General features: G+C 39.1%; 3 protein-coding genes and 2 long non-coding RNA genes across 7 annotated transcripts in view; 3 read left to right on the plus strand and 2 right to left on the minus strand.

The window, feature by feature from the left end:
• Window positions 1-3833: 3833 nt before the first annotated feature.
• LOC130013646 (uncharacterized) lies at window positions 3834-6692 on the minus strand. The gene is made up of 3 exons (XR_008788857.1): window positions 6603-6692; window positions 4641-4726; window positions 3834-3992 (listed from the first exon to the last, which is right to left on the minus strand). It is a non-coding gene; the product is annotated as an uncharacterized LOC130013646 (long non-coding RNA).
• An 8540-nt stretch (window positions 6693-15232) lies between these two features.
• LOC126827872 (uncharacterized) lies at window positions 15233-17308 on the plus strand. The gene is given in 7 exon segments (XM_056102342.1): window positions 15233-15412; window positions 15503-15610; window positions 16025-16212; window positions 16279-16545; window positions 16924-17011; window positions 17013-17129; window positions 17303-17308. Coding segments are annotated over 7 exon segments (954 nt in total).
• Window positions 17309-19430: 2122 nt separating this feature from the next.
• LOC126827273 (retinol dehydrogenase 7) lies at window positions 19431-27785 on the plus strand. Of its 3 annotated transcripts, none has more exons than XM_050556556.2 (5): window positions 19431-19823; window positions 21593-21918; window positions 22788-23046; window positions 24989-25152; window positions 26966-27785. In XM_050556556.2, the coding sequence occupies exons 2-5, from the start codon at window positions 21603-21605 to the stop codon at window positions 27178-27180; spliced, it is 954 nt and encodes a 317-aa protein (XP_050412513.2). In that variant the 5' UTR covers window positions 19431-19823; window positions 21593-21602; the 3' UTR covers window positions 27181-27785. The 3 variants fall into 3 exon arrangements, with proteins under 3 accessions (XP_050412513.2, XP_050412514.2, XP_050412512.2); XM_050556557.2 differs by having other exon boundaries at window positions 19443-19505; XM_050556555.2 differs by lacking the exon at window positions 19431-19823 and adding an exon at window positions 20166-20445.
• Window positions 27786-51763: 23978 nt separating this feature from the next.
• On the plus strand, window positions 51764-57280 carry LOC126827282 (uncharacterized). Its single transcript, XR_007682635.2, has 4 exons — window positions 51764-51868; window positions 54777-54894; window positions 56012-56107; window positions 57118-57280. It is a non-coding gene; the product is annotated as an uncharacterized LOC126827282 (long non-coding RNA).
• A 4781-nt stretch (window positions 57281-62061) lies between these two features.
• The window catches only part of LOC126827279 (S-crystallin SL11), a 14156-nt gene continuing 4128 nt past the window's right edge, over window positions 62062-72089 (minus strand). The window contains exons 2-6 of the mRNA XM_050556562.2: window positions 69494-69712; window positions 67899-67991; window positions 67069-67184; window positions 66265-66369; window positions 62062-64379 (exon numbers count right to left, since the gene is read on the minus strand). Coding sequence (XP_050412519.1) covers window positions 64215-64379; window positions 66265-66369; window positions 67069-67184; window positions 67899-67991; window positions 69494-69626 — 612 coding nt within the window. The 5' untranslated portion in view covers window positions 69627-69712 and the 3' untranslated portion in view covers window positions 62062-64214. The remainder of the gene's footprint in view (window positions 64380-66264; window positions 66370-67068; window positions 67185-67898; window positions 67992-69493; window positions 69713-72089) is intronic.

Genomic DNA, 72089 nt, shown 5'->3' on the forward strand with positions numbered 1-72089 from the left:
GTCGCATTTTCTTGATTAGGATATACTGAATACAGAGAAAATGGTTTTTAAACGTAGCACACAGAACAACTACAAACAGTGCTATAGACTAATGTATTCTATTTCAGCCACATCGCTAAGTCGACTTTATAACACGACGCGTCGCTTTTTAGGGTTATTATTAGGATTATTATTAGGCTTTCACCTTGAAAGACTATTGTTTTTACTAGGGATTATTAAGCTTTCATATTACATATGAAAGCTAATTGTTTCTGTTAAGATTATTATTGTTATTTTTTTTTTGTGTTTTGTCCACAAATCGGATTTCTCAGAATCTAACCATAGGATCGTTCTGAAACTTTTACCTATCCCCCCAAAAAATGGGTGGTGGCTGTTGATTAAATATATTTTCAAAACGTTTTACGAATCCGAAATCACCGAATTTTACGAAGGAATGCATTTGACCTACAATGCTGTAACTTTGTGACTATTTGACCTATTTTACTAATTCTTTTTTCTTTGAGTATCTTGAAACATTTACTTCAAATCTGCAATTTCGGATTTTGGCATTTCGAAAATTCGTCGCTGTCATTTCGAACCGGAAGTTATTACCAATTTGACAACTTCTTTAATAGTTGTGCGATTTTCGTGAAATTTAGAATGTTAGTAGATCTTGCCAATGCGACTTCAATGATGTCCTTGGAAATTTTCTAAATTATCTCCCCTTGGTGAAATTAAGGATCAAAGTTTTCAAAAAAATCGTCGAAATATAGGTCAGAATGACCTAAAAAAAAAATTCGATACTAGACAAGTAATTACTGATTCGTACACAAAATATGGAGTTTGTCGATCGAACCGGAAGTGCCACCATCTTTAAACGTGAAAAATCAAAAAGGCTTTTTTGCTATTTTACTTACAGACTCGGGCGTCATATTTTCGGAATCCTGGAAGGAATGCCTAAAAATCTATCGGATCAGAATTTTGATTTCGGTCACGTGATGGTCACCATTTTGAATTGAAAATGAAAAATAGAAGCAATTTGAAGGGCCGGGACTTTGGAACACAAGAACTCTCCTTCTAATTAAGCTAGAATGTTCAAACTTGGTGTAGGCGTTCACTAGGTCAATGTCATGATTGAGTTCAAAGATGAGCATTTTTTGCCTAGGGTAAGCAGAGATAAGCAAGCTGATTTGTTGATTCTTTAGGGCACGATGACATTGGTTATAATGAATGGAGGGCGATGAAACTCTTGTCAAGCGAGAGGCTAATAGCTGGCCTGTTGTGTGAAATCATTGTATCATTTTTTGAAAATGTCCGGGGTAGCCGAAAAAAGGAGATCGAAATCCATAAAGTCGTATTTTTACGATTTGGGGCATTTTTAGAGGTCGTGTAAAGTAAAATAAAGCATGCATATACATATATTATTGATATTAAATATATCATATAAAAAACTAAACAATGAATCAGCTGTCATTGACAGATTTTATATTATAAGCATGGTCAGTGGAAGGTCAGCGTATTGTCTAACTTGAACTCACTGACTCCGTAACATTATTGTGGGTATGGTATAAGCTGAATTTGATGAGATGCACATATCTCGTATGACTATTTGGTACTTACAGTGTTAGACTTTGTCGTAACGTTACGGTCTCCATTCATCAAATCGTCGTTGGGGCTATAATACGATTTTGAATCAAGTTATTTATTACTGAGGGACTCAAAATTAGGTTTGATGTAGCTCTGCTCATTTACAGTGGCGAATTTAACGGGCTCATGGGTTCCAGCTCCCTCCTCTAGAAATTTCACAGCACCCGCATGGATTGTGGCTAATTTTGTGGCAGAATTTTATTTTTCTGGGGGAGGTACTTCTAAATGGCTCCGACACAAGTGCCTGAAATGCCATGAAATCACGTTTTCGGCCTCCAATTAAAATTTCTTAGCGGGAGAACCCCCTGACCCGACCCCCTTGCGGGGCTTCACGGTCGGTATCAGCCCCCCTCCCCACCACCATGGTTAATCCGGCGTTGATGTTCCCTCTTGTGCAGCTGCAAAAGAATGTACAAGTTCATTGCCTCATTGTCAAAGATCCCACTTTTCTACCCCAGTTCGGGTAATGAGGTCGAGCGTATATTGTATAGGGGATATTAAACAAGCAAACAGTATGGCTGATGTCTCCCGCCAAAACCCCAAAGTAAAAGATGACACATTAATTAATCGCACTTTCATATTTTTTTCAAAAGTATCGAGCAATCAAACTATACTGTAAATTCCATCACTCTCTGTCAGATAGAAATCAAGGTTATCTTGTCCCAAAGCATCGACCAATGAAATTGCCAAGCTGTAGCTCAAAATGTTCAGTCAAGACCTGATGAACATCTACACTAAGTTTAAACATTCTAGCTCAATTAAAAGCTGGGTTGTTATGTTCCAGTACTTCATTATAACCAAAGTTATCATACCCCAAAGCATCAACCAATTCAAAGTCCCGGCCAATCAAGTTGCTTTGCTTATCCTGACTAAGAGAATGCTCATTGTCGAACTTGGTCAAGGTAATATGGTCAAGGTACTAATGTAATGAAACTATACACAAAGTTTCATCAAATTGCTTATCTCTGCTTACCCATTTTAATAGTCCCCTGCCAATCGAAAAGCCCCACGACCCACCCACTCCACTCCCGTGTAATACATTAGGTTATAATTGTGTTACAAACGTATCACAAGGAGCATTTGAATATTCTCTCTGAGGCATCTGATACCACTTGTCATTGAGGTGTTCACACAGCCAACTCATTTTTGTTTGTTTGTGTTATCTTTATTCAGTATAAATCAACTAATACAAATGAAAAAAAGTACTTGGTTTAATGAGATTATCTTTTGAGAGTTGGTCATACAGGTATCACTAATCATAATTGCTCTTAACTTCAAATATATACACGATTATGTGTATTCTAAATATCAAATAAAACAATGATGATTTCTTTACAATAGCAGTACAACAAATTTATTCGCAATATTTTCCTTTGATCAGTTGATCAAAAACCTGATTATATTTACAATATATTCTAGGTCTTTGCTCTTTATTCCATTGGTTGGTTCAAAATATGATAAAAGAGGCTTATCAAAAAGTTTATATCATGTAGTCTTATATAACAAATAGAACAATGACATACAAGATGTTTCAAATCATAATCTATTTGCATTATTTATTTCAATAATTTGACCTGTGATATTCATGTATAAAGCAAAATAGTAAACATTGAATTTCATTCACTTTTATGTATAATATAGTATTAAACCGGTTAATTATTGTATACAACATTTATTTAATTTCATAGCAACATTTTATACTATTGTATTCATTGTAGTTTTTTGTCATTATTAGCCCAGTCCGTGCATAGCATTATGATGTGAAATCCCATTTCATTTCAATTATAATAGTCTTCATCTAGAAACAATATGTAAAAAACGTGACAGATTTGTCACTGTTGGAGAAAATAGGAAGAACTAAATCATTTCGGGACTAACATAATAATTTTCAATTTCATTTCAATAATTTCCTTGTGCGGAGAGATCTTTAGCAGTGCGAGGAAATCTGAGGACACAGAAATATAACATTAAAATAAAAACTAATAATAATCTATTAAGTAAACTTTATTTAATTCTGGCAGGTGGTTTCATTAGGATAAAAGGGCATATCATAATAACACTAGCTACAATTTCATGGAATCATAATTATTGAGTTTAATACTAAGCATCCATAAAATTGTACCTTGTGTTAATATGTTCCATAACTATAAGTGCCTATCAAAGAAGTCATATTATAATACAGTTTTTCTTACCCACATATTCCACCATGTATTGCAAAGCCATAGGCCTTCAACTTGTCATACCCATCTATGTGGATTAAATAGTTTGGACCTTTGTTGACATATATTCTCCTTGACAGTTGGTGTTTCTTGCGAAGGTTCACCCCTTCGGGGTCCATTAACTTTAATAAAGTGTAAACCTTGTCCCTGTAAGTAATACAAGCGTATTAATAGAAACAAAATAGATATTTTATCAATCCTTCCACATTCCACTCAGAAATATTTCATTTTTCATAATATAACATGTAATTGTCTGCAATATCACTTTAAATAAAGCTATTTCACACACACACAAGAAACAATGTATGCACCGATGTAAGTAAATGCTATCATAAAGGACTTTTTGTGTGTGTGTGTGTAGTGGTGCGGGGAGGGGGCGGGGCACATATCCCTCCACTCTTTCAAAAGCAGCCGTGAATTGTCAGGGACTACCTGAATCACATGCTTACTGAATTGTTTCCTGGTGATACTAACTAGAGCTGGCAATGTGGTCAAGCTTTTAAGTACTATGCTGTCCAGGAAGTTGCGAAACAAGTTATACACTGGAATGTAAAAGTTAAATAGTTTAACATTTAAATTTATTTTCGTTTGAGGACATGTATACCAAGTGTTATTGTTATCAGTTCAAATCTGTAGGGGTGAGGCTGCTTTCAAATGTTTGCGACAAATGTAATCAACTTTCGATGAAATTGCCTAACTCTGCTTGACCTTCATTTTATGATTAAGACACTACTAAGTTCAAGAATGCCAAGTTTCATTAACACGCAGTTGCATTGCAGAACATGATAGAAATACCTAGCAACACGTAGGCCATGTTTTGACAGGAGTCTTTTCGCTAAAGCCCTGTAACCAAGGCACCGTCCACTTCCAGTCAATTCCTCCTGAAATAAAAGAATTTTTTTTTCATTTCCATGCCAAACCATTAAAGTGGTTGGATTTAGAGAGAGAGAGAAATGGGGTTTAACGTCCACTCGACACAAACTAGGTCATTTCAGGACTAACATATGGTTTCAATTTAATTTCAATAATTCGCTTGCGCGTAGGGGTCTTTAGCATTGGGAGGAAACCGGAGTGCCCGGAGGAAACCAACGAGGTTGAGAAGGCGCCCCTATCTCCATGCCACATACGCTCACACCAGGGATCGAAACCACAGCCGCAAGCCAGAGGTGACCGGCCAGCTAGAGGTCGAAGCGCGGCACTCTAGACCACTAGGCCATCCCAACCCCCCCCCCCCCGTTGGATTTAGAAGCCTATATCTAAAGCATTGGTCATTATCAAGGCAGGGTTAACCATTAGGCTAATAAGGCTATAACGCAAGCCCTTTAAAAATATTTAGGCCTACAGATCTGGCTGGGGGTCGACTAAATTTTCTAAAGATACCATTGAAAATATCAGCAAATGTTGAATAGTCTTAGCTATCTGACACAACTAAAATCGCCATGGATATCTCAATCATTGTCTAAAAACTCTGTTGTTAATATTTTCATTGCAAAAGCCATCGAAAAACGCAACGTGCTACATAATAACTGTCTTATGACTATGTATTGTCATTTTGTTCCCAAAATTGGGTACTTCTTCAGTAAGCGACCATAAGTCTAAAGTAGGGGAGAGCGGGGCTATGGGGCACAGTAAGCCAGGCTTTGTAATTTTACACTGTTTTGGCAAAATTCAATTGTGACATCACTGAGGAATTGCCCTTTATAGCCCCCATTTGTCCTCCTAAATTCAATAAATTCATGTAAACTCATTGATATTTATCAGCCATTAACCGTTTTTGTGACGCAAAAGTGAATTTTTAGTGGACTGGTTAAACTGCTTGGCTACTCCAGATTTTGTTAGAGCCCACAAACTTGATATTCCAGGTGAAGGAGACAGTGATTGACTCTCATTAGAAATATTTTGTTTCATAATACTATCACATGTCTTCCTGTCATTTTCGATTTTCTGTCATGGTTGATGACGGGGCACAGTGGGACACACTTCAGAGCGGCACACTGGGCATAAGCATTTCGAGTTTAGCTAAATATCATCTGTCCATTTTAGAAAGAATCTGGGTATTTGAGCTGTTTTTAAAGAAATATTGGACCTAGGATACGAATCGTTACTGACTTACAATTCATAGGAATTTTTCGCATAAAGGATTTTTTTTTCTTCTGTTAAAGAATTTTTTATTCAATGTTATGTTGGGATTTTTTAATTTTCAGATGTGCATCTGTGTTCAAGTCTTAAAACAAATTCATATTTTGAACTAAAAGATTAGTTTTTACAGTCCTTATGAATTTCAGTCAATTCAGTGTGTTTTCTATGCATTTTTTTTTAAGAAACATACTTGATGGCCAACTGTGTCCCATAGTGTGACCCAGTGTACCCCACCATATGGGGCACATTGGGTCAAAAAAAATTTTGGTTTTACAATGATCTACACAGAAATAGTTTCAATTTATTAACTTTTTAACAGCACTATTAAATCAAACATATGACTGGCTTCAACTGAGTACATAGTTTGATTCTCTGTAGGATTTCACTTCTGGTCAATTTACTAAAAAAAAGAAATCATGCCCACTGTGCTCCGCTCTCCCCTACCCTTAATACGACCCTAGTGATTATATAACAGTAACTACAGACTGTACCGTGGGGTGTGGGATATTGCTGTTGATTCTCGTTATTCCCACTTTCTGTAAACCGGGGTCATTTCTTCACAAGATATGTAAGGTTTCGGAGGGAAAATTTAGCCTATTACGTAGGCTTCACACCTACTCTTATAGCAGCTGTTATAGACTCTTCGTCATTTCCACCTCTTCGCCTATGACCATATTTTTTAAGAATTCTTCTTATTTGCCTTTCACTGAATTAATAATAAACAAACGAAAATACATGTTTTTAGTCATTTTCTAGAAGAACATATTTCTTTGCTTTTGTGATTCAATATTCATTATAAATTTCCATAAAATCAATGCCACACACCATACCACACACACCATACCACACAATCACACCAAGAAAGGCCTACCTAATTGATATAGTGTGTCTTAGAAATAATAATATAGAGACTTCAATATTGGTGTATCCGCCAAAAAAATATTCACGAATGAGCTCATCACCTGTAATAATAATAAGCATAGATAAAAAAATCAAATGTCTGCTCGTGGCTCAAAAACACACGTTTTGACTAAAATGTAAAACATGATTAATATAAAAATGAGATTAAACAATTAAAATACAAGTTTTGCGACTTTATAACCAGTGACAAAAATGTAGGCCTACGTGTTGGATGAACCCCATTCCGAACCATGTCCATTGATGTATATAAATTCGCCATTTTAATTGTTTATACTTCCGACTATACGACCAAGATGCATTGTTTAATAATTACTCTCAAAACTTTCCTTTTTTTCAAATTTTTTTATCCTATAATTAGTTAATTTCGTGTGTAACAAATAGTTATTCAAAAATCTGGACAAACGTAAATTTCATATGCCGAAATTGATCAAATGAAATTTGCATTTTGATAGATATTGTTGAAAGATTTTTTGTTGCGCACGAAAATTAATACTTGCACTTCCGAGGCGAGAACACGAGAAGACGAGATTGTGACGAAGCGAGGGAGCGAGAACACGAGAGGACGAGATTGACCCAAAGTCGAGGGAGCGAGGGAGCGAGAAGTCGAGGTTTTTCAAAGGCGAGGACACGAGGGAGCGAGAAGTCGAGGGCGAGAAGTCGAGGGCAAGGGAGCGAGAACACGAGGTTTTTCAAAGGCGAGAACACGAGGGAGCGAGAAGTCGAGGGACGAGAAGTCGAGGTGAAAGTAATCTCGTGTTCTCGGGGCGAGATCCTCGTATTCTCGCCCTGTTTCCTCGCGTTCTCGCTCTCTCGCTCCCTCGCCCTCGACTTCTCGCTCCCTCGCGTTCTCGCTCCCTCGCCCTCGACTTCTCGCCGCGAGAAGACGAGATTCTGAAATGGCCGCAATAGGCTTCCATATTCCACAGACGCAGGCATGCATATTATAATAGAACATGTAGTATTGGTTACATTGGACTTCAGTGGATGGAAGATAAACCTTAATTATGTAGAGGGCATGGAGATTGACGATAACGGCATCGAAAACTCCCCGACTGATTTAACTCAACACCACGATGTAGACAGTTTAGTACAACAGTTAGAGAAGCTAAACCTTAACGACGAAGAAGTGGAGATGGACGATAACTAGATCGAAAATGTTTTTAAAAAGATATTATAATTTGTTTAAAAAAATATTAAAATTTTGTTTTAAAAAAAAAATATTAAAATTTTGTTTAAAAAAAAAATATTAAAATTTTGTTTAAAAAAAAAATATTAAAATTTTGTTTTAAAGAAATATTAATATTTTGTTTTAATGTTTGAAGAAATGAGAGAAAGGTAAACATTTAAGAAATAGGATGCATCAGGTTTGTCATCAACGTATTCGCCACAAGAAGACCTGTTATTATAACCGTCACCAGATGTGTAGATTATGTTAGAACCTCCGTCTACAAATCTCCGAGCGTGGCCTCTTCTTGTGCTCACAGTAGATTTGTTAGATAGAAATGATACGCCATCTCTGTCATTTAAGGGGACTAACATGAATACTGATGTGATCAACACAGCGGATACTAAAAACTCGACACCATGAACACGACGGTCCGCAATGACAGTGTCTCTTTTCTTCGTGTGAAAATCAGTTGGACGGCAGCCCGGTCCTGACGACCGGGAATCTTTGAACGTGCCCGTCTCGCGTGGCAGAGCGCCTTCCGCGAGAAGGGTCGTGAAAACGTACCGATAGAAGAGAAACCGTGCCGAGGCCATGCTGACGGAACTTGACGAAATTTGGAGGAACGAGGGTCCCTGGCCAGAAGGGACGCGAAGAGATGAAAAGCCGTGGAAACCGAAAAAATCGACTCGAAACCTACTTTTGCACGCCTCGTCCGCGTCTCTTTCGGCAGTCGGACGGGACTGAGCGAATTAGGCAGAGACGAGGAAGTGCGTCCCAGTGACCCTACTCGAGACCCGCGGTCATTAAAAATCGTATAAATAGGAGTTCATTTCTTAAATTGTCATTCAGTCATCAAACCACTCAAGTGAACAGATCTTAGCAAACTATTTAAACCACACACATCTAAGCGTACGAAAGATATTTAGAAAACAGAAGAGTATTTTTTTTAATTTTCTACACATTTCAATCCACTATCATCTTTAAGTGAAACGATTAATGAAAACGAATCTACAATTATATCTAACGTTATGGAAGTCCACCTGTTATTAGATCAGTTCACACAGTTGATGCAAGATTTTAACATCACTTATGCTTCCCGGTGTAATAACTACCGATGTCATAAACAATATTATGTTGAGGGATGTTCCACAGAAGCAGAACAGGACATGGAGATTGACGATAACGGCATCGAAAACTCCCCGACTCATTTAACTCAACACCACGTTGTAGACAGTTTAGTACAACAGTTAGAGAAGCTAAACAGTTTAATCCGACGGTTAGAGAAGCTAAACCATAACGGTCAACGCGAATGAATATTTCGTACCTTGGACGAAATAGGGCAATGGGTCGTACATTTATCGGTATACGGTACACTAAAAGCACAAATGCCGTGCTGAATGGTGTAAACCCGAACCCATGGCCCACCTAGAGTGCTCCCACAATTTTTGTAATTCGCCTAGCGTGACACATGAACCACCTACAGTGCCTAGCGTGACCCATTACAGGCCTAGAATGTCAACCATGTTCATACGTGACCTAAAGGTCCCCACAATTTTTATGTGTGGCCTAGTCTGACCGATAACCAACCTAACAAATTGTATGTGTGGCCTAGTGTTTTTTCGGTAATTAGTGTAGTTTTTTTTCGGTATTTACGTTTTTTTAAAAAAAAATTCGGTAATTAGTAACAAAAACGTTTTTCGGTATTTTTTTTTTTCGGAGTTTTTTTCTGTATATTTTGCACTTTTTCAGTATATAGTACAACAGGAATCTGGACCTTCTATCCGTGTATATATATGCATACACCACACCGAACTAAACAATATAAATATAAAAAAACGGCAGAAATGCAATGCCTGTTGAAGCCTAGATTTTACCTGCTGTCGATTTGGCTTTATTTTCTCAACAATTCGTAATGTCAGGTAATCTAACATCTGTCGATTCACAATCACGAATATTCACCAAAACCCGGTCGAAAATGTATCTTGAAACCCTTTTCTTTGACTCTACCTCCAAAAGTCAACAAAGATCGCCATGCGGAAGGGGGGAAAGGGAGAGAAAAACTAAAAATAATTTTGGCCCTTGTTTCGATGGTCTATTCACTGTGGATCGATTGTCTTTAAAGATCCCTACGCACAAGGGAATTATTGAAATTGTCTAGACGACGTTACCTCCACCTCTCTCTCTCTCCCTCTCTCAGATGTATGTCAGATAAATAGCGTGTGAGATGTAAAAACATTCTAAACCGTAGCAAAAGTACATCATTTCAGTTTGTTCCGATTTAAATTAAAAGCCTTGTGGGACATGCTGTGTTTCTGTTCTTTAACATAAAAGCTTGTTACCAGTCTTAAAGCTCTGTGAAGTAGTTTAGTTAATGAGAAGTGTTATCGGGTGTTCCAGAGAGAGTCGGCAAACACTCTGGCTCATGCACAATACAGGTTGATATTTTAAAGGATTATACAAAAGAACAATTCTTTCGATTTCATTAGGAAAATGTGAAAAAAGAGCTAACAACCCTATGACCTTATGGTTAAAATATTTAAATGGCACAACGTGATGTTATGGATCGAATCCTGTAGGGTTGGACGTGCCAATTGCTTTTATTTCATTTTTTTGTTTAGATACAAAAGGGCAATAATCAATCATTTGTATAGTTTCCCTACATGGTCTGTTGACTATAAAAAACAGCGGCTGCCAGGCAGGATACGCCCACATTTTGCAAGAGATAGAGAACAAGCTAAACAAAAAAACGATTTTTCGTACAATCAGGGGCCATAATTCAGGAAGTTACAATCCGATATGCGCAAATATCGAAAGAAACCAGGATGTTTGGGTTATAAACTTATATTTCAAGTTTCATCAAAATCAGAAGAACAATTGTCACCTCTAGAGGGTCCACAATCTTGATATACCATATTTTTACGCCACTTGAGTACGAGGGGCGGACATTTTGTCAGTCAGTTTTGATCCGATGTTCACGAAATTCGAACTCAACCATACTTAGGGTGTAAAGGTGATATATTCAAACGATTTTTTAAATCGGATAATAATTGTGACCTCTATAGGGACCTCAAGCTAAAAACGCGATTCTTCGTAAAATCAGGGGCCATAATTCGGGAAGTTACAATCCAATATGCGCGAATATCGAAAGGAACCAAGATCTTTGGGTTATAAATTTATATTTCAAGTTTCATCAAACTAAGAAGAAAATTGTGACCTCTATAGGGTCCACAACCTTGATATACCATATTTTTACGCTATTTGAGGACGATGGGCGGCCATTTTGTCAGTCAGGTTTGGTACGATTTTCACGAAATTCGCACTCAGCCATCCTTAGGGTCTAACGGTGATATACTAAAACGGTTTTTTAAATCGGATAAAAATTGTGACCTCTATAGGGCACACAAGCTAAAAACGCGATTTTTCGTACATCAGGGGCCATAATTCAGGAAGTTACGGTCCAATATGCGCGAATATCGAAAGGAACTGAGATCTTTGGGTTATAAACATATATTTCAAGTGTAAACCAAATCGGATAAAAATTGTGACCTTTACAGTGTTCACAAGCTAAAAACGTGATTTTTCGCACAATCAAATAATCCAGGAAGTTACAGTCCGATACATGCCAATATCGAAAGGAACCGAGATCTTAGGGTGATAAACCCATATTTCAAGTTTCGTTGAAATTGGTTAAAAATTGTGACCTCTAGAGTGTTCACAAACAATTGTTGACGGACGGACGTGCAGACGGACAGGGGCGACAACAATATGACATTTTGACAGATTCTGCGTTCAAAACCCGAATATAAATGGGTTACCTTGATCCCACCCCCTAGTAGCACAACGAGATGTATCAAAAATGTGTGTGTGTGTGTGGGGGGGCGGGGTGGATGGCCGAATGGTTAGCACGTGCACTGTATGGAGTATGCCCGTCTTCATTAGCCCAGGGGGGGTTGGATGGCTGAATGTTTAGCGTGCGCGCGCTGTATCATACAGTCTGTCATTGAGTCGACTGGCGTGATTTCGAATCCCCGGTTGTACGTGACAAGGAGTAGGGTCGTCTGTCCACCCTCGTGGGTTTTCTCCAGGTCCCCCGGTTTCCTCGCACTGCTAAAGACTCCTACGCGCAAGCGAATTATTGAAATAAAATTAAGCCATATGATAGTCCCGAAATGACCTAGTTTGTGTCGAGTGGACGTTAAACCACATCTCCCTCTCTGTATCAAAAATATTACCGCTAAAGGGGATTTTAGTACGCTTTCTTGATATACTTTTCCCGTTAATCAAACAAGAATTTAAAAAAAAAAACAAACCTCTAGACCACTAGGCCATCCCAACCCAATAGTATGACAGCTACTTTAACAGCGCCGGATTAAACACGTTACACATCTGTGCGCCCCCCACAAAAAAAATCGCAGTTGCGCAAAAAGCATGTGAGCATGGCCGGACCGATGACTGCGAATGGGACACTCCATCGAATTTTCAAAGTACCGGACTTTGGGGCCCCTTCAATCCATGGTGGGCCCGTATCGCGGTTGACATCCGATAATTCGGTGTAATCCGACGGTACCGCGTTGTACTTTCGACTGGTATCTGTCTCTTTTTTGTTTAATTAGCGTTTACAAGAAAAAACCAGATTGTCGCGTTTTGAGCTCTAGCTAGCCGGTCACCTCTGCCTTCCGGTCGAGGGGGGGGGGGTGGGTGGATGGCTGAATGGTTAGCACGGGCGCGGTGTATCATAAGGCCTGTCATTGAGTCAACTGGCGTGGTTTCGAATCATCGGTTGTACGTGACAAGGAGTAGGGTCGCCTGTCCAACCTCGTGGGTTTTCTCCGGGTCCTCCGGTTTCCTCCCACTGCTAAAGACCCCTACGCGCAAGCGAATTAATGAAATAAAATTGAACCATACGTTAGTCCCGAAATGACCAAGTTTGTGTCGAGTGGACGTTAAACCCCATTTCTCACTCGCCTTCCGGTCGTTGTTTCGACCATTGGTGTGAGCGTATGTGGCTTGGAGATACTCGACGGGTGATTGACATCCTGCTGTACAACTAGACTGTTATTTAATTCAAATCGGAAAGTTTTTGCTCTTTCCAACTCATTTTTCCATGTTAAAATCCCGTACATAGGCCAACCAACCCGTTATCACGACCTTCCAATAATACGGCAATTGGTTCTTCAGACTTTTTGCCAGTTTTATATAGTTAACGGCCCATAAAATTAAGAGTCCGTCAATTAGTGCGAAAGTTCGTTCTTCAGAGCTAACAGACCGCCATTTCCATCGTCCCTTCCCAGTACACATGACAACATCTATATAATGTTGATAAAATGTTATATTATTATAGTTAACGACCCATAAATCTAACAGTCCGTCCATTAGTACAAAAGTTTATTCTTCCTATGTTCTGGTATCAGACCGCCATTTCCATCGTCCCTAATTAGTTCACTAATTTGTTAATTATATATATATATATATATATATATATATATATATATTCACTAATCTGTTAATTTTTTACGCTTATTACTTTGTAAATAATTAATTTCCTTGCATCGTAACATGTAATTGTCAGAAATATCACTTCGGTGGAAGCGGACGTTAAATAACGGTATTTCACACACACGACATAGCGATACCTCGGTATCTAGAAAACGAAGTTTTTGTAAATTAGCGTGACGAATATGAAAATATTATCAATTCCTCACCCCTCCTTAGAATATTATTATTAAGTAACCTATCATCTTTTCTGAAGAACATCTTCTCTGCTTTCACTCCGGACATTAAAGCTGAACTCCGATTATAAAACTACAGAAATAATTAAATAAAAAAAGGGTTACGCCCAAAACAACCGCCATACTGGTTTTCAATTTCTTGAACTAACATGGCAATCGCTTTGGGCGTACAAACACATAGGCAGGCCACACCCACTTCCAGTATTAGCCGTGTCAACCGAAGTGTCCACATCCGGTAATTTATAGTCAACTACCAATTACCTCCTGACTGATTGAATTTTTTCCACTATCAGACCACAGAAAATATTATTGCTACACAATTATTATGTCTGATCAGGTATATATTATTTTACTAATTAGACGAAATAAGTCAACCACGGTGTACTTTTGCTTTAAAAACAACAGAGAAACTACCTTACCCAAAACAATAACAAATCAACCAGCACCAACCAATTGTTTCTTATTTCGTGAAATTTTTGCACAACAGAGTAGAAACACCAAATACTTTTCTGCGTCATAAAGTCTAGTATTATCGTTCCAAAATATATCCAAAGCAGCAATAAAACTGTAGCCCTCTCCATCAAATAAGTATGTTTTCACTTCCAATTGTTGTTATAATGGCGATCAAGGGACATAACTTATATTTTTCTGGACATTACAATAAAGGGACATTGTCAATCCATTATCGGAGGATGCAATGCAACATATCAGATAGGTATGTTTTCACTTCATAAAGTTGCAAACTTCCATGTTGTTGGCATAACTACTGTTTTACGGACTGATCTATAAATAAGGGAGAGATTTGATAACTTATATTTTTCTGGGCATTACAATAAAGGGACATTACTTATCCTTTATCGGCGGATTCGATCAGTTGACATGTCTTTGTATAACGCTTTAATTGTTTTACCATCGCATACCTGTTTTGTACATTTCAAGCTGTTTTGCTGCCCCTGTGACAGAAGAGGGAAGTGTGGAAGCTGCGTTTGTGGAAAAGCTAAGAAGCCATGTATTAACTGTAAAAATATTACTTGCAAAAACAAATCCATAACTAAGAAGGTGATAAATATTTTATTGTTCAAAGAAGCAGTTTATTCTCTATTCAAATATTGATATAATAGTAAAATCCAACATTTGTTGAATATATAGGTCTAATAGTAAATTAGTAATACAGGTATGTGTTTTGTTCCAGACCAGTAAATCAAACAGCTCCAGAAATACGAGGGTTACAGAAGAGCCAACTAGAAATTATTATGTCTGATCAGATATACCTTACCCAAATAGATGATGATATAGATGGAGATGTCTCCGATCACGAATATTATGATAATATGTATGTTGTGCACGCTTAAAAGTTTTAGAAAAGCCATTATATATGTCTGTTTCAAAATAATAATAATAATAATAATAGTTTCTCTTTTAGAAGCGATATGCGGTTACAAGACAAGAATATCCCGAATGTAAAAAGATTCATTGTCTCCGAAAACAAGATAAAGGATCTCATCAGTAGAACTCATTGTCTGGATTGTGATTGCAAGATTGACAGCTCATCTATTCGTGAAAGCAAGAAAAAGGTTGCTGCTGGTAGCATGTATAATTACCACTGTGAGGTAGGCACAACCACATTATAAGCTAATTTCTTCAAAATTAGTAGAAAATCATTTTATTGCATGAAAAAATTTTGATTTTGATATTCACAGAATGGTCATGATAACCACCGGGTTTCTACAGAATACTATGCCAGTAAAAGTGTTACTGCTATCTTGATACAGCTGATGATACTTTTACCTGGGTTGACATGGGAACCAGTACACACTGCGTGCTCCTTCATCAGACTTGGTATTGGTGGCAGATCACAGTTCTACAAAAATCAAATGGTTTTCAGGGAGTCTATCCAGACATTTTTTCAATAGACATATGGAAGGTATCACAGCATCATTTAGAAGTTGTTGATGTAAGATATGATTCACCAGATAGGTTAGAAAATGAAGCACTAATGAATATAAAATATGTAATTACATGTATTTTTTATTGCTTCTATCTATCAAGGGACATAACTACAGTTTTAGGGGCCGATCTATAAATGAGGGGAATAGTTGATAAAAACTATATCATAGTGATAAATATATTATGTAAGAATGAATCATTATAAATGTATGGCCTTTGCCCTAAAATATACGCAGATATCGTTGCCAGAATCTAAAGAGCGTGTTACTGGGTTTTGCGCGAACAAGGCAACTGCTGTTTTTATGGAAATAGAAAGCCGTAAAACTATTCACATGGAAATAAGCGACTCCAGAGAAGTAGAAAGAAAGAGTCCTCGCATGGAACGATATCTGGTGACCAAAGGCATAAGATATATTGTAGAACTTGTTTCGGATGCAAGTTCAACTATCATAAAAAATATTAGGTAAGATTGAATTATTGCAAATGTATAGCCTTTGACGATATTTGTTGCTATGTTTAAATGAATAAGAAAGTTACTTTCTATTTTAGACTCATCAGAATTTCGAAATATACACCACAGTCTTGATATCTGGCACAAGGCAAAGTCTCTAGCAAAACGAATCGCTGAAATGGCTAAAAAGGCATAAAACAGATACATCATACCATGAATACGGCCCATAATAAACCACTTGTGGTACTGCTGTTCAAAAGCACAAGGGGATGCAAACAGATTAGTAAGAAAATGGTTTGGCTTGCTTCATCATATAACCAACCGACATGATTGGCTAATTGGCAGGTATGAATCTAATTGACAATTTCATTAGTGCATAACATAGTATTCTTTTTTGAAAAGGTGGTTTTCATAAGCACGATTTTGTAATGTATGCGTGTTTATTTACAACAATGAAAAAACAAACTGACAGTTGATGTCTTTCAAATCAGAAATATCTTAGCAATTCTAATGTACATGTATTATATTCCGGCCACATCGTTACTTTACTCGTGCTTATATATAGGTGCAGACATGGCAATATTACACCGACCCCAGAGGGGAAGAAATGGTTAGAGGTTTCAAGTACAGCCTATAGAACATTCACATAGATTTCTGTTTGAAAATATTTTTATATTATATAATTTTATAATCAATTATCTTAAAGTGTTTTTTTTTTTACAGACATATAATTGAGTATAAGCTGTTTTGGGGATCTATGTCCTATTACACACGATGTCGTCAAACGTGGGCAATTGAAAATTTTTATTCAACATACACTCTTGTGGTATTGTCCAAAACGATTGCCATTCACCTACGATTCTTATACCATTAGAAACCAGTTCGCCATCATAGATCACAATACACACACCTCAGAAAAAATAGACTTGGTAAACCAATTGTTGGAGGTCAGTTTTCAAGAAAAACAAAACAATGGGTAACTTATGAAACGTTAGAACAAAAAGAATATCCATATATACCAGGTAACAAATATCCTTTACGTTGACTAGTTTCAAAAAATAGTTTCATAGAAAACGTACATGTGTTCTTTTGTATTTTTCAGAACTAATTACCGAATGCATGCATGAGCTTTACTTCGCGGCAGAATCAAGCTATTGTCGTGGTAAACGAAGTTTAGAGTTGGATGAAATCGCACCCAATTTATCCGGTCAAAAGCATACTAACTCGTCAGAGTTATTTTCAAAAATGAAAAAAAGAAAACAATGAGGTACACTTCAGATTTGTTTATTCTGAATCTGTATTAGCAGAATGATAACCAGAATATACACCATTTTCATCCCGAAACGTGGCACGTATAGCCACACATGCATAGGATGGAAGGGGTCGTCGTTGTCCTTGACCTAGTTTGCCGTGTTGCCACAATATAAAGTTTCTGTAGGCTTGATTTCGAAATATGTTATTTCTAAAATCTGGTTCAAGATTAGTTCGAAACGACCAATTGAAATGAAATGAAATGAAATGGGGTTTAACGTCCTACTGTTTTGCTCCGAACTGGGCTAATGAAGACGGGCATACGCCATACAGTGTGCTATGAGGGAAATTTTGCCCGGACAGCGGCACTACGGCCTACTCTTATATCGAATTCCAACTGTCAAGGGATCTTTTACGTGCACGCCAATGTGTACACGGGACCTTGTCAGCCCCTCCGTCCTGCATCACTGACAAACGACCAATTGAGGATGTTTGCCACTCCGAGAACATCTCTCCTCAAACTCACATTCACAAATGTTGCATTTGATGTGATACATTTGGGACCATTACAACAAATGTTCATTCTGTCATCTTCCAACTCTTTGCATTTTCCGCATATACAAAATTGTGGTTTTTCAATTATTTGAGGTGCGACTGACTCTGGCATTATGAAATTTTTGGCATATTGTGGATTGTCTTTTATTATTTCTTTCATGATGCTTTTGGTGCTGGCGTCTGGTAAAGTTTCGACCTTTTCCTGGTGAACTAATATAAAAATGTAGCTAAAATAAATTGCAGTAGATTATAGGATTCGCATCCAAATTGTACAAAAAAAATCCACAAATTATTATGATCAAGATTATTGAATATCTGTCGCATTGAGTATAGAACAAACCCTTACGCAGAGCTTAGTAGCCAATGCTTCTTTCTTTCTTTCCAGCTCCTCACAGTTTGCTTGTAGTAGTTCATTTCTAGTTGGCTCTTCGGTAACCCTCGTATTTCTTGAGCTGCAAGCTGCATATGGTTGAAATGTTTTTCTGTTTGATTTACTGGTCTGGAACAAAACACATACCTGTATTACTATTAGACCTATATATTCAACAAATGTTGGATTTTACTATTATATCAATATTTGAACAGAGAATAAACTGCTTCTTTGAACAATAAAATATTTATCACCTTCTTAGTTGTGGATTTGTTTTTGCAAGTAATATTTTACAGTTAATACATGGTAATACAAATAAAGCGTTATACAAAGACATGTCAACTGATCGAATCCGCCGATAAAGGATTAGTAATGTTCCTTTATTGTAATGCCCAGAAAAATATAAGTTATCATATTTCCCCCTCATTTATAGATCCGCCCGTAAAACAGTAGTTATGCCAACAACATTGAATTTTGCAACTTTATGAAGTGTTGTTGCTTTGATTATGCAAAAAAAAAGAGAAAAAAAGAAAAGAAAACCCCCAACTGATCGAATCCTCCGATAACGTCCCTTCATTGTAATGTCTAGAAAAATATCAGTTGTGTTATGTCCCTTGATCGCCATTATAACAACAATTGGAAGTGAAAACATACTTAATATTTGATGGAGAGGACTGCAGTTTTATTGCTGCTTTGGATATATTTTGGAACGATAATACTAGACTTTATGACGCAGAAAAATATTTGGTGTTTCTACGTGCAAAATTTTCACGAAATAAGAAACAGTTGGTTAGTGCTGGTTGATTTGTTATTGTTTTGTGTAAGGCAGTTTCTCTGTTGTTTTTAGAGCAAAAGTACCCCGTGATCAAAGTCATGGTGTATTCACACGAAAAGGCCAATCAAACTAGTCAACGCCTAATAGTCGTTTATAGACAATGGTGGCTTAGAGCAAAATTTAAAGTATACGAAAATTATTATTATCATAAAATGCGGTGTTAGGCGGGAAGCCCGGAGTGTCGGAATCCGTCTTATTGTCTTGTTATTCGAGGCTAAATAGTCAACAAACAAAATGGCGTCTATCGGATAAACGTATCGCTCGGCAGAATCTAAATGGTCGGTAAAACGAACAGTAAGTTTATGGCACACCCACCTAACATCTGATTATTTCAAGTCTCTATGACCACGGGACCCAGTAGAGGTGCTAAGGTGCAATAGCGCAAGCAACACAGCCATAGTGGCATATTTATATTATCATCGACCCCTGTTTGTTGTTTATTGGTAGACCTACATTTACATGTACTTGTATTTGCCTATCTGTTATATAACACGGCTGCACGCCGCCAGTTAATGACAGTTAACATTGCATTAAATCGAATCACATGACACTATACAACACGCTAGCACGCCGCTGGTTCAATTCAGTTGGAATTTATAGCTGAAGTGGAAGGTAAGAAAAAACTACATGACAGTTAACTTAGCTTGTGTTACCCCCCGAATAATATCAGACCCTGGATAGTATGGATAATTTCAACTCTCTATAGCTTCGCAAAGTACTAGGTGCGCGAAAGTGCAGTAGCGCAGAATATTTTATAAATGTAAAGCTTGTTTACAGCTAGTAAATAAACCGCCAGCCCGTACAGAAGTTGCCTATTATTCTAACCTATCTATGTCAAGGAATACCTGTGTATCAAGCAAATATTCGCCAGTTCATATATAAATATCGTACAGTGTTGTTTTGGGCATCATTTGTTTTTACATAAAGAGAACAATATATATGTTGATACAGTCAGAAATCGCTGAGTAACTGGTAGGAAACAGCACATCAAATCGATACTGATTACTAGTGTTAGCGTACTCGGCGACCGATAGAATGACGTAGATAAAGGCCGGTCTACACTATCAAACCTTTGTTGGCAAGGAACAGTGCCTGGTGGTAAATGAACGCTTTAATGTTGTCCGGGCAAAATGTCACCCATAACACCCTGCATAGCGTTTTACAGTCTTCAGATCAGTAGGACGTTAAACCACACTACATTCATGCTAGAAGATTGGTCTGGTGCGGTTGTTTAGTAAGTTTGGTGATGTTTGTTCTGGTTCGGTTGTATTTGGTGATGTTTGTGCTGATTCGGTTGTGTTTAGAAGGTTTGGTGATGTTTCTTCTGGGGGGTTGGGTGGCTGAATGTCTGTCATTGAGTCAACTGGCGTGGTTTCGATTCCCCCGGTTCTACGTGACAAGGAGTAGGGTCGCCTGTCCAACCTCGTGGGTTTTCTCCGGGTCCTCCGGTTTCCTCTCACTGGTAAAGACCCCTACGCGCAAGCGAATTATGGATATAAAATTGAACCATATGTTAGTCCCGAAATGACCTAGTTTGTGTCGAGTGGACGTTAAACCCCATCTCTCTCTTCTCTCCTCTCTTTCGATGTTTCTTCTGGCTCGGTTGTGTTTGGGGATGCCTGTTCTGGTGCGGTTGTGTTTGGTGATGTTTGTTCTGGTTCAGTTGTGTTTGGCGATGTTTGTTCTGGTGGTATTTAGTTTAGTAAGTCTGGTAATGTTTGCTCTGGTTCAGTTGTGTTTGGTGAGTTTAGCGATGTTTGTTCTGGTAAGTTTGATGATGTTTGCATACAAAGATGGATAGTGACCAAACCGAAGGTTGTCGTCGGATCCTCTCTTCCCCTCTTCGGGTAAACATAATAAACCCAACAGAATAGTGTCGGCATATCCTCATGGTACTATTAAAAACCCAACAGAATAGTGTCGGCATATCCTCATGGTACTATTAAAACCCCAACAGAATAGTGTCGGCATATCCGCATGCTACTATTAAAACCCCAACAGAATAGTGTTGGCACACCCCACGATGTGTTGTATCATGTATTCTACTATTAAATGTATAGTATGGATAATTTCAACTCTCTACGACTTCGCAAACTATTAAGTGCACGAAAGTGCAGTAGCGTCGAATATTTTATAAATGCAAAGCTTGTTAACAGCTAGTAAATAACCACCGTACAGAAGTTGCCTATTATACTTACCTATCTATGTCAAGGAATACGTGTGTATCGAAGCAAATATTCGCTAGTACATATGTAAATATCGTACAGCCTTGTTTTGGACACAATTTCTTACATAAAGCGAACAACAAAAGAGTAGTGCTGGCATACCCTACGATGTCTTGTATCATGTATGCTACTATTAAATGTATAATTTTGTTCCAGCTTGTTCAAAATGTGGCTTTGTATCATAACCCTAATAGTCGGTTACTGGACTGTAAAATGGTTCTTGGAGAGGTTAAAGGTAGAGCATTATGGTGAAAAGTACGTCTTTATAACTGGATGTGATACAGGTTTTGGAAATATTTTAGCAAAAAGATTAGATGGTTTAGGATTCCATGTTATTGCTGCATGTCTAAAACAAGATGGTGCAGATGAATTGAAAAAGACGTCATCGGAACGTCTTCAGACACTTCAATTAGATATTACGTCTGAAGATGATATCAAGTCTGCACTCACCAAGGTGAATTCAATTTTACCTCCCAGTAAAGGTAAGTTTAATTCATAATCCGAGGCGTGTAGAACCAAAATGTGCCCAAAGGAATCAATCCGGTAGTACCCTAACTTCAGCTTATTTGGAAATGAAATGAAATGAAATGAAATGGGGTTTAACGTAATAATGATCTTTTATATACTCTTCAAAAAAAAAGTAGGGGATATTGAAATGCAAATACCTATGCCGGTTGCGATATGATAAATAGTCATGGACATTTGACATGCTTTGAGAGTATGTTCACAGATGAAGAACTTATCGCCCCAACAGAACAACTGAGCTGCACTTGCGACGCGCAATAGCGCCATACACGTGGGAGGGGTTCATTGTCAAATTTGACACTTCAAGGAAGGGTTGATGAAAACTGCCACGTGCTGGTTTATCTATCCATGTTTGCTTTCCTATCGGTTCTTGCATAAGATTTACTGTTTAGCGTATCTTTGCTTTAGTGTGTTACGTTTAATTTGATTGGGAGACGTGTTCGTCAACGTCAACCGACAACACTGCAAGAATTGGCCATGGCACTGCAAGAGGAGTGGGTCAGATTGGCCCAAATCGTGATTGGACGATTGATTAGGAGCATGCCACGTCGTATTTCTGAATGTATGGGGATTGGTGGGGCAATTACTCATTATTTAGACAAAAATCAAAAGCGTCCATTTTCACTTTTGACAGTGTATCTCTGCGAGTGAAATGGGGCAGTCAGATAAGCCGCCCATATGAACTGTGTATGTTCATGTGTATCCAATTGGCCTGTTATTAACATAAACTGGTCACCTCTAATAAAACAGCAGTGCATTTCCGCAGTTTTGTATTGTTTCTGAATATCCCCTACTTTTTTTGAAGAGTATATTTATATTTTTATAGGTCTATGGGCCGTTGTAAATAATGCCGGTATAATGGGTGCATTTGGACCTTCAGAATGTTTAAACAGAAAAGACTACATGGAGGCAATGGATGTTAATGTCTACGGTTTAATTGACGTCACTAAAATGTTTATACCACTGGTCAGAAGGGAAAGGGGAAGGATAGTAAATATGGCCAGTGTTGCTGGTCGTTTATCGGGTGGGTTTCCTATATACTGCGTCACCAAATATGGAGTTGAAGCCTTCTCCGATAGCTTAAGGTAAAATAAATGTAGAATGTAGAACTTTTCCTCGGTGTATAATTCAGGGTTTAGGTTGGTGGAATGGTTTAGGGGTGTTGTGGCCATGAGTTTCAACCCGATTCGTATTATTATAAAGGTTTATTACCTGGGGTATAATAAGGTTATCTATTCGACCGTCTAACCCTATTTTTGATCACCCTCGATATCCCCAGTGGGCTCATTCCGTTCAAGTGTACTAACCCCTGGGTTCATACATGGGGAGAGAGAGAGAGAGAAATGAGGTTTAACGTCCACTCGACACAAACTAGGTCATTTCGGGACTAACATATAGTTTCATTATATTTACATAATTCGCTTGCGCGTAGGGGTCTTTAGCAGTGGGAGGAAACCGGAGGACCCGGAGAAAACCCACGAGGTTGAATATGCGACCCTACTCCTTGCCACGTACAACCGGGGATTCGAAACTACGCCAGTCGACTCAATGACAGACTTTATGATTCAGCGCGCGCACGCTAACCATTCAGCCATTCAGCCATCCAACCCCCCTTCATACATGGGGAAGACACGTATTCAAATATATCCGCTTTTGATGATTATGCTATTTTTATCGACCAATAACAGGATACGCTTGGTAGCATAACGACTTGCCAATGCCTGTTTTGACTCGCATAAAAAAAACATCTTTCCCATCGAAAAGATGTTTCAGGACACCTTTTTGGTGTGCATGCCACTTCTTTTATTTTAAAAATTTCTTGCAAACTTTCTCCTAACCGAGCGAGCAAGCCGCCATATTGTTGTGAGGGTAAACAATGAGGCTAAGACTTGTTTTTAAAACTGTTTTTGATTGGTTCGTAGAATCAAGCTACGATCATTGACGGATAATTTGAAATGAAATAAAATGAAATGGGGTTTAACGTCCTACTGTTCTGCTCCTATACTGGGCTAATGAAGACGAGCATACGCCATACAGTGTGCTATGAGGGAAATTTTGCCCGGGCAGCGTCACCATCGCCTACTCTTATATCGAATTTCAACTGCCAAGGGATCTTTTACGTGCATTCTAATGTATACACGGAACCTCGGTTTTTCGTCTCATCCGAAGGACTAGACAGCTGTCCTTGTCAGGCCCTCCGTCCTGCGTCACTGACAAGGGGGAACCACGCCGGAAAATCTGGATGAACTTTCTCGGCCAATGCAGGGATCGAACACCCGACCTCCAGGCTAGCCAGATAATTTGAACACGTAAATAAACATTGATGAACCCAGGGTATATTGGAGTAGAACGCATAAAGACCAATGGGGATGTCGAGGATGATTTTTTGTTATCTGAAATGAGGACATTTCTCAAGACCAGGGAAAAATAAATGGACTCACAATAATTAATGTAAGACGGACATTACTGTTTCCTTTATTTTATTTTCCCGCGTGGTTCCTCCTTGTCCCTGGTGGACTGGTTTTGCAAGGAAAAACGTATAGTCTTTCGGATGAGACGACAAACCGAGGTCCCGTGTACACATTTTCGTGCACGTAAATGACCCTTGGCCGTTGGATTTCGATATTAGAGTAGGTCGTAGTGCCGCTGTAAGGATAAAAAAATCCCCTTATAGCACACTGTATGGATTTTCCGACGTGGTTTCCCCTTGTCAGTGGTGCAGAACGGAGGGCCTGACAAATACAGCTGTCTAGTCCTTCGGATGAGACGAAAAACCGAGGTCCCGTGTATATATTGGAAGGCACGTAAAAGATCCCCTGGCAGTTGGAATTCGATATAAAAGTAGGCGATAGTGCCGCTGCCCGGGCAAAATTTCTTCATTAGCCCAGTATAGGAGCAGAACAGTAGGACGTTAAACCCCATTTCATTTCATTTCACACTGTATGGCTTATTACCCCAGTCGGAGCAGATACAGATAATTGGAACGTTAAACCCCATTTCATTTCATTTTCTTTTTGTATTATTCAGACGCGAGGTATACTGCCAGGGCATTAAAGTGATCATCTTGGAACCCGGAGCCTTTATAACAAATATAACGAATCCCACGTTAATCAAGGAAAACTATCAGAGAACGTTCAAGCAAGGGGATGCTGCATGTCAACAGTATTATGGCGAGGATTTTATCAATAAACGTAAGTGCTCACCAAATAAAAAAAACCAGTATTATATTGTAGCTCAAGATATATTTCGCAAAGATTGGTCGAAAAGTTGAATCGACGGAACATAATAGTCTTTGAATTGCTTGGCGCGACTATCTACCAGTAGCAATCAGCAACCATGTCCGTGATACAAAATCGACCAATTGAAGAGAGATGACTGTACAAGATGACAACCCTTTAAGGTCACGCGTAGTGACGTTCTTTTGCGCCTTTTACTCATTTTATGCCTCCGCGTACTATTTTATGTACACATTCACACAAAACATCTAATTATGGTTCATAAACCTTTATATTTTTCTAATAATTGATGAAATTGTTTCAGAATTTAATTTGCAGAAGAAAACAAAATTAATATTGAGAGCTAATTCATTCATCCAGGTGTTATCCTACCAATCGGATACATATCACTGATGAGTGCCCCCTGCCTTTACGCCAAATATGAACCAAGTGGGTGTGTCCACCTAGGTCATGTTAAGGATCGATAGATCTTTGATGAGTTCGAATTTGGTGCCCATCAGACCTTCCGTTCTCAAGTTAGGCCCATTGTCTTTTAAGCAAAATGTTACATATGGCACAAACTTGGTGGACCCTCTAGAGGTCACAATGGTTTTTTTCCGACTTAGCTGAATCTTAACATATATGTTACTTATCAAACGCTCTCTGGTGAATTTCTATTTGATGTACATTAGATCTTCCTATCCAGATTTATGCTGCCTTTTCCGAAAACCTTGTGAACGCAGTAAAGGCTATATTTTCAACATTGTGGCCATGAGAGGACGCATCTTATTGATAATCAATGTTCCGCGACCTTATGTTCCAGAGTAATGCCCCTTGCACTAAAACTTTGTGAATGTGATACTGGGTACGGCTTTTAACCGATCTTGTTTTGATTGGGGTGAAGCGTTGAGTTCATTAGAGGATGAACCCTTCCGATATTCAGCGTTCCGCAACCTTTTGTTCTGGAGTTACCCCCCTTTTCCTGAACACGATAAATTAACAGATTTATTTCTAATTCAATGCGAAGCATTTGTACAATGAGAGGACGAGACCTATTTCCCAGTTCTCCATCCATCTATTGCATTGATGGTAAGGGAGGGGGGGGGTGATCTATCATTGAGTCAAGTGGCGGGGTTTCGATTCTTGGCTTGAACGTGACAAGGAGTAGGGTCGCCTGTCTAAACCCTCGTGGGTTTTCTCCGAGGCCTCCCGTAGGCGCAAGTGAATTATTGAAACACAATTGAACCATATGTTAGTCCCGAAATAACATATTTTCTATCGAGTGGACGTTAAACCCTATTTCACTCTCTCTATTCCACGGAAATCGTTTGTTGCTATTTATCTTCTTTGCCTTTCTTCGTACGGACTTTTGAGTTTGTTTACTCAAGACACATCTATATGGCAATATGAGAGATTAATAATAAACATAGTGCGTTCTACGAAGCGATTAGGGGGGGGGGGGGGTGAATGGCTGAATGGTTAGCACATGCGCGCTGTATCCTAAGGCCTGTCATTGAGTCATGGTTTTGGATCCCCGGTTGTACGTGACAAGGAGTAGGGTCGCCTGTCCAACCTCGTGGGTTTTCTCCAGGTCCTCCGGTTTCCTCACACTGCTAAAGACCCCTACGCTCAAGCGAATTATTGAAATAAAATTAAACCAAATGTTAGTCCCGAAATGACCTAGTCTGAGTCGAGTGGACGTCAAACCCTATTTCTCTCTCTCTCTATGAAGCGAAAACCCGAAGACAATCCGACCTGATTGACCAAACATCTTTTATTTCCATTTCAGGCATCAACAACCACCTGAAGGTTTTGGATTTTCCAGGGAATATCGATGCGGTGATTGATGCCTACGAACACGCCATAACTGCCAGATATCCGAAATATAGATATCTTTGCGGGAACGATGCCAAATACTTCTACAGATTTTTATGGACTGTTCCAGAATGGATGTCTGATTTTATTTTGTGCTACAGTTCTCCTCGGCCTGCAGGAATCAAATAAGCGTTACTTCAGCTGCGCCCGTTGCGTCAGCCTTCAATCGCTCTACTGTGTCATTTATGAAGATCATCGCGAAATCTTATATGTTGTCAGCTAATACCAGTGCCAGTGATGAAGAACCATTATCTAAGTATTTAAGACAAGAAAGGGGGGTTGGGTGGCCGAATGGTTAGCACGTTCGCGCTGTATCATAAGGTCTATCATTGAGTCATTTGGCGTGGTTTTGATTCCCAAATTGTACGTGACAAGGAGTAGGGTAGTGGTTTCGATTCCCAGGTTGTACGTGACCGGAAGTAGGGTCGCCTGTCCAACCTTCGTGGGTTTTCTCCGGGTCCTCCGGTTTCCGTCCTCTGCTAAAGACCCCTACGCGCTTGCGAATTATTGAACCATGTGTTAGTCCCGAAATGACCTAGTTTGTGTTGAATGGACGTTAATCTCTCTCTCTCTCCATTTGACTTTAAACGTCTAGACGCACAATGGATATTTTGTTCTAAAAGGTTGGTAAACCCAGGTGTGTTAATCATATTTATATTTTATGTTGCTATGTTTATAGTTGTATGTCTTCTACTATTCATTCTAATGCTTGTAATAAAGAATTGAAAACCGCATTTAGCGTGATTATAACATTAGTTATATAGTATAATGTCCACAATACACTCAGTACACATTCCCAGTCAGACGTTCAAATGGTGAAGGGGCGTTGTATAGCCCAAATGTCATTACATTAAATTGACATACACGTCGTGGTTCCTGGTATTTCACTCGCGTCTACACCCGCTTTCCCGTACCCACTCGGAATCTAATCAATACGGGGAATACGGTAATTTTATTTAGCTTAAGTCTCCCAGTTTCGTCGGCGCTGCGGTCAAGTTGAAGCTTCAGCATTTAATTCGCCATTTTATCCAGATAGAATTTCCTATTTGGATTGTTTGTTTTTTTTAACGAATCTTGCTTTCCCAAATTCATTGACGATGATGCAAATAAGTGGTGATGCTTCATCAACAATCCTTTTAGGTCCGTTGCCTGATTTTGTGTGGACCCCCTTCAAGCACATTCCTACCAATCTAGAACATGGACTAGATGTTTAATAGTTGGATTGTTAGACACGCTGGAAACTTTTGCTTAGTGTATGTAAAATACAACCTCGATCAGTATTCCAAAATTAGTTTATTTGGATACAATAAAACGTCGTGGTAATTGACATTTAAGAATGTGATTTTTGCAAAATAAGATAGCAGGAGAAAGTCTAGTGGCAATAATAAAATCAATATCTTTGAATGCCTAGACCTTACATATTATGATATATTGGAGTTGTTCGATCCCTGCATTGGCCGAGAAAGTTCATCCAGATTTTCCGGCGTGGTTCCCCCTTGTCAGTGATACAGGACGAAGGGCCTGACAAGGACAGCTGTCTAGTCCTTCGGATGAGACGAAAAATCGAGGTCCCGTGTATACATTGCAATGCACGTAAAAGATCCCTTGGCAGTTGGAATTCAATAAAAGAATAGGCGATAGTGCCGCTGCCCGGGCAAAATTTCCCTCATAGCACACTGTATGGCGTATGCTCGTCTTCATTAGCCCAGCATAGGAGCAGAACAGTAGGACGTTAAACCCCATTTCATTTCATTTCATTTCATTTCATGAATTACACTGTTTTGGCTTTAAACTGGGTATGTTAATAATACGTCAATTGAAATTTGAGATTGGACAGGTAGATCGGCCGCATCATTTACATTGTTTCTGTCTTGCATGGTTTTATATTTTTGTGTAACTACTACATTCGTATATTTTTCAAACGATAATAATGTTTTAAACCCTTTGATTACTATCCGAAAGTCCTATTTCTATAAACTGGAAATTTTTTAAACAGTTTTATTGAATGGACTAACACCCACATATCTTGTAAACACACAGCTGATTATGACATAAAGTGTTGTTGTTGTTCTTAGTGTTTAACGTCCGCTTCCACCGAAGGTAATATCGTAGACAAGTTGTCTTTCCTGTGGGAGGAAACCGGAGTACCCGGAGTAAACCCACGAGGTTGAGAAGGAGCCTCTATCTCCAAGTCACATACGCTCACACCAGGGGTCGAAACCACAACCGCAAGCCAGAGGTCGAAGCGTGACACTCTAGAACACTAGGCCATCCCATCCCCCCGTGACATAGAGTGTCTGGACATCTCAGGACTGTACAGCCCTGTCGACCCCCCCACCACACACACACACACAATATACACAATCCTTATGTATACAATGTGAGCATTAAACTATGTACACACTACCAAAAATTTTGGTAACATTTTTGGAAACATCTTGGCAACACACCTGGGCAAAAAAAATGTGGCCCTTCAACACACGGCAACAGTTCGACAACATGTCGGCCAACTTAACAACCATTCCTTGCTGGTAAATGTTATCTACATCACTTGTCTCTCAAGTAGATCATGTGATTTATTGCCCATTTCTGATTGGACAAAAACTCGGCAACATCATTAGCATCTCGGCAACAAAATTGATCTTGTATTTATTTCGGCAACATTTGGACAACATGTTGTCGAATGTTATCAAATGTTTCCGAACTGTACACACGGTCAACTTTTTCACCAACATCGAACCAGGTCAACATGTTACCGATTGTTTCCGAACTGTACACACTATGACTTTTTCTTCACCAACATTGCAACTGGTCAACATGTTGCCGAATGTGTCCGAACTGTACACAGTATCAACTTTTTCACCAACATCGCACCTGGTCAGCATGTTGCCGAATGTTTCCGAACTGTACACACTATGATCCTTTTCTACACCGATATCGCACCTGGTCAGCATGTTGCCGAATGTTTCCGAACTGTACACACTATGAACCTTTTCTACACCGATATCGCACCTGGTCAACATGTTGCTCAACATGTTACTGAAAATGTTGGCAGTGTGTACAGAGCTTTATTTATGGGAGTATAAATGTGAGACAGGTGAAGAAACTGATATTACTAAATTGACTGAAACTCAAAATCTGTCTACAGATCTATATCAAGAGAAACAACTACAGAACTCTAATAACACACCAAAAAAATAAATATATGATGATGAGAGAGAGAGAGAGATGGGGTTTAACGTCCACTCGACACAAACTAGGTCATTTCGGGACTAACATATAGTTCAATTTTATTTTCATAATTCGCTTGCGCGTAGGGGTATTTAGCAGTGAGAGGAAACCGGAGGACCCGGAGAAAACCCACGAAGTTGGACAGGCGACCCTACTCCTTGTCACGTACAACCGGGGATTCGAAACCACACCAGTTGACTCAATGACAGACTTTATGATACAGCACGCACTTGTTAAACATTCAGCCATCCAACCCCCCCAAATGATGACGAAAACCTTGCCCAAGAAACAATTAATACTAAAACACCGGAAAATGGAGAATACGAAATCTACCACTACAAGAGGAATGACTGGTCGTCCCGCTGTGATCGAAGAAAAATAACTAATTTTGCCGAGAATTTTAAGATATAGGACAGATTTAAGAATACGGTACTCTTAAAAAACGTTCAAATAAAGGTGTTCTAAAATCTGTTATTGCTATTTTGATCTTTTGTGTCGATAGATATTACATTTGTACCCATTTTTGTGAAAATCTCAATTTCGATCAAAATCAATATTTTCATTTATTTTGTCTCTAGTCCAAAATTAGATTTTGTGCATACCGACTCATTGTGATATACGCGGTCACATATTTAAACAGTGTAATATTGTAAAGGTATATTATATTATATATTATGTAAAACCTGACTTCTACCACCCCATAATATATATATTAGATATCATTCATACAGATTTCCCTGAGTATTGTAGAGACTTAATGTTAAAACAATATGCTATTATAAATCTTATATTCCTAATACTTGGTGTAACATTATTAACAGGCATATTACTTTTCTTCAAAAAAGAAAAAAAAATATGTATTTTTACAATAAGTAATGAACAAATTGAACCAGACCAATTAACAACTAAGTTCTGTTATAACAGTCTTATTAGTAAATCGTTCGTAGAACCAAAATGTATTGTATTTGTGGAGAAAATAGTGATAAATATAAATTGGAATATTGTATGGAAAAATGTATTTTTAAGTCTTAAAGACCCGCAAATGACAACATGTGATTATAAAGTTGTACACAACATTATTTGGACTAAATCAAAATTATTTAAGATAAATAAAACATTAGATGACATTTGCCCAGTGTTTTAGGACGAAACTGAAGATTTAATACATATGTTTTTAATTGTGTAGATTTACTATATTTAAGAATGATTGTTAAAGAAATGTTAAATGATTTACTAAAGCTAGCAATGCCAGTGAGCAAGATCCAAAAACATATTTTTTAATTGGGCTACAATCAAAAAAACAATTCTCAGTTGTACGAACTAGCCAACTTAAAGTAGCTAAGTCTCTAACTCAATATCATCCAAAGTCCTACACGTTGTGAATACGAATTATTTCTCAGTTCAAATCAACATTGATGCTGTGATCTTACCAGGAAAAAGCTGGCTTCTGATATCGAATAATTAAGACAAAATAAACATTTTACCATTGGTATACGAACCGTGTATTGTGCGTTTCAGCGTCATTTGTAACAAGTGACCAGAAAGAACGAGGCTAGGCACATTCCACAACTCATGTCAAGCTCTGACGCCATATCTTATGGCGCAGTAGACTGGAATAACCAGACGCTAGAAATTGCTATTCGATTGAGACTCATGTCGTATTTCTATACAATCAGATTACAGTATTATAGGCGTTGCGACACATTTGGGTCAACTTCTAGGTCCCAAATATTAGCGACTTGGCTCCTTTAATTTTATTAAAAAGTTTATTTTGCCGTCATTGTATATTTCCTATATGTATTGATATATAATCATTATTTTGCCGTCATTATATATTTCCTATATGTATTGATATATAATTATTATTTTGCCGTCATTATATATTTCCTATATGTATTGATATATAATTATTATTTTAAAATATTACTCCGGGTACTTTTATGCGCTAAGACAACAACCTGTCACCATTGATGGATGAAGGAGAATGGTGGTCTCAATTCCTAACTCCGATTTGCATCCACTGTTGGATGGCCGAATGGTTAGCGTGTGCGCGCTGTATCATACGGTCTGTCATTGAATCAGCTGGCGTATTTTCGATTCCGTGGTTGTACCTGACAAGGAGTAGGAGCACCTGTCCGATCTCGTGAGTTTCTCCGGGTCCTCCGGTTTCCTCCCACTGCTAAAGATCCCTACGCGCAAGCGAATTATTGAAAATAAAATTGAACCATATGTTAGTCCCGAAATGACCTAGTTTGTGAACCATATGTTAGTCCCGAAATGACCTAGTTTGTGTCGAGTGGACATTATACCCCCCTCGCTCTCTTCCTCTCTCTCTCTCTCTCTCTGTTAATGGTCCTTGACAGAAAGAACCTGCTTTGTTTTGAGTGGAAAATAATTCATGCAAAGCTCAATTTACATAAATTTCCGTTATTTTCTGATTTTCTAAAAGAATTAACCCTACTTCCAATTTCTTCAATTAATGCAACGTTTACATTTTAAACTTTTTTTAAAGCAGCCAATTTCTTAATCCTTGTTACATAATCCATCATCAAACTTTAAAGTATATTCCGAGTATCCACATAAGTATAATATATGAGATACTACAACCGAACGTCAGTTAACGTTACGGATGTTTTTGTGAAATAAACCTCACTTTGAATGATTCAAATTTAAATAATTAAAGCACACATTTTTATGGAGGAAACGTTGAGAAAACTTAGTTTCGAGTTTTCTTTCGCAAAATGCCAATCTAAACAAATATAACATATCGATGTCATAGTTCTGAAAGGTCTTAAGTGTCAACAAAATGTCGGATTTAGGTTTTGAGATATTATGAGAGAAAAAAAAACTATTCCAATCTTCATAATGCTGTCAAGCGATTTTAAATGGTGTGTTACTCTATACACGTATTAAACAGACATAATGCAAGAGCTAAATCCGCCTATTGCAGGTCTTTCTTTAGGCCTGAAATGTTATATAAATGATTAATTAGACATTTTATTAACAAAGCAAGACCATAATCAACTCTTGATCGATGGCATCGGATACTCAAGATTTTAACTAGATTAGAACCGTTCACCATTTAAAAACTTAATATAAAAACGGCAAATTCTCGAATATACCACAATGCACACATCTTGTCAAAATTACAAACAGTGACAACTTTATGGAAGCCTATAACTACCATTCATGATTTCTACTTTTCGCCTCTTCAGAACACGAAAGTCAAAAAGTCGAAAAGTAGAAGTTACGACAAAATGTGAGGCGACAAAACGGTATACAAGCCAAAATCAACTCGAAAATAGGAATTTAAGAAATAACACACCGCGATAATAGCGCCCCCCGTTTTTTCGATTCCCCGGTTGTACGTGACAAGGAGTAGGGTCGCCTGTCCAACCTCGTAGGATTTCTCCGGGTCCTCTTCCTACTGCTAGTCTTGAAACTAAACATCTGATACGAGATCCCACATAAATCTTGAAACTAAATATCGGATACGAAGTCTCACATATATGTCAGTTTTGAAGTATGGAAACCAATCATCTCGTACGACTTCCCACATGAAAATTTGCATATTTAGCTAACAAATGTTTGCTTATTACGCAATAATTATCTAAGACAATCATTTCCACCATATTGAGGCGCCAAGCCTGGAGATTTCACAGATCAATATGAAATTGGTAAAATATTTATAACATCTCAGAATATATATTAACAGCAAAGGTATTCGATTATTCAGAAAGCAAGAGCCAGTGTGTATACTAGATAAAGAAACCCGTCAGCATGTTCAGTTTTAAACTTATTTATTTGTACAGTATTTTCAGCTTTTCTGCTAGTAACTCGATTGAACATTTTAACTTAAATGTTTTAAAGCTGCGAGATTTTGATGTCGATTCGGTGTCGTATCAAATTATTTCTTGGTTTAAACACGCACGTACATTATTTTGTGTTTCAACGTGTTTACAAAATTACGAATGCGAGGCAGCGGTGGTGTGTAAGGCCAGTGAAATACGACAATGTTTTCATATTAAAGGGAATGCACTGAATCATGTTCCTGTTGGAAATTCTACAACTGGTGAATGTAAGCTTATTATACGGGTATGTACATAAACACTTTGTAGATATTATACGCCCACTTTCATCCGTCCGTAGATCGTATATTCATGTAGGGGATCACGGTGGCTAAGTGGGTAAGACGCTGGCTCGCTAGCCTGGAGGTCGGGTGCGCGTGAAATCGAAGGTCTGTCAATGGGTCAAGTGGCTTGGATTCGATTCTCAGCTTGTACATGACAAGGAGTGGGGTCGCCTGTCCTCGAGGGATCTTTTACGTGTACGTAAATATGTACACGGGATCAATTTCTACCCAACTGACAAAACATTAAGATCTAAACGAACTCGTGAATGGCGTAGCACAATGCCCTTTATTGTGTCCAATATATACTTCTCCGTGTACACTTGTCCATTATATGCGATACAGATTTGCATCACTATGCCAGATTTTTACTGTGATATTTGTTTTTATTTATGTATAATATTGTGATTATTTGTTTCTAGTTTCTCTCGAGAAACCGCACCATATATTTGGCGCAATATAGCCCCGTTGGAGCTGGTGTGTCATTAAACAACATTTCATTCATTCATTCTATGCCAAATTGTCCGTTTCAATAATAATTATTAATAGACAACGGGCTTTATTCGAGTCCTAAGCAACTACGTGAAACCCATTGATTGGGCCAACGCTTCCAAATAATCGACACCGTCCAGATTATCATATGTCCAGTTTTGTGCAAGAATGACCCCGACTCACAAATTTATCCAATAGGTTCAGTTGCTAAAATCCCGGTCCAACTAGTCTCGGTCATCCATAACCTCCTAGTCGTCAACGTACGGAGGGTCTGGGACCGTTGACAATGCACCCAGACTAATATTCGTAGAATATATTTCTGGGATGAAAGAGACTACTTTTCAACCACCTCTCCAATTAAAGTGAAATGGAATGGGGTTTAACGTCCTACTGTTCTGCTCCTAAACTTGGCTAATGAAGACGGGCATACGCCATACAGTGTGCTATGAGGGAAGCGGCGCTACGGCCTACTCTTATATTGAATTCCAACTGCCAAGGGATCTTTTACGTGCACGCCAATATGTATACGGGACCTCGGTTTTTTTGTCTCATTCGAAAGACTAGACAGCTGTCCTTGTCAGACCCTCCGTCCTGCATCACTGACAAGGATGAACTTTCTCGGCCAATGCAGGGATCGAACACCCGACCTCCAGGCTAGCGAGCCAGCGTCTTAACCACTTAGCCACGTGATCCCCACCTTTAACAATTAGACTAATGTATCAATATATGTCCAATAAAAACATTTCAGCAAAGGTGTTTAAATGGTGGGATGTTTTACAATGGTATGTGTCAATGTCCTGTAGGTTTTTCAGGACCCGAGTGTAACTTGGTTGTTCCAAGTAAGTACTCTTTAATTCATTGATGTAACAGAAAGAGAGAGAGAGAGAGAGAGAGAGAGAGACGGGGGAGAGAGAGATTTAACGTCCAGTCGTCCACCCGACACAAACTATATATTATTTACTTACAGAGAGAGAGAGAGAGAGAGGGAGAGAGATTTGGTTTAACGTCCACCCGACACAAACTAGGTGATTTCGGGACTAACATATATTATTATTTACTTACAGAGAGAGAGAGAGAGAGAGAGGGGGAGAGAGAGAGGGAGAGAGATTTGGTTTAACGTCCACCCGACACAAACTAGGTCATTTCGGGACTAACATGCAACCCCCCTTTCTTGTCTTACATACTTAGATAATGGTTCTTCATCACTGGCACTGGTATTAGCTGACAACATACAAGATTTCGCGATGATCTTCATAAATGACACAGTAGAGCGATTGAAGGCTGACGCAACGGGCGCAGCTGAAGTAACGCTTATTTGATTCCTGCAGGCCGAGGAAAACTGTAGCACAAAATAAAATCAGACATCCATTCTGGAACAGTCCATAAAAATCTGTAAAAGTATTTGGCATCGTTCCCGAAAAGATATCTATATTTCGGATATCTGGCAGTAATGGCGTGTTCGTAGGCATCAATCACCGCATCGATATTCCCTGGAAAATCCAGAACCTTCAGGTGGTTGTTGATGCCTGAAATGGAAACAAAAGATGGTTGGTCAATCAGGTCGGATGATTGTCTTCGGGATTTCGCTTCATATATATATAGAGAGAGAGAGAAAGAGAGAGATTTGGTTTAACGTCCATTCGACACAGACTAGGTCATTTCGGGACTAACATTTGGTTTAATATTATTTCAATAATTCGCTTGCGCGTAGGGTCTTTAGCAGTGGGAGGAAACCGGAGGACCCGGATAAAACTTAAGGGATTGGACAGGCGACCCTACTCCTCGTCACGTACAACCGGGGATTCGAAACCACGCCAATTGACTAAATGACAGACCTTATGATACAGCGCACGTGCTAACCATTCGGCCGCACCCCCCTCCCTTGATGTAACAGCAACACTAATAGATCAGCGCTTCTAGGCAACACTTATGCGCCAGTTCAAGAAAGTTCAGATGTTTACCCGTATGTTTACACGGACGGACAAGGATTCTGAATTGCAATAAGGTTCATTCTTTTGAATGTGTGGGGGGTGGGGATGGATGGCCGAATGGTTAGCGTGTGCGCGCTGTACCTAAGGTCTGTCATTGAGTCAACTGGCGTGGTTTCGAGTCTCCGGTTGTACGTGACAAGGAGTAGGGTCGCCTGTCCAGCCTCGTGGGTTTTCCCCGGATCATCCGGTTTCCTCCCACTAATAAAGACACCAAGGAGCAAGCAAATTATTGAAATAAAATTGACCCATATGTTAGTCCCTGCTTGACCTAGTCTGTCACACTGATCCACAGTAAATATTCGCTAAGACGCGACAATCACTGATAAGGATGACATCGATGCGACTTAATGAGCCACAAATATTAACTTTTTCCACCGACAAATTAAATTCTAAAACATTTTTTTAAGTATAAGAGAAATACATAAAGACGTTTGAAGTATTTGTAGGTAAAAATTAATTCCTATTTTAGTGTAAATGGGTATTAAAATGAGTAAAAGGCGCCATTCTGCTCGTATACATTGGAATGCACGTAAAAGATCCCTTGGCAGTTGGAATTCGATATAAGAGTAGGCGATAGTGCAGCTGCCGGGGCAATATTTCCCTCATAGCACACTGTATGGAGTATGCCCGTCTTCATTAGCCCAGGGGGGTTGGATGGCTGAATGGTTAGCGTGCGCGCGCTGTATCATACAGTCTGTCATTGAGTCGACTGGCGTGGTTTCGAATCCCCGGTTGTACGTGACAAGAAGTAGGGTCGCCTGTCCAACCTCGTGGGTTTTCTCCGGGTCCTCCGGTTTCCTCCCACTGCTAAAGACCCCTACGCGCAAGCGAATTATTGAAATAAAGTTGAACCATATGTTAGTCCCGAAATGACCTAGTTTGTGTCGAGTGGACGTTAAACCCCATTTCTCTCTCTCTCTCTCTCTCTCTCTAATTAGCCCAGCATAGGAGTAGAACAGTAGGATGTTAAATTTCATTTATTGGCATGTCATTTAATTTACGATTTGTACAACAATTACACTGTATGCTATATGGGGAGTTGGTCCGGTAAGCATGGAAGGCATCCATTTCATAAACCGTTACATTTCCTGGTATGTAAATATGTTAATCATTTTGTTTTTAAGGTTGTTGCCAGAATGTTTCAAGACATAATCAATACTCAACCATTGCTGACATTCATAATGGTAGCATCAGTAACATCATTGACGCCATTAAACGTGACAAAGATCACAAGATTCGTGACAGAGGAGCAGATCATGACACCATCTATTCTATAATAGCGACAGGTTTTTTTTCTGAAGATGTCTGGGCCCAGACGTATGATCATATTTCTGTAAATTTTAACGATCGAAGAAACCAGACCATTATGCGTGTTATGAAACAAATTACCAACACAAACATTTCAACAGTAGGGGGTGAATTAAAATCTTCTACAGAAATACAAGTCATAGTTAGTGCTGATATAGAATGGTCAACTGCTAGCATTGCCGACACCGTTCCTGTACTAACTGTCGATAGCGACGGCACCGTTACTAGTGGATCTGTTTTGGATATTCGCGATAACCTGGATAGTGGTTCAGATTTACGTGTTGTGTTGTCTATGTATTCAACGAATTCACAATATACATTTTTAGACAACTCTAAAATAATCGTCCCTTTAGTAACCAGTGCAGGCAAAAACATCCTACGCTTTATGCATCCGTCTTTCTGGTACAGCTTAATCACTAGTAGCGATGGCTATTGCAAAGCTTTGCGCTGGTATCGCATCAGCCATAGCTACAAATCTGGACCTAACTTCTGTAATATGAGATGGTCATGGCACATTGACTCTGGATGGAATATTGCCTATTCACACGATCCGTTTGGTCGTAGGATCAATGGTTCTAAATCTTATCTGGCGGCCGCTGTTCGGAACGGAAAGCCCATAAAGGTACGGATCAGCAATACGATATCCATGCTACATGATGTCCGTATGGATGATGATGAGGTATCTGGTATAACAGTCGATATATTTAATCTCACACTATGGGATGCTAACCAGTTGCATATCATAAGATCAAGAGTTTCCACAAATGGAACGGTCAGTTCGTGCACCTTCACGTCGGAGTCGGACTTAAACATTGGGGGGTTTTCAGGTCGTGAAGTTATAATATGGTACGTGGAGAGTCGAAGATGGACGAAGGTTGTGGCGCTTAATCCGTTTGATGGAATTACTTGGGGTGCTGTTGAAGACTTGCATTTGGCTGCTACAAGTTGGAAATCTTTCAAGATTGTAATTAAACATCTTGATTCATCTTATCAGGCTGTTGACGTCAACAATATCCATCTGATTAATTCGACCTTCATAATACTAGACACCACAACCCTAGGAGCTGTTCAACTCGTAACAGACGAATTGATTTGTCAACAGTGGGCTGGATTCATCTACTCAGACGGTATGTATGAAACGGTTAAATGGACGCCTGGAAGAACAATAATGGAGGAAAGAACAGTTGTCCAGTACATGTCTGCGGACATTTTCAGCGAGATATAATAAGATAGATATTGAGATGCTCTGCCTCCGTTCTACACGTTCTGACAATAGCCATACACAAGTCAACGTATGCTTACTCCTTATTACTTCTGTATACATCTCGGAGATAAATGGCATTCGACGCTAAAGGCTCCTGTGAACGGTCTTATTAAATTATGGGGGGGAGGGGGATTGGCGAATGGTTAGCACCTTATCGCTGTGTCATAAGATCTGTCATTGTGTCGATTCCCCGGTTGTACGTGACAAGGAGTAGGGTCACCTGTTTAACCTCGTGGGTTTTCTCCGGGTCCTCCGGTTTTCTCCCACTGATAAAGACCCCTACTTGCAAGCGAATTATTGAAATAAAATTGAACCATGTGTTATTCCCGAAATGACCTAGTTTGTGTCGAGTGGACGTTAAACTCCATTTCTCTCTCTCTCTCCTTCTGGTCACTTGTTACAGGTGACGCTGAAATGCACTATGGTACACGATTCGTGTACCAATGGTAAAATGTTTAGTTTGTCTTAAATATTGGATATCAGAAACCTATCTTTTCCCGGTAAGATTACAACATCAATGTTGATTTGAATTGGCAAATAATTCGTGTATTCAATGTGTAAGACTTTGGATGATATTGAGTTAGAGACTTAGCTACTTTAAGTAAATATCTCTTTTTTGTACTTGTAGCCAATAGTTACTAAGTGCACTTTACAGCAAGTTCACGCCAATCTGATTAAAAGTATTCGACATATTACCGTTTAAAGGACAATATTGGTGCCAGTCATTATCACATATGTGATAGAGCTGGTTAAACACATTCCAAATATAATTTTAACACAGAGATCATTGCTACGATAGCTGAGTAAAACAGGTTTCCTGAACTGGAAGTGACGAACCCCAAAGGAAAACACGAGTCATCTCTCTATATAACTGACTGATGTGACGAGTGATAACAGATACACGAAGACATGTTTTATATTTGATATGCAGTTAGTGTTAATTCGTATTTATCACGTTCCAAAAGGGTTGGTTTCACTGAAAGTAAATGTAGGGAACTGTGGCTTCCGTCTTTACTTCTTCAATGTCCACCGCGATTTACATGCACGCCATCTGAATTACTCTGAACTACGGCGCCACCCTGGGAAGGTTTTAAACGGCCATCATTCAGGGGAATATAGTAACCTTGGGAATGAAATGAAATGGGGTTTAACGTCTCTGCTCCGAACTGTTCTGCTCCAAACTGGGCTAATGAAGACGGTCATACGCCATACAGTGTGCTATCTTTTATGTAAACGCCAAGCCAATGTGTACACGGGACCTCGTCCCATCCGAATGACTAGACAGCTGTCCTTGTCAGGCCATCCGTTCTGCATCACTGATAAGGGGGAACCACGCCGGAAAATCTGACCTCCAGGCCAGCAAGTCAGCGTCTTACCCACATAGCCACTGTGACCCACTAGTAGCCTTGACTTGTTGTTCTTTGTTCAATTTAAATTCAGCACTTCGTGTTTTCTATTACTTTTTAGCAGGACAATGGTTCGCTAACCAACTGCCAAGGGATCTTTTACGTGCATTCCGATGTATACACGGGACCTCGGTTTTTCGTCTCAGCCGAAGGACTAGACAGCTGTCCTTGTCAGTCCCTCCGTTCTGCACTGCTGACAAGGGAAACCAAGTCAGAAAATCTGGATGAACTTTCTCGGCCAATGCAGGGATCGAACACCCGACCTCCAGGCTGCGAGTCAGCGTCTTAACCACCTAGCCACCGTGGCTCCAGTGCCGGATTAACCTTGTGGGGGGTCCGGGACATACCAACTCTGCGGGGGCCCCATTGTTGTTTGTTCAAATTGTTCGTACTGACCGCGGATCGTACCAGTATGTACTCCCCCCCCCTTGAGTGCCTGGGGCCCCCAATATCCCTTACTGCCCAGGGCCCCAATCCTAATTGCCCCCTCAGCCCAGGTACTGGTTGGCTCCGTCCGGGATAAAATATTAGTTTGACCCAGAATTGTGGGGGGGGGGGCCTAAATGTGGGGGGCCCTGGACATTTGTCCCACTTTGCCCCCCATAGATCCGGTACTGCGTGGCTCCCACGGTGTTCGGACACATCGAGATCACGTGTACACATTGGCGTGCACGTAAAATAACCCCTGACAGTTTAAATTCGAAATAGGAGTAGGAAAAAACGCCGCTGTCCGTGCAGAATTTCCCTCATGGCATATACTCGTCTTCATTAGCCCAATATTGTATTGATTTTAATGGGTCTGATGTTTATTTCCTTCAGTAATGTGAAAAGCCATGTCCTATTGCATTTTTTATTCGAAACATAAAGCGGGCAACAGCTTGTTACAACGTTTGGTTGATTATTTTTGCTAAAAGTTAGATACGGGCAAAGAGACGAGATGACCAGACTTTTTTTTTTATTTGTTAATTATTGACATTGTACACCCTCTAAACCCCTAAATCGATGACATTCATTTACATCGTTAAAGATAATCTGTGAATATTAGGTGGTCTGCATCCATTAGTTATAACAAGAGTAGTCTCCCTTTTAGATGCGGATCTGCATTTCACAATTACGGTCAAATGTCAAATAATAAATAGGCTGGTTATTAAAGAGCCAGATAAAAAACACGGTGTTCTGTGCTAGCCTGTCAGACACAATAATTAAAGGAGCTAAATCGCTAATATTTGGGACCTAGAAATTGACAAAAATGGGTCGCAACGCATATAAACTGATTTACATTCAATCGTTTCGGTTTTTACTGTAATTTCTAATCAGTATGTCCGGCAAAATACACCAGAAATCCCATGTGAATGGCAATCTTTAGCGTCTGGTTTTTCCAGTCTACACCGATGGTATTTATTGCGCATGCTCTCCAGATAAGAATATAGCGTCACCATTTGACATGACTTGTGGAATATGTCTATCCCTGTTTTTTGAGTCCCTTGTTCCAAATGGCGCTGAAACGCATTATAGTACACGATTCGTGTACCAATGGTAAACTGTTTATTTTGTCTTGAATATTGGATATCAGAAGCCCATCTTTTGCCTGTAAGATCACAAGACCAATGTTGATTTGAATTGACAAATAATTCGTGTTTTCAATGTCGAAGATTTTTGATGATATTGAGTTAGAGACTTAGCTACTTTAAATATCAAATAGATATCACGTACTTCAAGAATCCACCGATCAATCGAATTCGAATAGGTTTTCATCTAAACAAAGAGATAGCGGGAAAAAATATTCATTCTGATTAAAACACAGATCCTATTTCGTTTCGTTTTTATTTTATAGTTCAATATTTCGTTTTACTTATCTTTACTACACTAGGATCTGGAAGAGTTGTTATCATTGACGTGTTCTGGATGATGTGAGGGATTAGCCAATGAAACGGTCTGTTACGGCGAGCTTTTGACGTGAGCTGCACGGAACTGTGGGTAATCCACTAAAAACATCAATGCTGATTGGTTAATCACATATCTGAATATCTGACGTCATAGGGTCAAAAGCCGCTCGTATGACCTCTGAAGCGACCACCCAAAACAGCTAGTCGGATCTTCATGTAGTGTAGGCCATCGAAAGTATAAAAATCGAAAAAATATAGATCTGTACTTTAATCAGATTGAAAAATATTGATATAAATAAGGTGTCCATTATTCGGATTCCATCTCCAAATAAGGATCGGACGTTTTATTATAAATCTGTAAAGATATCTCCAAATAAGTATCGGACGTTTTATTATAAATCTGTAAAGATATCTTTAGACGTACAATTTTCAACGAAGAAAGATTCTTAACTCACAATAAATATCAAAACATTAAAATCCAATAAATTTCGTTTTACCCGAATTAAAGATTCTTACCCCAGCAAAACATTAAAATCCAATAAAAGCGACAGCTTCGTTTTACCCGAATTAAAGATTCTTACCCCACCAAAACATTAAATCCATTAAAACCAACATTTTCTTTTTACCCACATTAAAGACGCCATTTTAAATTATTCTTGAAACCCCTTAATCTACAGGTCAATGATTTCAAAAGTTGTAGGGGGGGGGGGGGGCTGAATGTATCATAAAGTCAGTCTGTCATTGAGTCAACTGGCGTGGTTTCGATTCCCCGGTTGAACGTGACAAGGAGTAGGGTCGCCTGTCCAATTTCGTGGGTTTTATCCGGGCTCTCCGGGTTCCTCCCACTGCTAAAAACCCGAAATGACCTATTTTGTGTCGAGTGGACGTTGAACCCCATTTCTCTCTCTCTCTCTCTCTCTCTCTCTCAAAAATTGTATATCACTAAATTTTTCCCATGTAATAGCAAAAGTAAAGTATATCACGCCAAAACCGGTTATGATATTTCATTGTACAGACGTAGATCATCAAAAGCGCTAACGGCTCTTTAAATTAATATATCGTATTTGCTCATTTCATGTTCAATTACTAACATATTCATTTAAAGTAGCAGTAATGTCATAAAGCCATGTACTGATACCGGGCAAGGCTCATCCACAGTTTCTATGGAACGAATCAGTATAGCTACTCAATCAAACAAGGCAGTGAAATGACCTGTAACGTTCAACCTTTCTTCACCAACCGGGAAAATGAAGACAGACTTACACCACGTAGTATACTATGAAAACAGAGAGAGAGAGAGAGAGAGATGGGGGTTTAACGTGCGCTTGACACAAACTAGGTCACTTCGAGACTAACCCATGGTTCAATTTTATTTCAATAATTCGATTGCGCGTAGGGGTCTTTAGCAGTGGGAGGAAACCGGAGGACCCGGAGAAAACCTACGAGGTTGGACAGGCGACCCTACTCCTTGTCACGTACAACCGGGAAATCGACTCAATGACAGACCTTATGATACAGCGCGCAGTGTAATATGAAGGATCATTGCGTTTCCGCTTACTCTTTATCGAACTCCAACTGCCAATGGTACTCTTACGTGTACGCCAACCTTTACATGGGACCTCAGTTTTTCGTACTATCCAAAAGAATATACTCTGTTTCTTGCCAGGCCCTCCGTACTGTACCACTGACAATCCAATCATATAACTCAAATCATATTCTGTCTGTGCATTGTGTAAAAATATTATGGTCATTTACAATTGACTGTACCCAAAAACCTTCCACATGTTGTCAAATAAACTTTTGAAGACCCAACTTCTTACATTAGTGGTCATCCAAAATAGCCCATGTTTACATCTAACGACGCTGTCGAGGGCGTTTACGTTTAACGAAGTTATAGAGTCTGTTTACATTTGGCGGCGTTATCGAGGGCGTTTACATTTAACAACGTTTTCAAGGGTGTTCAGATTTGACGCTATTAAGGGTGTTTACATTTGACGAAGCTATCGAGGGTGTTTACATTTGACGACATTATCGGGGGAGGGGGGCGGGGGGGTTGTACATTTGACGACGCTGTGTGGGTGTTTATATTTGACGACGTTGTCGAGGATGTTTACATTTGACGACGTTTTCAAGGGTGTTTACATTTGACGAGATTATCGTTGGTGTTTTCATATATATAAAGACGCTATCGAGGGTGTTTATATTTGACAACATTATCGAGAATGGTTACATTTAACGACGTTGTCGATGGTGTTTACATATGGCGACGCTATATTAACATTTAAGGACGTTATCGAGGGGTAAATCGGGGATATTATTTAAAGAGTTTTATAATTACAGGAGCTTAAACTGTTTCTCAATTAATATTAGCATTTAGTATGATTCAAGACAGTGTGTTATTTCCACGTATCGCCACTTTAAAGCTCGACAAATATATTTATTGATATCGATTGTACGATACATAATATGAATAAAGATGCATCAATTGATAAGTATTTTATTGTAATAATATACTAAAGGGATATAATTTGCGTTTTATAAAAGGCCTTTAACTCATGCTCCATCAATGGATTGTTTAGAACAAGTGGATCATAACAAACTATTCATATATTATATCTATTGTATCCATTGTGTTAAATGATGCATCATATTCTATTGCTTTGAAAATGTGGTTTCAGTGAAGCAATGACTAATTTATATCGCCATTCATCAATGTTGGCAAATGTTCATCGCGACATTAGGAAACATTCTGGCATACCGTATTACTAATTATAAGACCGAAGACTTTCAATTGGTGAACGAGAAATCTTTGTATTTAAATGAAAAAGGATTATTCATATGGAGATTTTCGCCATTTTGTTGGCTTTGATTTGCCAGTTTCTCAGAACAGTGGTAAGATATTAAAGTTAAAGATGCATTATGTAAGATTTAAATAAAGAGTTGCTCGTTCTCGCTATTATAGTCTATAAGCAGATAATAAAAGATGAATACATTGAAAATTTCAGTAAAATTAGTTGATTCTTAGCGAAGTTACCAGTGTTTGAAATTCTCGTTATTATAGTTTAAAAGCAGATAATCAAAGATGAATATATTGAAAATTTCAGTCAAATTAGTTGATTCATAGCGAAGTTACCAGTGTTTGAAATTTTGACAAGAATAACGTAGTCTCGATTGTCATTGCTACGATAATTAACGCAGTCTCGATTTTCCATATTAACGTTAACCCATCATTACATGACGTGTAATCTCTAATTCACTTAATAGCCCAACCATTGTATAAGAAAGCTGATTGTGAGCTTGTCATGTGAATAAATGCCAAAATATAAATTTATATGAAATTATAGAAGTTCACAGAAGGCTGAATTAGCTCTTACGTAATGCATCTTTAATCTTATGATTTCGTTTTATTTTTTTTTCTAATGTAGACGCTCGGTACAACGTCTTTAGAAATAGCATGCCTTGTGATAATTTATCTTAAAAAAATACAAAACCAGTTCAGGGAAAACAAGAAAAATACAAATAGTCCACACATTTCTTTGTTTTTATTCATTCTATACTTAATAAAACATGGTGATGCACAGACCTTTTTCTATTTTTTTCGTTTTCACTTATCTAGTGGCTCTCGCAGTTTCATATAACAACTTTTGGTCTTCGAAGGAATTATTAGTGAGCAGAAATTCACCCATGTATCTGTTATCACCCGTCACTTCAGCCATTTATATAGACGGATAACTCGTGTTTTCCTTTTGCGTTCGTCACTTCCCTTTCTTGAAATCTTCATAACTTATCTATCGTAGCAATGATCCCTGTGTTAAAATAATATGTGATAATGACTGACACCAATATTGTCCTTTAAAAGAACCCTGCTGGCTGACATATGCCGGATTTCATCAGTCCATTTGGTGCAGAAAAGGAGATCGCCAAATCTCATTTCATTTACTTTTTAACGTCATATATTATTACCAAATATTATTTTTTTTCCTTTTCAGAAACGCTATTTTGTTTATATATTCTTATTAATCGGATTATATTCGATCATCTACTTCCCCAACTACCTTGCTCTGAGAAAACAAGAGGCTCTTCTAGCCAGTAGAAAAAACGACCTGAATGTCAAGACTATCAAGGTTTATGATCAACAACAATTCAACACAGTCTCAAAGGTGACAGACGCGTCAACCGAGGGCCTTGTCAGAAAAGGAATCATGGGCCTACCATACATCAAACAACATCTGAAAATGAAAGGACGTCTGATCGGTGTTTTACAACCAGTAGATGCTGAATTTCTAGATAACAAGACTCATAAACAATAGTATCAGATGGAATCTATGGTCAAGATAAAGCCTAAGCTTCAACATGAAGTTGTCTTACTATTAAAACTATGACGTCATCGCAGCCATCTTGGAATAGTGGCGTCAGTCGATGCTTTCTCCCATGCAAGTCTCGCTATTATCTACCATTTGTTTGTTAGTGTGAACTGCAAGGGAAGACAACTCTGCTTGGGAGATCGCATTCGATGTGGAAGTTTCTTGTCGATCGTACTAGAATTGGCAAAGCCTTAGTTGGTCATTTCGGGACTAACACATGGTTCAATTTTATTTCAATAATTCGTTTGCGCGTAGGTTTTTTTTATCAGTGGTAGGAATCCGGAGGGCCCGGAGGAAACCCATTTGGGGAATCTAAACTGCGCCAGTTGACTCAATGCGCTAACCATTCAGCCATCGACTTTAGTTTATAAGAGTATCGCCCCAAGCAGAAGAATGATATATTAATAAGTGTATCAAACCAATGCCTGGTTACCGCTATTTTAATTTCACGAACGAACAGTTCCGGTATTTATGTAGTAAAAAAATAACAATAATGATGTTTAGAAATGAAATGACATGGGGTGGACCTCGGTTTTTCGTCCCATCCCAACGACTAGACAGCTTTCTTTGTTAGGCCCTCCGTCCTGCATCACTTACAAGGGGAAACCACGCTGGAAAATCCCGGCAAACGTTCTCTGCCAACACCGGGATCGAACCCCGGACCACCTGGTTAAGGCGTCACGCCGGAAAATTTGGATGATAATTTTAAAGGAGCTAAGTCTCTAACTCAATATTTTCCATAATATTCGAAATTAAAAGCTCGAATTAAAATTCAATATTGATCAATTTCAATCAATATTGATGTTGATATCTTGCTGTTTCGACTGCCGTTTTGTAATAAACAAATAAAAACATAGCCTACAACACAATGTGGAAGTAATTAGTAAAGGCTGATTCACAAACGACAAAATAATAATTTAAAAAAAAACCGTGTAGAATGCACTAAGCAGGCGAAAACGACTGCCGTTCAGTTTGAACTGTTCACGTATTTTACCGAACATAATTAATTAGAAATTACAATATTGTTTTTAAAAAATTGAATATAAATCCCTTTGCAAACATAATACATTGATATATGCTTTTAGAACCATTTTGGTCTATTACAAGGCTCTAAAAAATAGAGCATATTCATTTTTCGAGGGGTTTAGCAAGAATATTTAAACGTGATGCAGGTCTACAGTTTCAACAACCTGTCGGGTCGCCTTTGTGATATCACATAATGTCTATATCATTATCTCCGTGCTTTGAGTGCCCATGCTGTCCCACATCTGACGATAAAGGATAAAGCACACGGCCGAGAAATGAAATGAAATGAAATGAAATGGAGTTTAACGTCCTACTGTTCTGCTCCTAACCTGGGCTAATGAAGACGGGCATACGCCATACAGTGTGCTATGAGGGAAATTTTGCCCGGACAGCGGCACTACGGCCTACTCTTATATCGAATTCCAACTGCCAAGGGATCTTTTACGTGCACGCCAATGTGTACACGGGACCTCGGTTTTTCGTCCCATCCGAACGACTAGACAGCTTTCCTTGTCAGCCCCTCCGTCCTGCATCACTGACAAGGGAGAACCACGCCGGAAAATCTGGATGAACTTTCTCGGCCAATGCAGGGATCGAACACCCGATCTCCAGGCTAGCGAGCTAACGTCTTACCCACTTAGCCACGTGATCCCCCACACGGCCGAGAAACTTTTCTCATAAAAAGTACTGATTTACAAAACATTTTATGTAGCTGAGCAGGGGTGGGGTGGGGGTGGGGAACTCGTTCATAAATGAATTAACAAGTTGCCAACAATTTTAATTACCAACATCTTTCTTATTATTAATTTTGTCATCAATTTTTTTCAAACATATTCGCGTTTACATTATCTGATAAAATGACATTAATTTATTAATGAAATGAAATGAAATGGGGTTTAACGTCCTAATGTTCTGCTCCTAACCGGGTTAATGAGAGAGAGAGAGAGAGAGAGAGAGAGAGAGAGAGAGAGAGAGCGAGAAATGGGTTTAACGTCCACTCGACACAAACTAGGTCATTTCGGGACTAACATATGGTTCAATTTTATGAAATAATTCGCTTACGCGTAGGGGTCTTTAGCAGTGGGGGGGAATCGGAGGGCCCGGAGAAAACCCACGAGGTTGGAGGGCTAATGAAAACGGGCATACGCCATACAGTGTGTTTTATGAGGGACATTTTGCCCGGACAACAGCGTTATGGCTTACTCTTATAACGAATTCCAACTGTCAAGGGACATTTTACGTGCGCCAATGTATATAAAGGACCCCGGGTTTTCGTCCCATCCGAACGACTATACGTTGTCCCTTGTCAGGTCCTCTGCCCTACACCACTAACAAGGGGGAACCACGCCGGAAAATCCTGAGAAACTTTCTGGTCAACACCAGGATCGAATACGGGGCCTCCAGGTTAGCGAGCTAACGTCTTACTCAGTGAGCCACCGCGGCTTCGATCCACGAAGAAACGCCAATGATAACCCATGACTTATTGCTACAAAATAACGAATTTAGAATGAAGGTTGACTACTTTACCATTTTCAACAATTTGCCGACCAGATGTTACCATTCGATATCTTCTTAAAGGACGACAGACAAAGACAGGACCATAGAAATATAGAAATATTTATGTATTTTTATGATCAGGACGATGTCAGTTATTGTCAACCAATCTTGTTTTAAAGGCCAGCTGTCGCCAGTAGATGTGGAAATAAATGTCTGTGTGATTCCACCTTGTCGGGATGTTCCAAGCCTGGCTTCACCATGTCAGTGGTGCAGAACAGAGGGCCCTGGCAAGGGACAACATATAGTCGGATGGGCAGCAAAACCGAGATCTTGTGTATACATAGACGTGTACGTCAAATATCCCTTAACAGTTGGAATTCGATAAAAGTTAGGCAGTAGCGCCGCTGTCCAGGCAAATTTTCCCTCCCTGCATAGCATATGCATAGCGTATGCTCGTCTTTCTTAGCAGAAGAACAGGGATCGGCCACGCGACATCCAGGCCAGCGAGCCAGTGTCTTACTCACTTAGCCCTCGTGGTTACCCCAACTAAGTAGGATATAATATTACTTCTATACTGAATTACACCATTTAATAATTGTGTCTTCAATTGGACTATTCCTGTTAATAGCTGGCGGTATTTCGTTTGGCACCAGATTTATTTTATTTATATATCACATATTGTACAATAATAATAAAAAAAATACAATTTAAAAAAAATATATAAGTGTACAATGTCCGGCTATTAAGACAAGACAAGCATGATAAATTATTTAATTTCGAAGATAAATGAATAAAAATTCAGAACGTACGAACAAGAACATTACACTATTACATGTCCTATAATATACTAGTAATCACGATATACAAGTTAAACATTTGTCCTATAATATACTAGTAATCACGATATACAAGTTAAACATTTGTCCTATAATATACTAGTAATCACGATATACAAGTTAAACATTTGTCCTATAATATACTAGTAATCACGATATACAAGTTAAACATTTGTCCTATAATATACTAGTAATCACGATATACAAGTTAAACATTTGTCCTATAATATACTAGTAATCACGATATACAAGTTAAACATTTGTCCTATAATATACTAGTAATCACGATATACAAGTTAAACATTTGTCCTATAATATACTAGTAATCACGATATACAAGTTAAACATTTGTCCTATAATATACCAGTAATCACGATATACAAGTTAAACATTTGTCCTATGATATACCAGTAATCACGATATACAAGTTAAACATTTGTCCTATAATATACTAGTAATCACGATATACAAGTTAAACATTTGTCCTATAATATACTAGTAATCACGATATACAAGTTAAACATTTGTCCTATAATATACTAGTAATCACGATATACAAGTTAAACATTTGTCCTATAATATACTAGTAATCACGATATACAAGTTAAACATTTGTCCTATTATATACTAGTAATCACGATATACAAGTTAAACATTTGTCCTATAATATACTAGTAATCACGATATACAAGTTAAACATTTGTCCTATAATATACTAGTAATCACGATATACAAGTTAAACATTTGTCCTATAATATACTAGTAATACATGTAAATTATTAAATGACTTATAAAATAATAGTTATCAAAATGGTATCATATGTTAAAATATTTTCTATGATAAAACATAGCGCTACCTTCGTGTGTAGACTATGGTTGAAATTACAGTCTGAACTATCCCGACAGTGCTCTATCGCATGGTATTGCTGGTCACAACCACAAGTTGAACTAAATATCATTCGCATGCAGAAGGTTCGACTATAGTACGAACATCCGTGCAACCGAAGGTCGCCCAGGGAACATAATTGGTGAGTGGTTTTATGGTAGCTGCGGCATTCCATAACTTTAGTCTCTAATCAAATTCTCATCGGCTATATTTGACGTGTGGCAAACTATAGATTTCTGTTTAACCATCGGATTTACAGCCCTCTGACAACCAGTAACTTTATTTGTTCACTCAACTGTCGTTTTTTAAAAAGCTGCATTGACGTATGTCATTTGGGGTATTATTTTAGTTGTCAAGTCTGCAGTTTTAAATGAAACTTGAATGATGTGTTATTCTCATTTCTCAATATATAAAACAAGGTTTTCTACGTAATGTGTTTCAATTATTGTCGCGGTTTTATTGAAATAACCACCAGTGATGTTCATAGTTGTCCTCATCTCGGTAAGTAGCGCATATTGTTAATATTCTTATTATCAAAGTAGGGGGTGAGTTGGAGGTGGGGTGGGGTGGGGTGGTAGCCTGAATGGCCTAACGGGCGCACTTTTCAGCGGATAATTTCATTCGACACCCGAACTTGCCTCGAGAAGTTTTGCACAGTTTCGCTTTCCTACTTGGGCCCAATGGTATTCCGATATTATTTAAAGTAGCTAAGTCTCTTAACTCAATATCATCCAAAGTCTTCGACATTGAAAACACACATTATTTGTCAATTTAAATCAGCATTGGTGTTGTTATCGTATCGTGAAAAGATGAGCTTCTGATATTTAATATTTAAGAAAAAATAAACAAATTACCTTATTGGTACAAGAATCGTGTACCCTAATGCGTTTCAGCGCCATTTGTAATAAGGGACTCGAAGAACGAGGCTAGACATATTCCACAAGTCATGTCAAACGGTGAGGCCATATTCTTATCTGGAGAGCATGCGCAATAAATAATATCAGTGTAGACTGGAATAACCAGACGCTAGAGATTGCCATTCGATTGACACTTCTGGCGTATTTCGCCGAACATAACTGATTTGAAATTAGAGTAAAAACGAATACGATTGAATGTAAATCAGTTTCTATACATTCATATGCGTTGCGACCCATTTGTGACAATTTATATGTCCCAAATATTAGCGATTTAGCTACTTTAAAATAGATTTTTAGAGCGAAACTTGTTACGATTTGGAATAGATTTCTTCAACTGTGGTCTTCTTTAGCACGAAGGTTAATCCAATTTCGATATTCATTAGATACGAATTGGATATATTAACATGTTTATTACTTATCACAGGTAACTTTTAACGTAAACAATATAGATATATTTTCCATCATATATCAACCGAAAAATATGGTTTTTTTTTACATTTAAATTGTTTAGTTTGTAAATATCATGTGAAAATATATTTTAATATATTCTGGACTTTACGTATTGTTCTAATTGTGGTTTTATATACCAGTAACACTACGAAAGTCCAGAAGGCTCATTCCAAATTCCGCATTTGGAATTTGGAATTTGGAATCTAGTAATTTGGAACGGGTGTTTATCCGGCCCAGGCATCAGATAGGTAAACTAGCACTAATTAGTTGTGTAGAATTACAATTTATTTAAATTCTAATTTGTTTAATTGGGTGGGGGTGGGGGGGGGTGCTGCCAATTTGCTATTTTATTGGTAAGACATGAATTTGGAATTTGGAATGAGCCTTCTGGGCTTTCTTAGTAACACACTTACAAGTCTGAAGCTATATACCGATCTCGAGGAATCATCAGCTGTGGATATACAGCTATGTCTGCTGATTTGTTCCCCGGGCAGCTTTTTTACAGGCTGGTCCTAGCGTTGGGGTTTAACGTCCACTCGACACAAACTAGGTCATTTCGGGACTAACATATGATTCAATTTTATTTCAATAATTCGCCTGCGCGTAGGGGTCTTTAGCAGTGAGTGGAAACCGGAAGACGCGGAGAAAACCCACGAGGTTGGACAGGCGACCCTTCGCCTTGTCACGTTTAACCGTGGAATCGAAACCACGCCAGGTGACTGAATGACAGACTTTATGATACAGCGCGCACACGCTAACCATTCAGCCATCCACCTCATTGGTCATTTGCACAATTTTTACCTGAATATGGAATCGAAGGGGCGAATGATGGGTGGCATTTTTTCATCTGACGTTAGTAACCGAATTTATTTGCAGGGACCTAATTTACTCAAATCGAGTTGTCCAGTGTAGACAGACCTCCAAACCACATGTCTTAAACATACATTATGCAAGAGCTAAATCTGCCTATTGCCGGTCTTTCTTTGGGCCTGAAATGTGATATAAACTATTAATTAGACATTTATTAAAATTAAAAGACCTAATCAACTCTCGATGCCATCTTATGTGTCGGATTTTCACTGGATTTGAATCCTATTTGCTGCTCAACGCTCATCGATGATTTAACCCAAACGTGGATAATCGAGACTATGTATTTTATATCGTACCGACTTTAGTAATGATGATCGAGACTATGCCTAAACCTGAAACTCTAATATCTCGGTTCAGAGTGGAATAGTTTGACTGAAATTCTTATCATATTCCCTTTAAATTGTCTGGTTTGTAACTATTGCAGTGAGAACTGCCAGCTCTTTATCTGATCATCCATAATGCCCCTTTATGGAACTGGCATTATTCTAGCAAAAATCTATGCCCAGTTAAAATGAAATGGTGTTTAACATTCTGCTGTTCTACTCCGAACTGGGCTAATGAAGACGGGCATACGCCATACAGTGTGCTATGAGGGAAACTTTGCCCGGACAGCGGCACTACGGCCTACTCTTATATCGAATTCCAACTGTCAAGGTACCTTTTACGTGCATGCCAATGTGAACACGGGACCTCTGTTTTTAGTCCCATCCGAACGACTAGACGGCTGTTCTTGTCAGGCCCTCCGTCCTGCATCACTGCGGGTGAGAAGCTCAATAGACTGGGTAACCTTCATCGTGTTACACCACACCTGCCTTAATAGGCTAGCGGCTTAAATGACGATTTACCCCATCCAGAGATATCCACAAAACATTGTGGATAATTTCTGATAGTCGCATCACTAGAATACAAAACTGGTTCTTGGGTAAATTTTCAACATGGCCCAATACATCGTTTTTGTACTTTTACTAATGGTCAGGGTGTCTTTAACGCTAAAAGATTTGATAGAGATAGCATTGTGGTTCTTGTTCTTTGATGCTGAAAGAATAATGGATGACCAGTGAATATATTTGGTCAAAACTTCTAGGTATCTTGCACCATTTTGGTCTAATTTCTTACCTATCTGCTTTCATCATCATCATCATCATCATCATTTTTATCCTTTTTATCAATAGGCCCTGTTAGCTGGGTTAGCCTCGTCTACACCATGTACGTCATCAACTGAGTGTCCTACTGGGTCAAGTTGTCGAGATGAGAATGGAGAAATATTTTATATACCAGAAAACCAGTTCGGTAAGATATTTACACCTTCACTATCCGGTTGGCCAACTGCTATGCTAAACTGGTCTACCAGACCCAGACTACATCGTTTCTCTGATATCATAGGTACTATGTTGATCTGGTAAACATGGGTGCTAGCATGTTCCTGAAGCAAGGACGACGAAAACATCTGGACGTTGCCAGTTGCTAGATTACCGTGTGTGTGTGAGTTAGTTGTATTTTACGTCCGCTTCCACCGAGGTGATATCGCAGACAAGCTAGATTACTTTACAATTGCCGAACTTATAGCTACGTTATCTGCAGACAGGTGACCAGTAGCGTCCAATCATAGGTTGTGGCATAGCGACCTCTTTCCACGGAAACCTTGACATTGAACGTTGCATCTCGATTATCACAGGTAGACATTTTAACTAGAAAGTGCAAGACTTAGTATTCACGATGATCGAGGAATCTGATAGGCTCCCAAGCTGGGTGAATACCCAATCGAAATTAGTGCCGGAATATGCAGGGTATTACGTGAAAGCTTTGATAAAATGTTCGGAATCAAAGCAAGATCAAAGGATTTACCCTCAGGATATATGGATACTCTGTTATTAGTCATCCAGAAGCACACCGAACCCTAACCCAAGTTGTCAATCCATTCTTATCTGAAATATGTAAATCGACCCTGGGGGTCAATTCTCCCTAGTCTACAATTAGTTTACATGATCCAGACTACATAGTTACTAATATCATAACTGCATTAATCTCAGTGAAGTAATTTTAGTCATACCCCCACCCCAACCGTTGCCATTTTGCAATTAATTCAACGAGGTAGATATTATACAATGCAGTACTAAATTAAGACGGCCGGAATGCTTATTCGCGAAATGTTAATCCAGGTTAGTCATGCGATCCCACTCCTTGTCACGTACAAGTTTATGAATTGTGATAGACACCACACCAATTAGTTCATTGACAGACCTTATGATTTAAAGCACCCCCCGTCAGTCAATAATTTAAGCATATCCTGCCTTGTGCATAACACCCACAAAAACTTGCATCAGCGGGTCACCATTGTCCATTACCGATGTTCTATTGCCTTCCGTACAACTTTTTAAATGCAGATTTGGTTGATGATATATTACAGGACCTATATATGAGGTACCAGAAGGAGTTAATGGTACTTGTGGTGAAGGAGCTGGAGCCGGTGAAATCTGTATGAACACCTCAGAATGTCCTACAGGTAGTTTAAGAAGACCGTGTGCTGTTTTATTTTGACATTTTAAAACAATCAATCTGATTGAATACACATCTATATTTCGTTTCGTTTTTTATACTTCCAATGGCCTCTACTACATGAAGATCTGATAAGTTGTACTATAAGGTCGCGTCAGGGGTCGTACGAGCAGCTTTTGACCCTATGACGTCAGACATTGAGTAATGATACGGTCGTGCAACTACTGCCTTACAATCGACGCATATCCCATCAATAAGAATGACATTGGACAACGCCTCGGCAATATCAAATTTACGTAACTTTTGGACTAATATGCCGTACCTTTTATTTAGTGGTAAAATTTTCCAACCAGATTGGATCGAAATTATGACTTTGTTTTGAAAGCAGACAAGGTATCTTTTGTCGTGGCTGAGGAAAATAGTATCTTTTCACTGGCTTGAATAGACAGCCTAATCCATGGCAATAAGTGCCGCATTGCAGTTGTGGAAATCATGATTTTGGCTGCGACGTTCTTTTGGAGGGATCTCGACGGCCTGGTAAGGACAATGCCTATTCAGATGGGACGCCCCGTGTACGCGTTGGCGTGAACGTGAAAGAGTCGTTGAAAGTGGGACATCAATTTCTGTCTGGGCACTATTCCCTCTTAAAATACAGATGTGACGTCATCCTTTGATGTTGGCGTACCATTATTTCAAATAATGGTACGGACAATGCGCTAAGCTTATATTATTTATACTAGTTGAATTATTGGACCGGCATGACGTATTTCATTGAAATACACGTGCTGGATAGTGTCTGTATTTTAAGTTGTTTAATGGTCTCGTGTAAGACATTGCGTAAAATATAGATATAGCCCGCGTGCTATTGCACTCGTACAATATTAATATATTACCCATGTCTCGCACTCGATCATTAAACTACACATAGCACACAATATGGAGTATACCCGTCCTCATTAACCCGGTTAAACTCCATTTCATTTTATAAGCAATAATGCATTTAATTTTTTTAAACAGGTTATGAATGTTATCGGGAAATGTCGGGTGCATGCTGTCCACCAAGTTATTGTATAACAATCGAGGAGGCTCAGGAGAAAAAAGATAAATGGAGTAATTGTTTCCCACCTACCTGTTATCCCCCGCCATAATAAAAGATAAAAATAAATTATATATTCAGTTATATGTTCATAGAATTCTGTTATCGTCTAAAGAAGGTACATGTGGCACACTGGGTAACTGATTAAAACACAGATCCTATTTCGTTTCGATTTTTATAGTTCAAAATTTCGTTTTACTTGTCTCTACGTACTAAACTAGGATGTGAAAGAATTGTTATATAATCCGCGTTCTGGTTGATGTGAGAGATTAGCCAATTAAATGGCCTGCTGCAGCGAGTTCTTGGTGTGCGATGCATGGAACTGTGGGTATTCCACCAGAAACATCAACGCTGATTGGTTAATAGAATGTATGATGCCATAGGGTCAAAAGCCGGTCGTATGATCCCTGACGCGACCTCCCACTACAACCGGCCATACATTCATGCAGTAGAGGAGAGAGAAAGAGAGAGAGAGTGTAAAATAGGGTTTAAAGTCCACTCGACACAAACTAGGTCATTTCGGGACAAACATATGGTTTAATTTTATTTCAATAATTCGCTTGCGCATAGGGGTCTTTAGCAGTGGGAGGAAACTGGAGGACCCGGAGAAAACCCACGAGGTTGGACAGGCGACCCTGCTCCTTGTCACGTACAACCGGGGATTCGAAACCACGCCAGTCGACTCAATGACAGACTTTATGATACAGCGCGCGCACACGCTAACCATTCAGCCATCCAACCCCCCATGCAGTTGAGGCCATCGAAGGTATAAAAAAAAGGAAAAAAAAAAAGAAACGAAACACAGATCTGTATTTTAATCAAATTGAGGTGGCTCAGAGATCGAATTATCTAAAGAAGGTTCAGGTGGTTTGGATGTTTCCGGAGTCCAAAATAGCCGCTTTATATAAATGCGAATTTTTAAGAATGCTAACCCAATTCAACATTTACCCCCCTTAAAAGGGTTAGGGTTCGGGTTAGTATTCCCCAAAATACTCATTTTTATATAAAGCGGCTATTTTAGACTCCGGAAATACCCAAATCTCCCCAACCGGTCTACAATTAGCATCTCCCAAAGAAGGCACAGGTTGCTCGGTGGGTAAGCTCACTAACCTATAGAGGTCGAGCGTTCGATCCCTGTATTGAATGAGCAACTCCACATCACAGTACCCCATTGTTAGGAGGGGATAACCAGGCCAAGCGTCTATTTGTCCAGGGGGTATGAAAAAAACAAAATCATGTTGGCTTACGCTTTAAAGAAAGAACCCTTGCCAGTTGGAATTCGGTGAAGTCAAAATTTCACACATGTTTAAGCCTCTTGCTTAAAGTGTAATGATGAATTAGGTTAAGTCTTGATTTGCGTCCCCGAAACACCTGTCTGAACTTATGCATTTGTCAGACCGGGTGGCGTCCTTACTGCGCTGCTGCGACCGTACGGCGACCAAAAAATGCACAAGGTCACCGGCAAACGTGAACACACGCGCGAAAATGTCCCAAAAAATTACAAAACTTGAAAAAAGTCGTATTCTCATAGCTTTCCAATTCAAATCGCAGAACCTTGGCGTTTGTTTTGAACATGCTCAAAACAAACGCCGTGACTCGGCGATCATTGGCTGTCGTTTCCACCACGCTTATGGCGATCTTAACGCGCTCTAAGACCATTTTCCGTCGCCGTACGTAGCAGCGAAGTAAGGACGCCACCCCAGTCTGACGGAGGTATAATGAAATAACGGTCTGCTGGGTTATCGCCTTTTGTTTTGACATTAATCCGACCCTTGATTTAACTTCCTACTCTTCTGCACCACCCGGAAAATGCAATAATAAAATAAAACCAAGTACGAACAATCGAAACCATTAGACAGAATTCGAAGTCCTAAAAAAACGGTATAGGCAAAATAGTGGATCATTTGTGTACGTACAGGACGAACGTACAACCTACTTTTCGTCGATTTCAACTCTCAATGAGGCGCCTCTTCCCTGACAAAGGGAAACCAACGTGGTCGGGTTATTGTGCTCTTTTCTTGATACTTTGGTTACCAGTGAAACGAAATTAAGTTCCCGCAGTATAGAGAAAAATTCATAGCAAAAGTCTTGTTCGCAAAGTTTTCCCAACGGACAGAGTTTGGGCTCGCTCAAATGGGTGGCTCAGTAAGTAAAACGCTGGCTACCTTACCATAAGATCTCGTGTTCGCTTGGTTTCCCTTGTCAGTGGAGCAGTACGGAGGGCCTCATTTCATTTTGATTTGACGTCGAAACTGGATGACAGTCGTTGGGCTTATTGTCACGGGAGATAACTCCAATAAAAGTAACCTTAATTGGGTTCAGACCACTCAAACTCGTTGTCACTGTTACCCTTATCTCCATGAAATTTGTTGACTGTGTGGTCTATAATCGCAGAAGATTGTTTTTCGTTTAATCTCCCCTAACCGTTATGTTTTGGGGAATATTGCTAAGTTTGGGGTGAAAGGCCAGTCGAGTTAGGTTTATATGGAAGACCAAATAGCTCTTTATTCAGTGTTCTTAGTTCTTAATTCATAGTCCTTAATTCTTATTTCTTCATTTGTTGTCGTATTTCGACATTTGTACACTAAAATTAACATATGACAAATGTCTGATTTGTAAAACAAATATTGATTTTAAGATACAAATGTTAATTTTAGTGTACAAATACGACAACAAATGAAGAAATAAGAACTAAGGGTGATGAATTAAGAACTAAGGGCGATGAATTAAGAACTAAGAACACTGAATAAAGAGCTATTTTGTCTTACATAGGTTTATGTCTGTGATATGCAGGCCTAAGTTTCCATGTTTTGCTTCGCATGTTGTAGAAAACCTCCTCGAGTTCACTTGCAAAACTTTAAGTCGATGATTGGAATTTGCATTTTCAGACAACATCCATTTTTTGTTTTACTAAAATACACTGATTAAGATATCAAAGGTGAAAAAGTTCCTAGCTTGGATTCAACATGATGAACCCCATCAAAAACTTTTTGCCGGGCCACGGTCCCGTGTTCGACCCCTGCGTTGGCCAATATATACTCTTCAAAAAAGGTAGGGGATATTGAAATGCAAATACCTATGCAGGCTGTGATATGATAAATAGTCATGGACACTTGACATGCTTTGAGAGTATGTTCACAGATGAAGAACTTATCGCCCCAACAGAACCACTGAGCTGCACATGCGACACGTAATAGCGCCATACACGTGGGAGGGGTTCATTGTCAAATCTGACACTCCAAGGAAGGGTTGATGAAAACTCCCGCGTGCTGATTGATCTATCCATGTTTGCTCTCCTATCGGTTCTTCCATAAGATTTACTGTTTAGCGTAACTTTGCTTTAGTGTGTTACGTTTAATTTGATCGGGAGACGTGTTCGTCGACGTCAACGTCAACGGACAACACTACAAGAATTGGCCGTGGCACTGCAAGAGGAGTGGGTCAGAGTGTCCCAAATCGTGATGGGACGATTGATTAGGCGCATGCCACGACGTATTACTGAATGTCTGAGGATTGATGGAGCAATTACTCATTATTAAGACAAAAATCAAAAACATCCATTTTCACTTTTGACAGTGTATCGCTTTGCGAGTCAAAAGCCGCCCATATGAACTGTTTATGTTCTTGCGTAGGCAATTGGCCTGTTATTAACATTCATTGGTTACCTCTAATAAAAACAGCCGTGCATTTCCGCAGTTTTGTATTGTTTCTGAATATCCCCTACTTTTTTTTGAAGAGCTAGTTCATCGAGATTTTCCGGCGTGGTTCCACCTTGTCAAAGATCGGGGACGGAGGACCTGTCGAGGGACAACATATAGTCGTTCGGATGGTCCTGTTTACACATTGGTGTGCATGTAAAAGAACCCTTGACAGTTGGAATTCGATATTAGAGTAGGTCGTAATGTCGTTATGCCCGTCTTCATTAGACCGATGGTAGCAGAACAGTAGGACGTTAAACCCCATTTCATTTCATTTCAAAAGATGTTAGCGATGATTATACGTGGCGGTTGCTTATTTCGACAATATCCGGTTTATGTATGGTTTAATGGTCGAGAGCGAGACATTAAGTAATATATTGATACTGCACGAGGCGTTCGCCGAGTGTTGTTTCAAAATATTACGCAATGTCTTTAGCTCGAGACAAATTAAACAACTTAGAATACAGACACTATTCCGCAAGTGCTTTTCAATGAAATCTCGTATAGATAAGTTGCCCGTACATTATTGGAAATAATGGTACGCCAACATTCAAAGATGACATCACATCTGTAATTTATACGAGTACGGGCCCGTATCTACAGGGGGCGCGTGAAATGCTCCCCCCCCCCCCCGCTCAGAAATTGCTAACAATCATTAAAGTATACACAGTTCCTTATATTAACCTAAACAATCTACGCTTCCCTAAGCAGGAGGAGGTATAATTCAGGCGACTATGCGCATATTAATCCCACGGTATCTCATTACTTTATAAACCATTTTTTTTGTACTAATCTAAAATAGTTTTAAATAAATTTAAAAAATTAATTTTTTTTTGTTTGAATACTTATTTTAAAATGCTTATTAGACGCCTAGGTAACTACATAGCATGATGATTACAACAGTCTGTTAGAATGACCTTTCCGAAAATTTCCTCAAAATGTAATGCCCCCCCCCCCCCCGCTTAATGGTGTCTTAATACGGGCCCGTACGAGTATAACCTGCAGCGGATGTTCAATGTTGACAAATTTTCAATTTATATTTGCAAATTCTGAATGGAATTCAACCATTTTGGATTGATATTCCCTTTTGAGATTCAAGAATCCCAATATTGAATTAACAAGAAACGTTCGGAGACTTTAGGACAGGAATATTTAATAAACACAAAATATAAACAGCTATTTATTTTAAATATATTTTAATAATAAGGTTAAAAATACATTAATTAAGATTAAAGCTATTAATTTTTATCAATTGAGCTCATATTATACATTGATTATTTTATAATACTCCTACAAATGTTTCGTTTCGTTTTTTTTTTTATACTTTCGGTGGCCCCCCCCCCCTCTCCCCCGCTAGCCCGGTGTAGTGGCGGGGGGGGGGGTACAAGCGACTTTTGACCCTATGACGTCAGTCATTCAATTAACTAAACAGTGTCGGTGGTCCAAGGAGGTCTTCGGAATTAAAAACGATTTCCTTGTTTGTTTTCTATCACCGCGAATATCTACCCACAATTCCCCACGCAACACGATAAGAACTTGACTCAACAACCCCTTATGGTTCGTCAACCCTACACATCATTCCGAAGTTAAGCGAAATTGTGAACTATAAAAAAACGAAACGAAATAGGATATATGTTGGAATTGAAACATAACAAATGGCTAATATAAACCAAACTAAAGTTACGGACCAGGTCGACACCATTTCTAATTGAGCATAACTGTATTCTGACTATTTTTGCTGAAACATTAGACATAATTCTTTCTTTATATTCATAAAAAAAAACCAAGAGCTTAAAATTTATGAAGACATTACTCTCAATGTCAATGCTCCTGCTTTATTGGCCATAAACAGTTATTTTTTTTTCTCTATGATCCAGTCTCGTGCATTATCATTGAAAATTGAGTTATCTTCTCAATCATATGATTTGAAGTTGGCAAACTCGACTCGATTTTTGACATAGGAAATTTCCAGATTGAGTGCGCGCGCTCCTTTGAATTTTACAATATTAAATTTCCAAATCATGGTGTCTTTTGTTGTAGGTCCACTTCCTTAAACATACATTATGCAAGAGCTAATTCCGCCTACTGCAGATCTTTCTTTAGGCCTGAAATGTTTTCTAAATTATTAATTATATATTAATTAACTGATCCAGGCCATAATCAATTCTTGATATTAAATAGATTAGAGCAGTTCAGCCATATTTTGATTTAAGCTAAAAATGGAGGAGCCAGACTTAGCTCCGAACATCCAGTGCGGTAGTTGAAATTATTGCACAAATTATTCATTTTACATTATCTATGTTCGAACTATCATAGCAAGAATGGCTAGCTCTTTATCTAAATCTTACATAATGTATCTTTAAGTGGTGTCACTAATGTTTTTAGTATACAGTATATAATTATCTGTACTTGAAAACGAAAGTAGAATCACTGTAGAAAGGTAGTTCCGATTACAATACAGTAATTGTTGATCCATAAAACTCCTGTGTTTATCGTAATGTGTTCAATTACTAAATGCCATTCAAACAGTATAAATTACGGGATAGTCGATTCACAGTCCGGAACGTCCCGAATTGACATAATGGGCGTCCTCGCCAAAGGAAATCATGCTAGGCATCGCTACAATCTAATTAAAATATAGATCTATATTTCGTTTCGTTTTTTATACTTTCGATGGCCTACACTACATGTAGTAAAGACAAGTAAAATAGAAATTTTGAACTATAAAACATGAAACGAAATTGGATCTGTGTTTTAATCAGATTGGGCATCGCTAATAAAAACTCGGTTCCACGCGACCTTATTCATGGTAAGGGAACCGTGTTTCGACGTATCGGGATTAAATTCTATATTAACGATAATAACTAACGTTTGTCAACAACACATCAGTTCGTATAGCACGTACAGGAAAACAATGCTGTAAGGTAAACAATGGGGTCACGTGGGACCGTCTCCTCCATGGTGTTACCTAACAATTATGTCCCGTTGTCTCTAGCGAGGACGCCCATTGAAATCGCGTGACTCGGAATTCACGGTTCTATCAGTCCGGACAACGGTGCTGGTGTGAGTAGAATCGTGACGCTATTAAACACAACGAATATTATGTTTCAGCTTTTTTCGGGATTCAATTCCGGCATGTTCAATCGAGTATATGCTAGTAACAAAGGGGAGATAACTTATGCACCATGGGTATATCCCTAATTCATGACAATTAATAATTATAAATTAGAGTGATTTTTTTTTTATAAAACAAAAGAAACCAGAATATAATAAAAGTAAGAACCTGGTTTAAATTTTCAAATAAAAAATAATTTTGGATTTTAAATAGCCGATTTTGGTCGTGTCCGCAGATAGTCTTGAATTTTTGCATTTGTTTCGATACGATTTCTGTGGTCCCTGAGTTTTGAATAATTATCAAACAAGTCTGGTGATTGGTCCAACGGGTACTGCATGACGTCATACAATGCTAAATCTGCAAGAGACAACTGAAATATAAAAAACATTAAAGGAATAGATCACCAAGTCTTATGAACGTTATACCGGGAAGATTTCTTAAAGATACATTAGTTAAGAGCTAAATATATTAATAATAATAATAATAATAATAATAATAATGATATTTGTATCGCGGAACTATTCAATCCACTAGGGAATGCACTAGGCACTAGGCAATATGCCTATTGTAAGTCTTTCCATAGGCTTTAAATGTTATAGAAATTATTAATTAGACCTTTATTTACTTAACAAGCCCAATATCAACACTGTAGACCCTCGGATGGCTTGGATACAGTTTGGATTTAAACAGTCGTCCATTTAATAATCAAATCATTAAATGGCAGACCAAATTAACATTTGCCGTTAATCACTGACGTCTCCGCCTGAGACTTTCGATCAAAGTATTGATAATCGAGGGTACCGTAGGCATTAAGAATGTTACTTGATAATCGAGAATATGTGGGCGGAGTTAATCAAACGATTGACAATTCTCGGATACGGTGCGGAGACTGTAGATGCCTATTTCTAGTCCAAACTTCCAAAATGATAACTTTCGTTCAGAATAAAGTAATTTGACTGAAATTTTCAATTTTTTCTTTTTTTATCATCTATTTTTGAACTGTTATATCAAGAATGGCCAACTCTTTATCAAAATCTTAATTTATGTATCTTTGTCAGTGATGCAGGACGGAGGGCCTTGCAAGGAAAGCTGTCTAGTCGTTCGGATGGGACGATAAACCGAAGTCCCGAGTACACACTGGCGTACCCGTAAAATATCTCTTGACAGATGGTATTCGATATAAGAGTAGGCCGTAGAGTGCCGCTGTCCTGGCAAAATTTCCCTCATAGCACACTGTATGGCGTATGCTCGTCTCCATTAGCCCAGTTCGGAGCAGAACAGTAGGACGTTAAAACCCATTTCATTTAATATATAACTTTATAAAACTACGTTGGATTGATGAATCTTAATAACGTTATACAGGACAGATTTCTTGATATAACTTTTTTAAAACTGTGTGGGATTGACGATTTCATGTAAAAGAACGTCTGGCACGTTGTGGTCGGGGCGACATCTCCCTGGCGCATGCTCACATCTTCATTAGCCATGTTGGGACGGTATCACCCTGGCACATGCTCATCTTCATTACCCAGGTTGGGACTGTATCTCCCTGGCGCATGCTTATCTTCATTATGCAAGTTGGTGCAGAAAGGTAGAACATTGAAGCAGGGCCGTATGTAGGATTTTAAAAGTGGGGGTGCAGCCCCAAAATAATGCCCAAGTTACCCATTGAAATGTGGGCGCTCTTAAAAAAATACCAACTGATCAGTGCCTTAAGAGCATCCATCACTGTGTGATCATAATCAAGTGTATTATTTTATGATTGAAAGGTTATCAATTTTATTTATTTATTTATTTTTTTTTGGGGGGGGGGGCATTTCTCGGGGCGCCATATTTTTCTGGGGGTGCCATGTACCCCCTGCACCCCCGCTAGATACGGCCCTGCATTAAAGCCGAGCTCAGAACCCGACAACCCGTCGTGCTTGTTTTGGCACACACGGGTCCATAAGGTTTGTTAGCTCACAGACCAGCCGCAAGAAACCGGGAGAAAAATTTGCATATGAAGGACCAACAATCTCTACGGCCAGTCTGCGATCATTTACGGTGCCGAACATACGCAAGTGACATGTGAGTCTCATGCACGGAGTACGGCGGGTTGTGAGGCAGTCCTCAACTCCAAGACACCAGTACAGGATTCAGCCGCGTGTGTCTAGACGCTCAGAATAGCCAAGACTCACATCATCTTCATGATGGGTTCTGACCGAACGCCCTCTGTCTAACAATACATTGTAAGGGTAGATAACTGTACCACTAACCTTATTACCTATTAAATAACCCGAAGAATTATCAGATAATAATTTAGAGAATATTCCTAAATATTTGGGTTTATCATCCTTTTCAAATTTATCCATTAATTGTTTCTGTAAAGATAAAGATTAACGTGAATGAAAATAGATAGAATTAAATATAGATAATCCAAATCCAAATTATAATCATCTCTCCAACTAAATATTGGTCATGGGAAGCGGTGGTCTGTGAAAACTCGCACCCCGATATTAGAAAAAACTAATCTTGACCACCATGTTAATTCAAAGACCTTAAGCCATGGGCAGACAACTCTGTTACAGGATTCAGACCACAATGAAAAGAAAATTCTAACAGCGTGTGTACGAATGGCCAGGGTACGAACCCACATAGGCGTAAGGGGCAATCTCTGTTGGGGGAAAGGGGGCTGAGGCTACAACCATCTCTCCAACTAAATATTGGTCATGAGAAGCTGTGGTTTGTGAAAACTCCCACCCCGATATTACCCCCCCCCCCCAATTAATCTTGATTGCCATGTTAATTCCAAGACCTTGACCTTACGTCATACACAGACAACTCTGTTATAAAACATTATAGGATTCAGACCGCAATAAAAATACATTCTAACGGTATGAGCACGAATGGCCAAGGTACGAACCCAAATAGGCGTAGGGGGGCAATCTCCATTGGGGGGGGGGGGGGCAACATTTCCCTCATAGCGCACAGTATGACGTATGTCCGTCTTCATTAGCCCGGTCGGAGCAGAATAGTAGGACGTTAATCCCCATTTCATTTCATTTGTTGTTAAAAGATACCTTTTTGGTTGCATCTTTTTCCCTGTAATAAGTAACAAATCCCTTTCTGAAATCTTCCACCAATTCTACACTCTCATCTATTCTCAACCGTTCAAATGTTGTACTTCCAAACAAATCTAAATTAAATAAAATAGTATAATGATAGGATAAACATTATATTAAGGATTGATCCAGATCTAGATCTCTCTCTCTCTCTCTCTCTCTCTCTCTCTCTCTCTCTCTCGACACAAACTAGGTCATTTCGGGACCTGGAGAAAACCCACTAGGTTGGACAGGCGACCCTACTCCTTGTCATGTACAACCTAGAATTTTAGGCATAGCCTCGATCATCATTACTAAATACAATTATCCAATTTTTGATTTGAGCAGTAGATCGGATTCCAATCCACGCCTTAACCAAGATACTCGTCCAGTATGCCTATTGGTAAATCCAATCCCGCCGAGGGCACCTAAACCAATGACAATTAATGTGGCACTAGTGTATTTAAATATACCACCAATCCAACAGACTTTAATATGAGACCAATGTTCACCATTAACAAACCACTGACGATATCAAGACAAAGACAGAAATGGGGTTTAACGTCCACTCGACACAAACTAGGTCAATTAAGGACTGGCATATCTTTCAACTTTTAATTCATTAATTGTCTTTTACGTAGGGATCTTTAGCTTTGGACGGAAACCTGAGGCCCCAACGAAACCACACAAGGTTGGACAGACGATCCTACTCCTTGTCACGAACAAGCTTGGGCACAAAACCACACCAGACATTATGATCCCAAGCATGATGATATCAAACTGGGGGCCGTATCTTAAACATATCTTACCAAATTCACCAGCTAAATAACGTGCTATCGCCAGACTCTGTGTGACCTTGATTCCATCTATTTCCATATATGGTAGTTCTCCATAAGGCGTAGCTGAAAATAACAATAGGTATATTACCAGATTTTACAGCCGTGAAATAGAATTTGAAAACATTCTCCATTTTGAATGCGCACGGCCAAGAAAGCCGAATATTCGCCTTTTTAAATTTCCAACGGCAACACAGAATGGACGAACATCAGCATTATTTGACAACGACGGCAACAGTCTCGATCATTCCATGCAATCTCTGTGGCTACACCGAACGTAATAGACAATCCGAGAGATAGAGAGAAAGAGAGAGAGAGAAAGAGATAGAGAGAGAGAGAGAGAGGATCCTAGCTCCACTCATCACAAACTGGGTCATTTATAATTTTAGGGGGTCTTTAAATACCTTACTCCTTGTCACGCACAAGTGTGGAATCAAAACACTCCACTAGCTTCAATAACAGACCATCTACTAACGTTTGTGACTTTGTGTCTTTATTTGGTTTGGCGGCTAAACTAGGTCTGTCCCGAGGCTGAATTTGGTGTACAGGGGTGACACGGACCCGGGAACACGGGCCAGGTGGCGTTGGACTACTGCTTCCAGTTTCGGAGTTATACTACTTTCAGGCGTGACGGACGGACAGCTGCTTAGCATTAGTAGTGGCGGTGGTGCAATGGATAAGACGTTGGCTCGCTTATCTAGAGGTCCTGTGTTCGATCTCTGCGTTGGCCGAGAAAGGGTCATCTGGATTTTCCGACGTGGTCCCCCATGTCAGTGGTATAGTCGTTCGGATAGGAGGAAAAACTGAGGTCCCATGCACGTAAAAGATCCCATAGCAGTTGGAATTTGATATAAGAGTAGGCCGTTGCGCCGCCGTCCGGGCAAAATTAGCCTCGTAACACACTGTATTGGCGTATGCCCGTCCTCATTAGCCAAGTTGGAAAAGAACAATAACCAATGCCTATCTACAACTAGTTTGAACATACACGCGGGTTTATTGGGCACCATAAATTTTTGATGGACAGTGAACACGAAGGCATGCACCAGACCGATATTTGAACCAAGCTAGAATATTCTAGTGGGGTTATTGTGTCCCATAAAGGTGTTACAGGCAGATTGACAGGCAGACAGACGAACAAATCTATTTTAATATTCCCCTGTTTACTCCATTAGGCGGGGGCCAATTCATCTTCAGTAGAAAGCTTGATCTCGCTTTAACTACGTACATCTTATCAAGGCCTTCACGTAATACCCTGCATATTTGGGTACCTACACAGCTTGTGAGCCTATCAGATAATCTAGATGCAATGTTCACGGTTCGTTCAATGTCAAGGTTTCCGTGGAGGTCACTATGTCACAACCTCTGATTAGACGCCACTGTTCACGTGTCTGTAGATAACGTTGCGATAAGTTCGGGAATTGTGAAGTAATCTAGCAACGCCCAGATTTTGTAAAACTCGCAGTCGTTGCTTCAGGAACATGGGGCGAATTGGTATTAACAAGAAAAAATAATTGGTAAACGTATTTACAAGAAAACAAAATTGTTAACGTGACTATAGATGTACTCACTAGATTTAACTTGTGACCATTTATCAATAGGAATTCGGACGTCATCAAACTCTACTCCGGCAGCAACAAAACACAGCCTTGCTAGTTCAACCCTTCCCCTTAAGTTAAAATAATAAAGTTTATATTTCGGCATAGTTGGTTCCTGTAGTCTCTCTCTATCTTAATGCCGCTTTACCGTTGTCGGAGCACTCGATGATTTTCTGACTTAGTTTCCAATTTCTGAAATAAATGAATCATTGAGCTTTTGTGATATTCTAGGAGAAAGAGAGAGAGAGAGAGGGAGAGAGGGAGCGAGAGAGAGAGATGTCCTATCACACAAACTAGGTCATTTCGGGACTAACATACTGTAACATTTTACTTCAGCATTTCGCTAGCGTGCAGGGATCTGTAGGAGAGAAGCCCGAGGACCCGCAGAAAAACCACGAGGTTGGACAGGCGACCCTACTCCTTGTCACGTACAACCGGGGAATTAAAACCGCGCCATAGACAAACCTTATTATACAACGCGCACGCGCTGACCATTCATCCATCCGCCGCCCATATATCTGTTATCACTCGTCACTTCAGTGAGTTATATAGAGGGATAACTCATGTTTTCCTTTTGCGTTTGTCACTTCCGATTGTTGAAACCTGCGTTACGCATCTATCATGGCAATGACCTCTCTGTTAAAATTATATTTGGAACCTCTTTAACCAGTTCTATCACATATGTGATAATGACTGACACCAACATTATCCTTTAAATTTACCAGTGAATAAGATACTATATAAACTTGTGATATAAATAGTTGGGAGATTTGTTTGTTTATGTTAATATAAATAAAAACTGTATTATATATCTATAGAATATCTATGTCATGTTTATATAATATGTAAACATTGATAGGTGCAAACCAGTTACAAGGTGATCCAGTTCAAAAAGGCTATCCAGTACACATGAAATGCACCGAAAATAATGGAACGTCAGCTCCAACCAGATTAATATTGTGCAAAATGTGCTTTGAATTGATCAGTTTTCGACACAATTATAATGCATTAAATAAATTGAATGAATGAAATGGAGTTTATATGGCACGACAGCTTCTCCCGGGCTATAATGCGCCAAAACATAGATTTTAAATTGTTTGAGCGGCATTTAGTAACTGGGTGAGAGAGCGAGAGTGAGAAATGGGGTTTAACATCCACTCAACACAAACTAGGTCATTTCGGGACTAACATATGGTTTTAATTTTATTTCAATAATTCGCTTGCGCGTAGGGATCTTTAGCAATGGGAGGAAACCAGAGAACCCGGAAAAAACCCACGAGATTGGACAGGTGACCGTACTCCTTGTCACATACAACCAGGAAATCGAAACCACGCCAGTTGACTAAATGACAGACCTTATGATACAACGCGCATGTGCTAACCATTTGGCCATCCACCCCCCCAGTAACTGGATGAGAATAACACATGAGCCTCATGGCTTCTCCCCATTTTGAGGGTTTCTAAATGATTGTCTCTCACTGTACATCAATGTTGTTTTTCTGAAATTAAATAAAATGGGGTTTAACGTCCTACTGTTCTTCTCCTAAACTGGAATAATGAAGATGGGCATACACTATACAGTGTGTTATGAGGGAAATTTTGTCCGGGCAGCGGACTCTTATATCACATTCCAACTGCCAAGGGATCTTTTACATGCACGCCAATTTGTACACAGGACCTCGGTTTTTCGTCCCATAATGTTGTTTTTTTTTGTTCCATATCTTCACTGTACTATAGGTGTCATTCTTTACTTGATGGAATCACCGTGGTAGAACCCTGCGTGGTCGATCCCTGCGTTAGCCGAGAAAGTTTATCAGGATTTTCTGGTGTGGTTTCTTCTCATGGGTGGTGAAGGATGGAAGAGCTGGTAAAGACAGCTGTCTAGTCTTTTCGATGCGACAAAAAAACAAGGTGCCATGTATACATTGGATTGCTCGTAAAAGATCCCTTGGCAGTTAAAATTAGGCCACAGTGTCACTGCCCGGTAAAAATTTCCCTCAATGTGGGCGTATAAAAAAGATTACACGGTGAACCAGTAACTAGTGTATTCGGCACTGAAAATAATGGCATGTCAGCTCCAACCGGGCTAACAAGAACAATTTTTATGGAGTTTTTGCGCTATAGAAATGGATATGGACGTTTTTATTATCATATTGCGGCAAACATAGACCAAAACTGGGCAAAGGTGTAAAAAGTTGTATTCGGTACAAAAGGAGTACATTTAATATAAACGACAATGAAATTAAAAGTGAAGTTACATCATAAATCTACTCTAGGCTATTATAAAATGGATTTCTTATAAAAATAGTTCTGGCGTGATGACAGGTAACTTTTTTTTATATGAGGAACAAAAAACAATATTTACATCGTTAGAAATAGGAATGAGTTCAGGAGTTCCGGCGGTGGGGGGGGGGAGGAGGGTCTTTGCTGGCGCTGAGAAATGAAATGAAATTGGGTTTAACGTCCTACTGTTCTGCTCCGACACGGCTAATGATAACGGGCATATGCCATACAGTGTGTTATGAGGACAATTTTGCGCAGACAGCGACAGTACAGCCTACTCTTATAT

This window comes from Patella vulgata, chromosome 7 (genome assembly GCF_932274485.2).
Source record: "Patella vulgata chromosome 7, xgPatVulg1.2, whole genome shotgun sequence".
NCBI lineage: Eukaryota > Metazoa > Mollusca > Gastropoda > Patellidae > Patella > Patella vulgata.

Excerpts from the sequence above, each read along its gene's own strand:
- LOC126827273 (XM_050556555.2), top strand. The coding sequence starts at position 20,342 with ATGTCACCCATAACACCCTGCATAGCGTTTTACAGTCTTCAGATCAGT. Across the intron at positions 20,446-21,592 it reads TGGTCTGGTGCGGTTGTTTA|CTTGTTCAAAATGTGGCTTT; the intron begins GTAAGTTTGGTG and ends ATTTTGTTCCAG. Across the intron at positions 25,153-26,965 it reads CGAGGATTTTATCAATAAAC|GCATCAACAACCACCTGAAG; the intron begins GTAAGTGCTCAC and ends TTTCCATTTCAG.